At 39.2% G+C, this 72,089-nt stretch overlaps 1 long non-coding RNA gene across 1 annotated transcript; it reads right to left on the reverse strand.

Moving 5' to 3' along the window:
* Window positions 1–36,130: 36,130 nt before the first annotated feature.
* On the reverse strand, window positions 36,131–38,508 carry LOC122177198. The gene is made up of 3 exons (XR_006177977.1): window positions 38,477–38,508; window positions 36,578–36,669; window positions 36,131–36,486 (listed from the first exon to the last, which is right to left on the reverse strand). It is a non-coding gene; the product is annotated as an uncharacterized LOC122177198 (long non-coding RNA).
* Between the last annotated feature and the right edge of the window lie 33,581 nt (window positions 38,509–72,089).

The raw sequence follows: 72,089 nt of genomic DNA on the forward strand, positions 1-72,089 counted from the left end.
TGCTTACCTTAGTTGAACTTTGTTCCATTCATAGAACCATACAATCATAGAACCATTAAGGTTGGAAAAGACCACTAAGGTCATCTAGTCCAACCACCAATCCATCACCCATGCCCACTCAACAGTTCATGATTGTCAAATACTCCAATGTATATCTAAATTCCTCTGCAAGGAGGAACTTTTCAGCTAATGGAAAAAAAAAAAAAAAAACAAGAAAGGGTCTCAGTGGTCCACAGTTTCACACTCTGGTTCCTTGAAAAGTCTAATACCTCAAACAGCTACTTGCAGTGAGTGGTGTTCTCGAAGCCAAGTCAGACTTTCATAAAAATTTCATTACTCTGATTCACCAGGTCAAAAGACTTAGAGGAAAAGATGCTTCGGGAGTGGCAACAGAAAGCAATGAATGGACAGGAAATGGAAATAACCTCTTCCCTGAAGCAGTTGCCATGGCACAGAGTCAAAAGGGCAAAGCGAAGAAAGGACTTGACTTATTGTGATGTCTCCATTACGAGAGAGAGGCACAGCTCCCCTGCTGCAGCACCTAGCCTAGAGAATATGGCCAAAGACCTCAAGACTGGGTGGTCAAAGGAAGCACAGTATGTCACGAAGTCCAACATATGGTCATGATCGTTCATACAGACATGGTCAGCATGTGCCTCCTGCTGCTCCTGCTTCCTGCCTGCCTGGGAGTTTTGCTCCTTTCTTCTTCTACACTCACAGTTGCAATACCATCTTGGTGATATTTATGCAAGCTGTACCACTTTTGTAAGTACTTTATTTTACTGTAAAGAATAAATGATACTTGGCTGTCTTGTGCACATGAGAAAAGTATATGAGCTATGCAACACATTGTTTGCATGATAAGTCTGGCAGTTAATAGATGTTCTCTGAGCCAAATAAATCAGAGATGTAAAAAATAATGAGGTAGAGACTAATTCATTTCCTTTGTCTGTGTCAGCTGAATGAGAATGGACACTGTAAAAAAAGTCTCTGGTGCTCTCTTGACCTGAGAGGTACATTTCTTTTTCTCCAAAGAAAAAAAAACAAAAACAAAAAAAAAAAAAAAAAAAAAAAAAAAAAACAAAAAAAAAAAAAAAAAAAAGAAGAAAAAATAAAAAGCATTCCTCCTCTTTTTTTTCTTTTTTTCTTTTTTCCTTTTTTTCTTTTCCTTTTTTTCTTTTTTTTTCTTTTCCTTTTTTAATATTGTTGGAAGCTTAAGAATATTCCCTTTGGACAGCTTAAGAACTGTTCGGTATTACCTCTCTCCATCAGAAAAGTTTCCCAGCTAAAAACCAGCCAGCTGGCAACGTCTGTCACCAGCTTCTGTAGCTGTGCACCCCTCATTCATAGAAGTACTTAGAGACTGGAGAAAGCTTTGCATGCTGTTGACTGCGAATGAGAGAAAGGCTGAGAACAAACCTGACTGCACTAAGCACAGGAGCACACAGTTTAATGAAATGAGCTGCAAACTTTGGAGAACTAGAGGTGAACTGTGCTAATGCAGAGGCTGGATATGCTGATATTTCAAGGGGTAAAATCCTACTAAAGCAGTTTGCTGACAATAATGGTTTGTATCAGTTTGAGACTAGTTAATGAAGCTTCCATTTTGCCTATGTAGCATTTACTCCCTTCTCTCTAGCTAGGCAGAAGACCACATAAATTAGTTTAGCTACTTTGTAACTCCCCTACTGCACAACAGGACTCACAGGTTTTAGTTATCATATTGTTGATGGGCAATCCCATCAACATTTGTGAAGCAAACATTTGCTATGGATTTTGTTTGTTCATGCAATAATCATGTGTCACATTAACTATCATGATCAAAGATTCTCAGCTGTTATTCTCTGTCACAGACACTGGCTCAACTGAGAGGTCTAAAAAGTAAGGCAAACTTCAGAGAATCTGAGTACCTTCTCTCACAGGCATGAGTTAGTGCTGCCAGATATGGCAGAATAGAAATCTTGTCAGACCCCTTCTTGAACTGCTCTTTTGTTTCTAGAAGTAAATATAACCTTGTGATTTATTCTTTGGATAACTTCACTTGCAAAAGGTTTCTGTTTAATCCACACTTCAACCCACTTTGTTTTATAGAGCCATCCTGCTCCTCTCCTGGAAGAGAAAGGAATGGCTGTGTGCTGAGAAAAAGAGCATGTCTCACTGAAAAAGCATGAGGAATACCAATCCTCTCTGAATCCCTTTGGGATCCTCATGTTGGCTTCAGTTTTTCAAGGAAGAAGGTTCTGACTTCAGAAGATTTCTTATCCCAAGGAAACACAAATGAGCTCAGCAGGAGCATCCTCCATCTCTTGAGTGATACAAGTGCCAAATACAAAGATTTTGGTGAGTAATTACTTACAATAAACAACGTGAACATTTAGCAGAGGGAGTTAGGAAAAGCACAGGACCGACCTAGCACAGTGCCCATGGCAGGCCTTAGTCAGTAGCACGAGTATTCTGAAGGCCACATGGTTACCCTCACAGTTTCCAGTGCACTCCATTCTTTTCGTACCATTAGGAAGAGCAGTATCCTGCCATGTTGGGTCCTGGCTGCCCCGGTGCGTGCCCAAGCACCATATTGGCTGGAGGGCAATGATAATATCACATGCAGAACTGTGCTTCTTCATTACAGGTGAACTGTAGATGACTTTTAAATCTTCCATCCGACTCAAGCCATCCTATGATTCTATTCTGTGATTCTTGCACTATGATTCCTAGTTGCTACAAAACTTTTTACCTGCACCATATAAGGAGATGGGGAGAATCCCGCAGGCAAGAATCTTACATTCATTCCTGATCTGTAAATACCACAAAAAAAGGGGCAGAGAAGGAATGAAACCATGAATATCAACCTCCTTCATCCATTCCAAGGAGGATGAGGAATACGGTCTCTTGCAGCTGAGAACTCCCACTGAGTGTGTTCTCTCCCCTGTGCTGGGAGGGTGTCAGAAGCCAGGTAAAGCACGTCACTTCTTGATGTTCCAGCTGAAGCCATATATAGACATGGCATCATGCCTGGGAAAAAACGTAATTGCTAAGGACTGGCCTCAAATGCTAATGAAAAGAAGGTACTGTGTATGTAAGTTTCAAAGCAAACATTAAAACTGAAATACAGTCAACAGCACATCACATCCCTTGATTAAATACAAAGCTACTCTACACAATGCAAGAGGCTTGGGAAAAGGAAAAACTAAGGACTACCAATTAGCTGTCAAAGAGGCCATCAATAGGTTCTTTCTGAAAAGTCCCTTATTATGCAGTCCTTTCCTATGTTCAGAAGAAAGGCTGACTTTCATCCTCAGCAGTGGTGAGGATGGAGAAATTCTCATCTTTGCTATAGCTGGGCTAATGGAGCAAACAAAAGATACAATGTAAAAGCGCAATTGATTTTGCAACACAGTTTTGAAGCACATTGTAGGAAGGCATGACTTAAGAGACTTCTCATTCTGGGATAATTGCAAGTGAAGAGTATAGGATGAATAGAAAAAAAATTGTCTATGGAGCAGATAATGTGAAAGCCTAATGATGACATGACATGAAAGATCAGAAGCTCCCCACTGAGTGGTAAACAAGATCTGGCCTTGATGCAGAGCAGAATAGATTATTATGCAAAAATGTCAGCTATGCAACAGTCACTAAAGTAAAAGGCGGAATCTTTAGAAAACATTTAGTGATATCCTCTGTGATATTCTTCCATCTCAGTCCACAGAGAATGACTAAAAGCAAAATAAAAAATCTAAAAGTTTTTGAAAAACCACAGGGAAGGGATGAGAGATCATGTATTGCTTGCCAATTAAGAACATTATTTACCTCATTGTCTAACTTAAATAATTAAGTTAATGATAGCCTTTGTACTTTGTACTCTTTGAAAGAACCCGTGCCAAAACTCACGTTATCCTACATGATCATAAGTCACATGGAAAAATGAGATAATTAAATTTGTTGATGATATGCTATTATTTAAGGCAATAAAACAGAGTTCAACTGTGAAGTGCTGCAGATGGCTCACAATACTGAGCAACTGGGGAAAAAAAAAAAAAAAAAAAAAAAAAAAAAACCAGCAGCTGAGATGCTGATAAATACAAAGTATTACACGTGGTTAAAACCGTTCTTAACCATGCATAACATGATGGGCTCTAAATGAGCTATCAGCATGCAGAAAAAGCAATCTTTTGATTTACTGTTGACAATTCCATTAAGATCTCACTGCTGTTCTCAGGGTCCATCAAAAAGTTAAATAAAACATTAGGAAATCTGAAGAAAGGAACAGAGAACAAGTAGAATAATCCTCTGCCTGTCCTCTTTTACCAGCACATGAAGCATGTTTGTATTGTCATTATTATGTGTTGTTCTGATTCTTTCATCCTCCAAGAGCAAAGCGGTAGAAAGTACACAAAGAAAGACAAGAGCAATCAAAGGTATGGAATAATTTTAATATGAGGAAAAGGGAAAGAGCTCAAAATGCTTTTATCCTTTAAAGAAAAAGCTGAAAATTTCACTCATCTACAGTCAAGAGTGACATGTAAGAGTGAATAGGAACTCACATTCACTGTTTCTTAGAACAGAATATTTGAAGGTCCACCGATAGTTGAAGTTGTCAGTGTGTTCAAAGAAAGAAAATTAATGTAATAATTAATGCATGGATTAATCATCACAGGATCTTATGACTGCCTGAAGTTTAGATTGATTCACAAACTGATTAGATGAGTTTGTGGGGACTACTCCAAGACTAATAAGTGGGCTTTGTAATTTTTCCACCTCAGGAAAATATCCTTCATATGTACACTATTTTACAACATTTGCTTAAACCTTTTTAACAATCCTAGGTCAAAAACAGGATATACGATTAGGTGGGACTTTGTTAAAATACATGTGGGTTCTGAGGTGTTCATTTTTTAAAAATACACTTTTTAAACACAGAGAAGACAGGTCTTCCTTCAATTTTTGAAGATGCTGTGGTCAAATCCTCCCAGCAAGTCCTGTGGCTTTTCTCCACTGTGCTCCCAGGGTTATTCTGTCTTGTGGAATCCTGGAGAACTGGACTAGCATCTATGAAGCATCCTGGAGAGCAAAATGCAAAACTCAGGCTACCTTGAGAAAATCGAGGGCTAGCTAACCTCTCAGGGTCTGTATGTCTTTCTGTGGCACAAGGTCAAATCTTGATCCAAGTACCTTTCTTGAGTGACAAAAGAAGACCCCACTTCCACATAAGATATCCTTGGGAAGCTAACCAAGGAGGGGCAGCGCTGAGCTCTGCTCTGTGTGACAGCGACAGGGCCCGAGGGAACATGGAGCTGTGTCAGGGGAGGGCAGCTGGGGATCAGGGAAAGGGGCTGCACCACAGCGCGGTGGGCGGGGAACAGAGTTGAACATATATATTTGACTGAAAGCAGAGTCACTTTCCTGAAACTCTGCTATATTAATACTTCTAAATAAATAAATGAAAATAAATATTATTAATAATTCAATTATGGAATTTTCCTTGCAACTTTTGTATAGAGCAAATCCAGATTTTTATCTGTTTGATTCATTGTGCTTCATGTGAAGACAAAAAGTGAGAAATTTGTTCTTCCATCTATCTTTGTCAATTTTAGGTGAAGTATTTTTTGTATCTTTTTACAGCTATTTAAAAAAAATCTTAAAGTTCTTATAGGTGAGATTGGAATCACATAGGACTGCTTCATGCAAAACAAACTATCAAATGATGGGCAGGAAATGATAATCTCATATTTTCTCATCCCTGTAGCATCATTTTCATATTCCAGATAAATTACAGAATCACAGAATAACAGAATCACAGAATTGTAGGGGTTGGAAGGGACCTCCAGAGATCATCGAGTCCAACCCCCTGCCAAAGCAGGTTCCCTACAGTAGGTCGCACAGGTAGGCATCCAGGCAGGTCTTGAACATCTCCAGAGAAGGAGACTCCACCACCTCCCTGGGCAGCCTGTTCCAGTGCTCCGTCACCTCACTGTAAAGAAGTTCTTGCGCACATTTGTGCAGAACTTCCTATGCTGCAGTTTCCAGCCGTTTCCCCTTGTCCTGTCTCCACTCACCACTGAAAAGAGTCCGGCCTCGCCATTCTGCCCCCCACACCTTAGATATTTATAGAGCTGGATCAGGTCCCCTCTCAGTCTCCTTTTCTCAAGGCTGAACAGACCCAGTTCACTCAGCCTTTCTTCATAGGGGAGATGCTCCAGGCCCTTCACCATCTTCGTGGCCCTCCGCTGGACTCTTTCCAAGAGATCCCTGTCTTTTTTGTACTGGGGAGCCCAGAACTGGACGCAGTACTCCAGATGAGGTCTTACCAGGGCAGAGTAGAGGGGGAGGATCACCTCCTTTGACCTGCTGGCCACGCTCTTTTTAATGCACCCCAGTAAGCCATTGGCCTTTTTGGCCACAAGGGCACACTGCTGGCTCATGGCCAACCTGTCATCCACCAGGACACCCAGGTCCCTCTCTGCAGAGCTCCCCTCCAGCAGGTTATCCCCCAACCTGTACTGGTGCATGGAATTATTCCTCCCCAGATGCAAGACTCTACACTTGCTTTTGTTAAACCTCATCCGGTTTTTTTCTGCCCAGCTCTCCAGCCTATCCAGGTCTTGCTGAATGGCAACACAGCCTTCAGGCGTGTCAGCCAATCCTCCCAACTTCGTATCATCGGCAAACTTGCTGAGGGTGGCCATTATCCCCTCATCAAGGTCATTGATGAAGATGTTGAACAAGACCGGACCCAGCACAGACCCCTGAGGAACACCGCTAGTTACAGGCCTCCAACCAGACTCTGCACCACCAACAACGACCCTCTGCGCTCTGCCAGTCAGCCAGTTCTCAACCCACCTCACTGTCCACTCATCTATCCCACACTTCCTCAGCTTTGTTATAAGGACGTCATGGGGGACAGTATCAAATGCCTTGCTGAAATCAAGGTAGACTACATCCACTGCTGTCCCCCTATCCACCCAGCCAGAGACAACATCATAGAAGGCTACCAGGTTGGTCAAGCACGACCTCCCCCTTGTGAACCCGTGCTGACTACTCCTGATAACCTCCTCTTCTTCCAGTTGTCTGGAGATGACATCCAGTACAAGCTGTTCCATCACCTTTCCAGGGACAGAGGTGAGGCTGACTGGCCTATAATTGCCTGGGTCTTCCTTCTTGCCTTTTTTGAAGACCGGGGTGACGTTGGCTATCTTCCAGCCTTCAGGCACCTTCCCCGTCTTCCAAGACTTCTCAAAGATGACAGAAAGCGGTTCAGCAATCACCTCTGCCAGCTCCTTCAGCACCCGTGGATGAATCCCATCGGGTCCCATGGATTTCTGAACATTGATGTTGCCTAGGCGCTCCCGGACCACCTCTTCCCTGACAGAAGGGGGGTCTTCCATTCCCCAGATCTTCTCACTAATCTCCAGGGTCTCAGATTCCCGAGGGGGAGCTTTTTCACTGAAGACAGAAATTCGACAATTAGACAACAAAATTGCAGGTAAAATACCAGAAAAACTAATGTAAGGATTTGATTTAAAAATATATATATATTTAAATTAAATAATTAATTTTAATTATTATTTTTAATTATTTAAAAATAAACAATATTAATATATTGTTTATATTTATATTATATACATATAAATAATATAATAAAAAAGTAATATTGCTCAGCACAATTTTGTGGATAACAAAAATCTTGTCAAGCAAATATGATTTCATTCCTCAGTAAGATGACAGATTTAATGACTAAACATAAATGATATAATAGACTGATATAATAGACTTACAGTACATAAAGGCATTTGATTTAGTAACTCATGACATTCTGATTAAAAACATAGAATTATAGGAAAGAAAAAAAAGCACAGCTTGAAAAGAGAAATAATAAGCTTATTGTTGGTTTTCAAGTTTCTGTCAGCAGGAAAATCGCTAGTTTATCTTCCTTGTGGATCTTCCCCAGTAGTCAACAACCTCGTAAGTGATCTGAAAGCAGACATACAATCACTTCTGGTAGATCACATGTGTGACAGAAGCTGATAAGGAAGTGAGGAGCACTAAAGACTGGAAACTAAGTGTTTGGGGTTATTCAATAAATTCCCACATTGAGGAAAGTCCACTGCGTTGTAGGAAAGAGAGAATACAGTTATTCCTCTGAAAGAGAGCCCTGCAACTGGAAAACCAGAGTGTCTATTAGGCATGTTGATCCTTCAGAGGTAAAGAAAACCAAAGCAATCTAGATGAATGCTTTGGCAAAAAAAGCTGAAAAAGAAATACCATCCTGCATAATGAATCGGGAAACACCAATATACTTGTCTTCCACAACATCCTGGCTCTGGGAAGAAAAGACGAACCAAAACTGGAGGGAAGGCGGGTAGATTTAGACCTTACAACTGGGAAATTAAAAGGAAGAGAAGACTGGAAAGTACTACCTTGAAAGCATGTTTTCAGATGCTCCAAAGCATCTGAAAAAAGGATGTTTCACTTCAGGGCAAACTAACACCAGGAGAGTACAGCTGATAACTTCTAATACTGAGTCACTCAGCTACCTGACTACCAATCTGCCTAAAAAAACTCTTTATGGTGAGGATGTGATGTGAGCATGACCAAGCTCACATATAAGTGCTCTACTCTCTCAGACTGAAAAAGATGAGATGTTACAGACTCCTGCTTGAAACAAAAACTACATACCCATGTTTCACCTTTGTGTATTTCAATAACAACTAATCTAAATTAGTTATGAGAAAAAAAAATGCAAATGAAAAGGCATGATGCACTGCATTATGTGAATTCAGGCACTATCTATAGTTTTCATCCTATTTTTTCTTGTAAATGTTGCAGTCTGGAAAGTGCTAAGCTACACGTCTCTACTGTTTGTCTTCTGAATTTAAATGTGATTTGCAGAAATGTTTTGTAGAATTCACGCATAACAAAGATCTATGAAATTTCATAAACCAGCTAAAGAGAAGTCATGCTGAGATCTTCCCTTACATTGGGACTTCATTTTATTTATTAGTGCTACAGATGTAATGTTCTCATGCTATGTGGAGGGAAAGGAAGGCACTAAATAGGAGAAGTAAACATTTATGCAGTGGCCAGAAAAGCATAACATTGATTCATCACTGTATTGTTAGAAATGTGATTGTGCTTTTTAAATCTACATGCGATTACTAATTCATTCAGTGTTCTCATCTTCACAGAAGTTATCACAAAATATTTCTGAAGGTGGATAACAAGAGGAAATGCTCTTGGCACTGGTGACAATGAAAAGGTGCTTGGCATCCAGGCAGCGTTAATGGCCCAGTGCTGTAAGCCATGAGGAACTGCAGTGCTTTCTGCCTTCAGCGTAAGGCTTAAACTTTCCAAAATTCAGGCCTTAAGTTGAATGAACAAATCCTACCAAGACAGTAATGTGCTTGTGCCTTAATTAATGATAGGAGCACAGGGTGCTGTTAGCTGTGATTGATCTAACCTGGAATCAATTGGAAATGAAGCTTTAACTTCCTTAGTTTATGGGAAGAGTGCACACATAGTGCAGAATGAAACAAACACAGCATTACCTCTTTCACCTAGGCAGCCAGAGCATCAGGAAGCGCAGTCTACAAAATTTCTTTGAAGTCAATGGCATTAATTATGCTGATTGAAAATGTGCCACTACAGAAACATAGTTTTTTAAGTTACAGAAGTTGTAGTCCTGATTCTTGCTGCATCCACATGTGATGGTAGATTGTTTCTCAAATCTTCATCCTTTGAGAGGGCTTTCCTCCAGTTCCCAGGTATGAACAATCTCCCCCAGAGTTGTTCTCACATTGTGATTTACATTTCTTGCAGGAGAGGCAAGCAGAATTTCTCTATTTACAGGTGATTGAATGTTCAAAATGGATGTATTTATAGGGACACAGTGAGTCCCACATGAGAATGTGACAGTGAGGTTGGACAGGAGACAACAGGCAAGTGAAATCATACATTGGAAGATATTGGAAGTTGAGTTTCATATGAAAAGCTCTGCCATATGTTTTGATTTCCTTCCATCACTCTTCCACCACAGGTAAACCAGTGGTGGGAAGGGGCGGGGGAGGGCAGGGGAAGGGAGGAAGGAAAGGAAGGGAGAAAGGGAGGAAGGAAGGGACACAGAAGAACATACCTAAAGCATCTGGGCTGAGAAACATTCTCAAATACATTTGCTGCATGAGCTTCCTTCAGGTTTGCATTCTATGTCCAGTGAAAGCACAGCACTGAATCCAAATGATCTGAGTTCTGAAGAAGAGATACTCCTCCTCCTTTAGAAACAGTGTATCTCAGAAATACAGACTATTAGCAATAATGATGACAGAGATAGGCAGAATATGAGACTTTAATTCCTCTCCACTCACCCTGCAAATTTGCTCTGTGTATTTTTTGTTTAATAAATTCTCTCAAAATCCCACTGGAGTACTCAACACAGAAAAACAGGAATCTATTTTTTCCTCTGTGTCATCCTCATACAGACATTTACTATGGGGGTAAAAGGAGCTTGAAAATATCAGTGAGAGTTTAGAAGGGGTTAGAGAAAATTGTATAAAATTTCACAACAATTTTTTAAATTTGGGCACTAAATATTTACCTTTCCCTTCCTTTCAAAGGACACGGAGGACTGTGAAAATAGCATCCCTTCTCCCCTGAACACCTCCAGGACACTGAGTGTTCATTTGTTCCCAGCACTTAAGCACTATCCAGCCCGCTCCATACCTGTATTTAGAAAGTATCAAGATTTTCTGATGTCTTGAACCTTAGTTGGAGGCTTGGAGAATCATTGTGGAGTCTGTTAGTCTTCAACTGTGTCTGGCAAATATAATCTCTCCCCATTCTGAGGAAAGGACACCCCTATCAGAAACCCTGGCCAGCTCTTGTACCATGACTAGCCATGCGAGGTTACTGTATGTCTCTGTCTTCAAGACACTGAGACAATGTAAAATGCCATATGTGCCTTTTGATATTTGTAGTTCTTAACACAGGTTTGGTTGGTAACGCCAGCCTGAAAGCAGGAGAATCATACTACAGTGCTCTTTGTATAACATTCAAGCAGTCAGAATTAATTAAGCTCTTTCACTACTCATAAGCTGTGACAGTAAAATGGAAAATATCAGAGATTATTATTTGAAGTTTAATAAAATTATGGAGAGCCAGCTATTTCTGCTGTCTGAACTGCAGTCTGATTGGGAACATGGAACATGGAAGAGCAAAAGCTGTATTTTATTACTGGATCGCTGCAAACAGAACTGAAAGTATTCAGCTTTGTCTTTCAGAAAGGTCCAGCAGCAGCTCCAGAATAAGAAACTTTGGTGAATCCGGTGTCCAGGAAAGGAATAGAGCAAGACGCAGATTACCCAGCTGTCCTTTAAACTGCAGATCTGCAGAGTTGGCTTATTCAACCCAGTCTGTTAGATAAGGGATAGATAAAAAGAATGGCAGTAGTTTGTTTTGGATATTGAAATGCCTCTTCCTTAGCAAATTTTCAATTGAAAAAAGAAATATTTTAAAGGGTAAAGACAACCATGACCTGCCGGTGTGAAAGAGTGGGTACAATGCTTGCTATGTGACAGTCAATGTGAGTTTTGTTATTGTTTTTAGCAACCTCCTTAGGGCTTTAAAGTATTCAACACATTACAGTGTACACTAACACGTTTATCAGATTGATCTAACTTTTATTTCCTGTAAAATCTCATTTCTTCCTACATTTTACTATAGGCATTGTAGTAATGGATAGAATGTAATTTATTGGTCACTCACACAGATAGGAAATCTTTGGTTTCTGTTTCTGATCCAAGAGGCAAAATTTGTGAAATATTTATCAGATTTTAAGTCAGCATAACTATAAAGGAACACCTACCTTCTGCACACAGTAGAAGAGATAAGCAGTTTTAAGGGAATAGTTTAATTGTCTCCAACTCTCTGTATCTTCCCTTAACAGCTATATTTTAGAGTATTCTTACAGCAAAGCTCAAGATCAAAGCATTGCTGTTTTCCAAACTGAACCACAAAGCCAGTAATAATGAAAAATAAACAAATAAATAAATAAATACAAAGCTGAAATTTAAGAATAAGAAGTCACTGAGACTGATGTATCACATTCCTGCACAGATAGTTGAAAATAGGGGTTTGGGAAAGGATTGGTATTGAAGGTTCTTGTGACAGGAGTGGGTACAGGGTGGATTAGGATCAACCTCCAAACTGCAAGATAGCTAAAGAAGGACTGAGCCATGATGACACTCTCAGAGTTTTTAGAGATGCAGTCGCTAGGAGGTGGGAGAGAGTTCCCAGAGTCCTGGAGCACAGGATCCCAGCAGGAGTTTTTTAAGGAAGACCAAGGAGCTGAACTTGCCAAAGGAACTGATGCTTAGTTCAGATGGCCAATGCAGAAATGGAGATAAGAAATCCAGAAAGCATACAAAAGATAAAAGGCTGCTGCTAGGAAAGAAGCAGTAACAAAACTAACATGCAGCCAAGGCACATGGGTAGGAATAAATGAATGTTTCATTACATTTAAAAACTCAAGGGGAAGAAAAAGCTTAAAAAAAGTCTTAAATAAATTTCTTTTTCTGTCTGTTTCTCCAGACATTGCCTTTCTACTTCTCTGTGGAAGTCTAGAACACTGGAGAAGTGTATAGCTTCTATGATGGTTTCTACTACCATACAGCTACTGTTCCCTTCTGTTCTTTAGGAAAGACCCTTCCAGTACTGATTAAAGGCCACAGACATCTTGTAACAAAAACAAAACAAAAGTCTATAAGTATTAATTGCTATTTCCCCACAGGTAAATAAATGTCAAACACTGTATGAAACAGCCATGTTAGAAATCCTAAGCAAATAAATATTCACATAGGAGAGACAGTGCAGACGAAGACCGCAGCATTGACAAACTTTTCATCCTACACAAGCCCAAAAGCATTTCTGTCAATCACCTGAGTAATAATTTCCAAAGATATTGGCCAATATCCTCGCTTCATTTTATTTTGGGAATGTCTGATAAAACACTCTGTTTCTGAGATGTGACACTAATAGTTTTTTTATTACTATTTTCTCCAGTTATTTCCCCTTTCTCCAGTCTTCCATCACTACCATGAACACCATGATGATGATGTTGCTTTTTTCAGCAAGATGCTGCCCCATCATTGCCTGTCAAGGATTGATACCCGAGTCCTCTAAAAATGTATATGCACTATTTCTAAAAATATCAAACACTCATAATGTGACTTTGATGAATTCAGTTTCTTATTGCATCACCCCACGGTCACCTGTACACTACTACACATCTACCATCATCTCACTGTTGTGTTTTTGTGCTTGTGCCTGATCTCACTGGTACCACCATCCCACAGCCATTGTTACGTGGCTCTATTGTAGCTGCCATTTGCTTTTCTTTCTGGTTGCAGCTAAAGTGCAGTGCACCTTCTGTTCTATCCCCAGATTGTTCACTTAAGTAGGTAACAGTACAGTGATTCACCATCATTGTACAGGCAGTGGGGAACCAGCGCACTTTCTCGTCTTCACCTAAGAACAACTGTTCAGGAGGGTGGATAGTGATAGAACAAGGGAGAATGGTTTTAAACTGAGGCAGGGGAGGTTTAGGTTAGATATGAGGAAGAAGTTTTTCACCCAGAGGGTGGTGACACACTGGAACAGGCTGCCCAGAGAGGTTGTGGATGCCCCATCCCTGGAGGCATTCAAGGCCAGGCTGGATGTGGCTCTGGGCAGCCTGGTCTGGTGCTTGGTGACCCTGCACATAGCAGGGGGGTTGAAACTAGATGATCATTGTGGTCCTTTTCAACCCACGCCATTCTGTGATTCTAGTGCTGTGTGCCCTTCTGAAAACTTTTTGGAGAACAGCTGGAGTGATTTCTGATGGTGCACAATGAAGCTATTTTGCGAAGTACTGTGCTTAATGAAGATTAAAGGATCAGGTGAAAATTTATTAAAAGCTTCTTACTCTCAGATTGCACAAAACAAAATTCCAGGCAGAAAAACAAGTCAGAGCTGCCAAAGGGCTTCCTTAAGGAAGTAAGCAATGCCACTGACACTTCAATGCCACTGACACTTCTCTCTATTCTAAGAAGCATAAATGGTGATGTGGGTGAACAAGCAATGTCTCACCCTTGCTCCTGTACACTAACCTGTACACTAATCATAGTTAAACAACTGCTGCCTGTTGTATCTTTGAAAATATACTTCAGAGCCTGCTGGAGAGTAACAATGCTGAAAGACACTTTTCCTGTTTAGACTGTAAACCATGCTCATGATCAGCTCAGTGGAAATGTTTGCTGTTATGCCTGACACAGCGAATGGTTCAGCTCCAAATGACAGCCTCCTAGAGGGTCACTGCAGGAATGAATGCTGGCTAATTTGTAACTAATCTCAATTCCTCAATCTTGTATTTCCCATTCTCTGTTTTGTTTTGGTTTAAATATTGAAAATCTCCATAACTTTCATTGCCCTTTCTGGAAATACATAGCAGTGTATAAATAATGAAAAGCTCAATAGATTTCTGTTTCTTGTCTTTCTTTACCTTGTCCCCTTCAACCATGATCTCAATAAATCTCTTTGTAGCAGTATATCACTGCTTATCTCACAAATGTGTCTTAATAAGGTTATCATAAATCTACAAAGCAGGAAAGACTCATCTTCAAAATCACTGAGCATTTTTCACTTTTAAGACACTTTCCTCTCTTTATGTACTGGGAAATTGACTAACTGTGCAATTCATCTCACCAGAGGTAGGTCTTTATATTATGGATATCTGCATTGAAGTTTTGTCACCCTGTGTTCTCTGTATGGTTAATGAAGAGAAAGAGGGATTTCTACAGAGTGATTCAATTCTGTCTGAAGAAGAATGAATCCAGCCTAGAAATACTTGCTTCTTTCCATGAGGGAGTTTGGATTGAGTTATTCATATGTGTTTCCAGTTTTTGGCTGGTGTAACTCCAGCAGCAAGGTGAATCTCTAAGTCTAAATACTAACCCATGCTATCCAGACAGCCAGAATGGTTCAGATTTGTATATGTAAAATATCCCATCTCTTTCTCCATGCCAGTCTTGCTTTTACCTAAACCACATGCAAAATGCACTCTCCAACTTATTCTTTCTCCATAGAAAGGAAGGAGGAGCCTGAGCACATCCATTGCTCTTATCTGGGCACAGACTTTTGCTCTTACTGACCATATGGGTCAGCTTGGACAGTGATGAACAAGCCACAGCACAACACAACATATGCAGAAATCACTTCTGAAGTATGTGGTTGCCTGGTCAGATTTCAGCAGCAAAAGGAGGCCCAACCATGGCCCAGGAGCCCAAGAGACAGTCCTTGGAGAAGCTTCCTCTATAGCATGCTATTGATAAGCCTGTTTAATTGTGTTTAATGGTACTTTCTCCAAGTTGTGTCGGTAGAAACATTCTGTTTGTTTGGTTTTTTTTTTAATCCAGCATGCACTGTATTAACTTAAAGAGAATAATGCCCAAAGCAAACTCTTGTCTCTCATATGAAAATAAACACCATATATTCACTCTGGCATCATGCTTGTTTAATTCCTCCAGACTTGATGGACAGATGAAATTAACGTCAGAATGGTACATGGGTGAATTGGGACAAAAAAGGAAAAGTTGTTACACACATGAGCGAGGTTGATTTCTCAAATACTCAATGCCTGATGAGCTGAGAGCTCTTCTAAATAGCAGCCAGAACAGCAGCTGAGATCCTCTGAGAAGCTCCGATTCCAGTTATAAGTGACGCACACACCAGAAAACTCACCCCTATTTGGCAACAAAGGGTGCGGCTTGGAGCATCTGTCATTTTCCTTTCCTTCCGCCATAAAAATCGATCAGGCAGTTTCATCTGCAGTGCAAAGGACATGTAAATCAACACATTCGGCTGCTGGTGATGGGTGGAGAATGTGCTTGTCAATACAATAGGAAGTTGTGCCAACTGGCACTCACCCGCTCTGCTAACATCTCATACATAATGGAGGTGGTTTAATAGAGGGATGGGATGTAAAACAGGACAGTCTTCTGACTGAAAGGGTGCCAGAGCATAATAATAACAAATAAATAAAGTGGACTCTGATTTGCAGCTTTTTTTTTTTTTTTTTTTACAGCCCAAGAACAGGATCAACTAACACAATGACCAACATGGAATTGTTGCAAACACAGATGGGACTGTTTGCATCTGGATGTGTTCGTGCAGATGTTTTAAAAATATATGTATCAGCTTTGCTAATGCAGATTTGTCTGGAGATAGAATTTTGCATGAGTGTCTTAATGTCCCCCGGTAGGTCAGCTAGTTGGGAAAATTTCTTCAAGGCATGCGCTCAGCCAGTTCCTCTGCTTGCATATTTAGTATGTATTCTTAGTCACGTAATAGACATGATGACTGTAAGAACTGGTAAGTGCTTCTTGAAAAGAGAGAATGAAGAATGAAATACCATACTAAGGGCTGCAATATATTAGAAGAGCTGAGGGGAAGGCTTGCTGGCTACGTTTGCCTGCCTCTAGACAGATCCATTAATCCTCTACTTCAATAACTATCAAACACACTCTAAATTAACAGCAAAACAAATTATTTTTGTGAGGAGCATTGACATTCAGGGAGAGAGAATGAGGGCAAAAGAAAAAGAAATGCATCCTGTGTAATACCAAGACATTTGTATTCAGCAAGTAATAAGTACAAGAAACTCTAGGTTTCATGAAAAAAACTGCTGGGATGAGATTCGTGAAAAAAGTTTTTTTGCAAGAACTTCCTCCCTTATATACAACAATGAGAAGTTGTCAGTAGAGTATCTGTCAAATCATAAATATGTTACGCATTTCACATCCAGAAGAGCAAGCTACCCTAGCACTCATAGAAGCTGCAGCTTTTCCTCGTGCACTTCTGAGTAACTGTACTGAGAAACTAACAAAGTTTCTTCTTTGCTCCAGTACAAAGGAACAGGGAATTTTCCTTTATTAGCAGGCAGCAAGTACTGGAAAGCTCCCTGCTGCAGGCACGATGCACAGCTCTGGGCAAAGGGTGCTCAAGTGCATGCACTTCTCTTGCAGCAGGAGAAGGAAGGGGAAAACATACCCATAGATGAAGGGAGCACCCAGGAGTTTGGCTGTCAGCATGCAGGGGCGGAGAGTGAAGTTGTGTGTGGGGATGCAGATGGACTGAGTGGCTTTCTGGGGAAGAGGCGAATACTTGGTTACCACCAGTGCTCTCAGAAGTTTTGTTAAAAAATACTTTCCTCTGTTTTCTCTCTGTAAATCAGAATAGTTGTGCCGTCTCGTTGATCAGAAGCTTAGAAATGCTGAGGCAGTGTTACATTAAACAGCATATAGCTGGCCAATTTATGTTTGTGCCCGACCTCTGGCATTAATGTAATTCAGGGATGAGAGAATGTGTTTTGTTTTGCTTCTCAGTAATTTAATGAGAGGCATTAGCTCAGCAGCAGAGTGGCACCTCTGCCGGAGGAGAGGTGTCAGGGTACATAAGAGCTTCCTCCTCCCTTCCCTGCCCTAGCATGTCCGGCAGGCTTGTGCTCACTTTATGCGACAAGTGAAAAGCTGAATAACTACTCTGCTACCAAAAACAGGATGCCTATCAACTCTTCCTTCTGTATTTTAGAAGATTTTCCCCAGACTTCCTTGAATTTCTGTTATTAAAACTATCTGGCTCTATAAACCATGTGTTCATTTGGCAGGGAAATAATTTATAGCAACAGACAAGAGCTGATTTTGCTGTCATCATGGGCAAAGAGGGAGGGAGGAATGAAAGCAATTAATAGAGCATTCTGGAATATGAAGTAAACAGAAATCCATTTTCTTCCCTATCTTCTTCACAACACCCACACTCAGTCGCACAGCTCTCTAATTTGCTCTTTTGTATGAGACAAGATTTCAGAGAAGCTGTAAGACTGGGTACATTCTGTTTAGAATAAGCAAAAACTAGCTACAGCTTGGATTTCAGGTTAACAATATGTGCAAGTCTGGTCTTTTGTTCCAGAACAAATTTCAAAATAGGGTGGGTGATGCAATGTCTAACCTGAAGAATAAAGGGGCATATTGCAATTTAGGCTGTATTTTGGCCTTATAACCTTTATGGAACTAGAAGTTCTTTCCTATTTTCCAATAACAAACTATCTCATTTGTCCATTTGTTGCCTCTCTGCTGAGATGTCTTGACATCCCTGCCAAGAAGAAATAATCCCTGCCCCCAAAAGCCTACAGTCTTAATGGCAAAATGTGGAGAAGTGCTGAGGCAAAGATGAGAAAAGGGCATCAGTTTTCAGGCTCAACAAAGCTAACAAGACAAATTGATTTTCTACTTGAGGGAAGTTTTTCATCTCCATCCAGCTTTCCACCTAAGCGCTGCCTGTCTACACAGAGAGCTAGGATGTAGAGATGCAGACACAAAGCACAAGTGTGTGTTTGTCAGGAGTAGGAAAAAGACGTTTTTTTGACTAGCCCCACTACACTGACAAAAATTCCCTGCTGGAGGTGAAACCTGACAGCAGTGCAGTGCTTCCACTGGATCTTTGTTCTGCTCCTGAGAGTATGGGTCACTTTGGTCACAGGTTATAACACAACTGTCACGAGAGTGAACAAATGCACTGAAAAGGAGATGGAATCTAAAGAAACCAGAAGCCTGCAAGCTATAACAGCAAACCACATCCAGATATTAAAGATATCATTAGCTCCACGTCAGTCCTTGTCCAAGGGTATCTGAGGGATTTGGGCAGGGGCTGAGCTTCTTTGAGCAATATAAGTAATTAAATTGACCAAATCAATGACATTAATTGCCATTTATATGAAATCTGGTAAATGCATATCTTGTCATAGCAGAAATTTGCTTGCTCAGATCAAACCACAGCTCTAACCAAACCTTTTCATTAAAATTTAATTCTTACATTTTCATTAACGAACTGGTCTTGGGAAATATTTTTCAAGTAAGTGGAATGTCTTAAAAATGAGAGAACCAAGATCCCACACACCTAGTAAATCAACAATTTAGAATGCTATTTCTTTTGAAGGATCATTTACGCTGTTATCACTTCACTGTTTAAAGCATATACAGTATTAGAGAGATTTCACTTTGTGAAAATGACACCCTGTTGAAGATCAGAAAAAAATGATTTTTTTTTTTTTGTGCATTGAATATAGCAAGATGTATAACTCTGGTCATCCCAAAACTCCCCACTATTTTTGGCCAAGTTAGCTGTTTCAGTGCATCAAAGGTCTACCACAAGAGAACATGCCCACTCAGGCAGCCCCCCAGCAGTTATAGAATCAAAGAATCACCAAGGTTAGAAAAGACCTACAAGATCATCCAGTCCAACCATCCACTTACCACCAATATTCCCCCACTAAGCTATGTCCCTTATTACAACATCTAAACATTTCTTGAAACACAACACAGCTCTAGGTTCAGCTCTTTCTTCTGGGCACAGAAGACAGCTGCCATGCAGCTGTCCTCTCTGCCCCCCCCCCAAGCCCCTTCCTCTGTCTGAAGCACCCTGACACAGAGGCAGCACAGGGGCTGATTGCAGTATCTTCTGCAGGAATTATTTTCCCTTGTGCACATTAAATCTTATTTGCAATTATTTACATGCTTTTTCTCAGACACCTCCTTCTAGGCCATGATTCCAGCCTGGCTACCCTGACAGTTTGTAAAATTCTTAATTCGAGCCAAAAAACCTAATTTGAGGCATTTTTGCCTTCTTATTTACATAGCCTAAAAACTACTTTTCTTCTCCAAATATTTTCTCCTACGAAGTTTTTAGAGGCAGCAAACTTAGCTCATGACTTTATAGTGATAGGCTGAACAAGAGTAAATCTCTCTTACTTTGCTTCTGGAAAACTGTATCCATGATTCTTCAGATCATGTATACATATGTCCTATTTTGAGTCTACCACCAGAGAATGGAGCTCTACACAGGGTCGCACCTTGTAGCTCATATTCCTATATCCTGTATTCTATTACCTTACTTAACATGGAAGTCTAGCTGTTATTAGCTAGCTAGCTATTCTATTAGCTTATTCCCAACTGAGCAATCCTTATGTGAATCAATTACAACTTATTCCGAACTCCTCCTTTTGAAATTAAAATTTATTTTAATTGAATATTTAGAGCTAAACAAAACCATTCAGTCATGGCATTCCACCTCCATCATGTTCTCTAATTAGCACAAGGGGAAATTTTGGAGAATCAGTTGTGACAAAAGCTCTCCTCCTTTCCATCTTTCCCCACCCCTGGCAAAGTTCATATGGTTCTGAGCCAATGCACTGAAAATTACTTTAAATCTGAAATTTAAATTAATAATAGAAGAAGTCATCTGTTATAGCAAAAGAAAAAGTATACATCTAATAAGTAACAACTGTTGAGACAATTACTATATAATTAATTTAACAAGGTTTTAGCATTATTGGAAGAAAAAAAAGAAGAGAAATGGCAAACAGAAAATTGAAACTACAAAATGATATCAGCATCCATCTTTTAAAGTACCATAATGTCAAAGGATAATTGACTGCATCAGAGAAGAACAGGAAGAAGCAATAAAACAAAGGCTAAACAAAAGTGACTTTGCCATTCTGGGGAGGAGGATCATAGAATCATGGAATCATATAATTTCTCAGGTTGGAAAAGACCTTAAGGATTATCAAGCCCAAGCACAACCTCGCCATACTCCCCTAACTAGCAATCCTCTGCTAAATCATGTCCCTGAGCACCACATCCAAATGGTTTTTAAACACATCCAGGAATGGTGACTCAACCACCTTCCTGGGGAGCCAGTGCTTAATAACCCTTTCATATCCAATCTAAACTTACCCTGCTGCAACTTGAGGCCATTTCCCCTCGTCCTGTCATCTGTCACTAGTGAGAAGAGACCAACCCCACTGTCGCTGTAAGCATCTTTCAGGTATTAGAAGACAGCAATAAGGTCTCTCCTCAGCCTCCTTTTCCCCAGACTGAACAGCTCCAGTTCCTTCAGTCACTCCACAGAAATTGGTAGATTGTGCAGCCAAATGAGGTCCATAGCTGAGGCTGGTTTGTCTTCACTGTTAACTCTTCTGCAGGAGCCACCATCTGGGCACAACAACAATAGCTTTTGCTATTGTGAAAAAAGAGCTTGTCACCATTTTGTTCTGTTCCACCAAAAGATGAGGCTTCAACATATGAAACACCAACAAGCTTCTTCTGAGAGACCAAGTGTTAACAAAGCTTTACAGTCAAGACAAACTTGCTGGGCCAAAGAAGCTGGAAGTACCTAAATATGACCAGGTTTTGCATCTTGAAGACAGTCACATCCTGAAGACCAACTAGCAAATAGGATTCACAGATTTGAATTTAAATGAGGTTGCCTGATGCCTCAGGTACAAGATGGCTTCATCGTGAACAAGTCAAAATAGCCTTTTCCATGTGTGTTAGGAAAATGCTCCTTAAACTTTCTCTTAACTTCAAGATGTTTGACCTTCTGGATTTTACTAAATGCCCCGAACAGAGGTATCTAAAGTCTTTGCTGTTTTAAGATCTTTTTACGAGTATGAACATCAATCAAAAAGTCTTGGAGAAGTCTATTTCATGCTGGGCTCCTGGGAAGTCTCCAGCTGTGCAGCTTATGGTCTTGCTTCTGCCACCATGTGAGATACCACCCTTTGTTCTGCTGGTTTGCTATATATCCAGGCAGGAGACAAAAGCCAAGGAGAGAAATAGCAATTTACATTTACAGATTTAACCTGTCAAAGTTATACACGGTATAACAATTACAGAATTTATGTTAAATTGGGTTTTTTTTTTTGCTTGTTTGTTTATTTGTTTGGACAATATAAGAAAACAGCATGTAAAAAGTTAAGAAAAGATATACTTTCTTGCAACACTTGATTTCAGAGCAAATCTTCACAGAAGGCTTTAGACTGAAAATCAGTTGAACTAACAAGCGCCTGATGCAATGTCAATAAACAGTACTACCTATTGGCAGCTGACCTTGGAGGACTGTAGATAATATTGTAATGACGTTGGAAACAGAAAAATATTGACAACTTGTTCCTGTTCTGTAGAGGAGATAAAAACCTGTTTATTATATCATTTAGTACATGTTAAGAAGGCTTAAAATATGAGTTATCTAGGAATATTTACGTGAAAGCATTAACTTGCCCACACTTACTGATAAATCCCAACATGAAAAAGAAAAGCTAACTGTAGCTTAATTTTTCTTCATCAGTTACTGTTTTTAATTTGGGAAAAGTGGAGCCCTGAGTTTCTTTTCTGGATCCTAAACAACAAAGGAGCTAGGAACTGCCTTAGCAGATAGCAGAGGAAGCTTCAGGAAATACATGGCGTCCACTCTCCATTGCTGCATTGGAAACATGCCTGAGCATGCAGCAGCCTGGCCAGAGGACAAGGCAGAATGGGAGGCGGTCTACAGAACGGCTTTGCCATCTCTCATCTCAACTACACTGAGCATCAACTTTCCAGATGAATTATTGACAACAGCTGTGTTATCCTCTGCTTTCTGCAGCTGCTCTAAGAGGAACTGCATGCCAAGTTTGCTCTTTTTCTCTCAGTAGTTCCCCTCTAAGGGCAAATGAAACACTTTGCCACTGCTGCTTCATGGTATTTCCAACATGGTTATGGGCCATGCAAGGATATAAAGCTTGACATGCAAATGAGAGGGCCTGTTCTGATCTGGTACTTCAGTACTTATCTTCCTTGTTTTCAGATTAACATTTTTAACCGTGTCTCCTTTCTCTGTAAAAAGATCAGAGCTCTGATTACTGGCAAGAAAATGCCGTGTTGAAAATCAAATGTGTTTGGACTGTGATTAGACCATAGTCTAAGCAGGGAAAATATCAAAAAATTCAATTACTTCTTGAGATTATTTACATAGGGAAAGAAATTTCTAAGCATTTATGTAAGAATCTCCTCACGCAATGAATTCTAGATAAAACAACAAAGGATATTATTTATATTTCTAATGAACACTTACTCATTTGAGGAAGTCAAGTCAGTCCTGAGAAAACAGCTTTTTCTTTTGGTTCTTTTGCCTTTGTCCTGCACAAGTACCAAAAGTGAAAATCTCAGAAACATCATGAAATAAAATAAGTTGTGGCATGATTTAGAATTGCCGTGCTCTAGTAAAAAGAACTTCTGCTAGTGAGTCATAATGCTTAGCATATATGAAATACTGCTTTGCCTAACAGTGTTACGTATCCCCAAGTGAACCATCAGCATAAGGATGCAAATTACACTACTGAGTAGATGTTTTTATATTCCCTTCCAGAAAACACAGTTTAACTGCCAACGCTTGGGCAAGCTGCGCTGTCTTGTACTTGCAGAAGGAAGGACAGCACTCTGGCAGTGTCCCAGCCTGGCAAACGACGCTGAAGTTCTTTTCCCTGCACTTGCTACTGCACCCACTTGAATGTACAGAGCTAAGGCAAGTCAACAGAAAAATGAAAGTGAGGGACCTAACTGTCTAAAGGAACATAACTCTAAATTCACAGCTACAAATTCAGACCTTAGATTCAGGCCAAATTAGGCCAACGCTTTTTCAGTATGTAAACCAACCAAACAAAAAAAAGTTGTTTTATGTTCCCCAGCACACAAGCTAACTTATCATGGAGCAAGAACACCTGCCCATGTTGCCATAATCAAGTGCTAAGAGAAGTAGTAGTTTTATCACTAATCTAAAATAAATTGCTTTCTGCCAGAATGGTTACAGTCTCTTTCGATTTCTCCGCTACCTGATGAAGCATTTCTGAACATGGTGGCTCAAGATCCATGATTATTTTGTTGGAGATACCAAGAGAGTACTTGAATACTAATAACTTAGCCATGAGCAACTGACCAAATGTTGCATTTCTAGGACCTGATCACCGAATATCACACACAGTTGTACTCAGTCCAACACTTTTGGCTGTCAGGCATGGCTCAGTTGCAACAACCAGACTGCGGAAGACCATACACTGAGTAAAGCCATGCTTAGAGAACAGCTACTTACCTGTTCAGTATGTTACTTTTTCTTTTAAGAAATAGTTCAGCAACAGTACAAGATTTGAGCAATAATTCATACTCCTCAGTTTTGAAGTTGCTGTGGATGTGTAATGCTGCATTAACAGGTACACTGTGCCTTGGGATTCAGTTCGAGAACAGTGATTATGTGACTTGCAATCTGTAATTACATTCACAAGTTCAAGTTGTACCAAAATTTTATTTATTTTTCTAATCTAGGGAATGTATGTAGCCTGTTCATTTTCCAGAAGTTTTTAGTCCTACCAATGAGAATCATCAGTCATTCAGGACTGCTCAATTAATTCTTGTAAATTCACTTTTCTTGTCATTTGCTTCTCCAACAGTAACATACTGTGAACTCCAGGAACTTCTCTGTGAGACTCTCTCTTTCAGTCTCTTTTTATTCATGATGGTCTGTCCTTGGCTTGTTCTTCTTCTCCCCTCTTATTGTCTCTTTAAGTAATCTCACCCTTCATTTCACATCAACATCTGCAACCAGATTTGCAGAACTGCTCTGTGCTTGTCTACCACATTCAATACAGAGCTGCTGTGACTGTCTTGCCATCAGGTACAGGCAACGTTATTTTAGCTGATTTTAATTATTGGTGACTGTAGAAGATACTCTGAGATTCTGGGAACTCAGATAATTCAAGTTAAATTACACTGAAGGATAAACAAAAGTAAACATTGTAATTAAAGATTCTAAATTCCAAATGTTTTTTTGTTTTTTGTTTTTTGTTTTTTTTTTTGAGAAATTAAGGCCTCCAAATGATCATACAGCTAATGGGAATAAGATAATGAAAGCTACCACAACAATTCTGGAGGAAGAAAAAAAAAACCTCATGAATTCAGACTGAGAAAACTTGAGTTTTTCCTTTCAAAAATACTCAAACAGAATAGGAAAACAAAAATAGTAGATCAACTATTTTTTACTAAAATTGCAAATTGAGAAGTGATATGATAAAGAACAATGGAAGGAATAAAACATTTTAAGAGGAAGACGGGGAAAGAAACATATGAAATCAGATTAATCACTTGGGTAGCAAAAGCAAATATTGCAGCTTTGATAGCCTGCTCAGCTTCAGGGCAAATCTTGACTTCTGGAAAACAGTTAAAGCCAAAGAAGCAAAAGAAAACCGGATAAATGTAGCATTAGCTATCAAAGGTGGCATGTATCACACAATATCTCTTTTCAGTAAGAAACTGATTTTCAAAAAATGGCTTCTATATGATGTAATGGATCTCATCCATCAGTACTTTCACATAAGAGTGACAAGCTGTTCCACATCATTATTTATTGCTGAAGTTGGAGAGAAGAAAACAAATATGAGTACTCCAAGTTAATCAAACAGATAGGCTTATTTTTTCTTTCTTTTTCTTTGTTCCTGTTTACTTTTTTGTTATCTTTATATAAGACAGAAAATTATGCCTAGTATAGAAAATGCCAGTACTGGTGTTTGGGAGTTTATTAGGGAGGTTTTCAAAAGTAGGCACAAAAATTGAGGTGTCTCTTACCTTGCATTTTCACAACTGATCTGACACATCAATGGGATATTTTTCAATGAAGTTTAGTGATGACAGATGGCAGGGACCATCGTTCATTCAGAAAAAACTTGGGAGACCATACAGGAGGAACTGGATGATTGCTGTGGTTTAACCTGGTGGGTTGCTGAACACCACAGTCATTCGCTCACCTCCCCACTGCTTCCCAGCTGAATGGGGGAGAGAACTGAGAAAAACAATGTACAACCCATGGGTTGATATAAAACTATTTACTAAGATGGAGAAAAGGAAAATAGTTATGACGGTATATATACATGACTGTATATAGTAAGTGATGCATAAGCAATTGCTCATAGCCCCCCAACTGATGCCCAGCTAGCCCCCAAGCAGTGGAAGAGAGCAAGATGAACTTCTATCCCCTTCAAAACTCCGTATACATGATGTCATATGGTATGGGATATCCCATTGGCCAGATGAAATCAGCTGTCCTAATTCTGTTCCCTCTCAGGTCTTTGGACACTTTGCTGCAAATGGCCTTAACTCTGTGAAACACTGCTTAGCAGTACCTATAAACATCAATGCTTTATCAGCCTGACAGGCTTGAAAAGTGAGCCCATGAGAAACCTAATGAGGTTCAGTAAGCTTAAGGGTAAGGTGTTGCACTTGGGTGACAGCAATCCCAGATATGAGTACAGACTGGGAGATGAGCTCCTCCAAAGCAGCCCTGCCGAGATGGCCTTAGGGGTCCTAATGGACAAAATGCTGGCCATGAGCCAGCAGTATGCTCTTGCAGCCCAGAAAGCCAACCATATCCTGGTCGATATCAAAAGAGGGATGGCAGCATGTAGGGGAAAGATGATTGTTCCCCTCTACTCTGCTCTTGTGAGGCTCCAGCTGATTTATTGTTTTCAGGCTTGGGGTCCCCAGTAAAATAAGTTTGCAGAGCAGTTGAAGCAAATCCAGAGGAGGGCCATGAAGACAATCAGACTGCTGGAGCACCTTTCCTGTGAGGAAAGGTTGAGGGAGTTGGGATTGCTTAGCTTGGAGAAGAGGAGACCCCAGAGAGACTTCATTGCAATCTTCCAGCTCTTGAAAGGAGCTTACAAGCAGGAGGGTGACTGACTTTTTACACAATCTGATAAAGATAGGTGTCAGGGTTTCATGATTTTTGTTTATCAGTATTCCACATCATAACATCATGTACTGCACTGGGAGTTTAACTGTTAATGCTCAAGTTCCAGATACCTGTTCAGAAGAGAAGAACTATATTCCCCAGGGGTCTTTGCAGTCAGAGAGTAGATATAACTCCTGGCAAGGTCACCTGATGCTCACTTCTTCATCTGAACTTCATCTGCTCTCCTCCTGTTTCCCTGCTGCTCAACTGAACTGCACATCTCACCTCAGCATTATGGTGAGACCTATCCACCTTTTGGACGTTCTATCTCTCATTCTATATGATTTATTAGCTTCAATTCTGATTATGCTGTATTATAGTGTGTTATCTTGCATTCCAATATTATATTTAGTAAATTAGTTTGTTTCTCCTCAGATCGTTGCCACTGTTTTTAATTATTTTGGGGTCCCCTGTTCCTAGTCATGGAACTGGGCCGAACCAGCCCGTAAACTGTTGACAACAGGGAATAGCTTTAAGCTAAAAGAGAGGAGATTTAGATCAGATGTTAGGAAGAAATTCTTTATGTAGACAGTATGAGGCACAGGCATAGCTGCCCAGAAAAGCTATGGTGCCTCATCCCTGGAGGAGTTTAAGGCCAGGTTGCATGGGACCCTGGGCAGCCTAAGCTGGTGGGGGGCAGCTCTGCCCTCAGCAGGGAATAGAAACTGGGTAGCTTTAAGCTTCCTTCCAACACAAACCATTACTATTCTATGAAGATTGTTTTTCTCCTTGAACAAAAGCATGGCTGAAACTAAGACAATAACTTTGAGGGTTGGAGTTGAACTTCCGAAATTTGCAAGTTTGTGTTTAATGTGTCTGAAGACCTTCTGCTATGTGGTCATCACTGGAAAAAGATAAAGGAAAACAAGAAGTTATCTGTCAGTAACAGAATGGTTATAAACAATCAATACTATGACAGCTGAGGGAGACAAAAAAGAAAAAGAGAAAAAAAGGGAAAGGAAATATATGTCAAGTAAATGATTTCCAAAGGAGATATTCTGAGGTCAAGAAACATCTGCAGCATAAGAGGAAACTTGCTACTAGCATGATTACCAGCAGTAGCTGAGGACTCATGTTAACTGAAGAGACTCCTTAATAATCCAAGTGATTCCAAAGAAAAGAAATGGCCATTCTTACTGTCCTCAGTACTCTTTTGTACTGCACACAGTATCTTCAGTCCCTTTTACAACTTAAGTTTGGAGCAAAGTTTTGGAGGTGTTAACATATGCAAGTTTTGTTTGAAGTTATGCACCAATTTGCACTTTGTACCTCCATTTTTAAATTCATCAGAGGAAGTTATCGGTGATGTTTGTACAGAGCATTGCAAGTCAGCTTTAGAGAAGTTGGTTAGCCTTCATTCAGTGGAACATGGAAGCCCTGTGTGGGATGTCAAGCCCAGGAGAAATATGATACTTCTGCTCTGGTATCTGCCACAAATTGGATGGCTCACTGCCATAGCAATGGCCAACAGCCCCTGGATTCAAATGGTATGAAGCTTGAGGGTGTCTGTGTACATCCAAAGTTCTGTTTCGTTTTACAGTATAAATTAAATCTTTCCAAGAATAGATACTCAGAGCTAATTATTTCTGTGTCTCTACAGAAAGGGATGTTTTTGCCCAAGAAATTAGTAGACAAGAGGTGTAGTTTAACCAATTCATGGTAAGTATTCAGATTTGTTACTACCCAAGTGACTAATGAGATGCCCAATTTGTTTCATGGTTCCATAGAAGGCATGAATTGCTTAACTTCAAACGCATATAGAAAAACTGCCTGTATGTCTTTGAGTTGCCACTATGGCCAACAGCTCTGTAACTGTCTAAAGCATTTTTTCCATTGGGGTGAGTGTCAGGATGGTAAAGAAAAAAGCAAAGGGAAAAGGAAATAAGCTTTGAATGGAAGTAATATTCAAATTGAATTTGTGATGAGGAAGTTAACCAGCCTCCTATTTGAAAGAGAAGGTACTTGAGGTCATAGAGAGTAAATGTAGATAACGTAAATAGGAACAAATGGTATCAGGACATTTACTTATAAATCATATTTGTATAAGGCTATAAGAAAGTTGCAGTTAGAGCAGAACTGAAAGATCACATCACAAAAGAACAAAACAAAAGGACAGCAAAAGCCTTTTGATATAAGTTGTGTGACAATCGGGTTCTCAAAAATCCATAGCAATGGTCCAGCTACTTTCTTGAAATGCCACAAGTAACTTTCTATGTACATGGTGGAACAGTGGATCAGTGTGGAGGAAGCAACAGCCACAGACTGAGAAGAAATTTTCTCTGTGCTAAGGAAAATCCTTTCCTATGGAGGGCCTTCTTTTCTCTACTAGTGACCAGGCAGATGCCTGATCAGATACAGCTTCTCCTTTCTCAGGGTGCCTATATCTCTGATACACAGCCAAGAGCATAGATATCGTATGAGAGGCAGAGAATTCTGGAGGAAAAGGTCTGACCGTTCACACCCTTCTCATGTCAGAGTAGGGAGAGGAATGAGGATGAAACGAGGTCCTTGAGATGGGGACGAAAATGGGCTGGCAAAAGAATGACAGTAGACATAGACACATGGCTTCTGATGGGAGGGAAGACAGAAAGAAAAAATATATGAGAGAAAGGAGTCAGCAAAAGCCAGTCAGCACCAAGCTATCCTGTCAGAGTTACACTGAGTTTCCCCTTTTTATTCCAGCTCTGATGGTTCCTGCACATGGGCACTGGTTTCCTAAGCTGAAAGGAGCCATAACTGCGTTATTGATGAAGGAAGTTAGTTTCAGAAGCGTTTACATCATGTTGTGTAGAGCTGTGTGCTTCGTCATTTTTAAAGTCTGTGACAGCATCTGCAAATATACAGCAGAAGTAAAACCCAGGCTGGACCTAGGCTAAACTTATCATGCCATTTGTTTCCAGACACCTACACATAAGCAAAAAAATTATCACAAGTGATCTCACATCTACATCAAAAAATGTTGAAATTCTGTCATTTTTTATAACTGCTTTCAGAAGAAATGTTACTCTGCATTTCTGTCTGAAATGCCACCTGACAATATCAAAAAGACCAAGTGCTGCCCAAGGACTGAACTGAAATGTCAGGCGGTGCCTCACAGCAGCTCTCTGTGATATTATTCTAGTGCAGGCTGACTGATTGACATATCAGCTACCTGGAAATATCCTCCATTGAGGTTGACTGTGGAGGTGATAATAAGACCAGCCTCATTCCTGCTCTGTAGCTTTTAGCATGGAAAACAAATAATAACCTGAGCAATGGAAATTATGAAGTCCATTCCCCTTTGCCATCTGATCCCTATGGCTGGCTTTTGGGCTGTCAACAATAACCTATCCCTCAGAAAGGCACTGCTACAGTCTCTCTCATTTACCCAGCTGCTTGTTTTCAAGAAACTCAGTTTTCTAGTGTGAATTGGAAGTTGCCTGCAGTTCAAAAGTTAGTAGAGTAGAATAGACACATGGACTTGTACAAAGACACAGAGGCCAAGGAAGCATTACTTCCTTTGGGGACCAAGCTTAAAAATAAGCTGTAACAATCACATCCCAGGCAGATACAAAGAAAAATACATTAATAAAGAGAAAACTGCAGCTTAAATGGAATGTAATACTGATCTCAGTATTTGTTTTCAAGTGCTAAAACAGAATACAGCACTGTAATAATCAGGTGCCCATTCCACCTCCAAGCAAACTGTTGAAGAAATTAGTCATCATTTCAACAGTTAATGGAGTAAGTACTCTGAATAATTTTGTTTGAAGATCTGGCGTCGCTCATGTGGCAAGCCAGAGCACTAAAACTCACACAAGCACTTAGACTGGGCTTGCATTAAGAGGTCCATAAGCTCACAGGCGCACTAAAAATAGTGATGGGGGAATCTAAGGATGCATCAAGTGTCAGATGCTGTTGACACCCAAATGCTTTCAAGCCAAAGCAATAAATGCCATGCCCATCTCATCTCTTACAGATACCAAAGGATTGCCAAATCCAAATTCCTCAAATACCTTGATCTTCGTAGAAAAAGTTGATCCTTCCTCCAGATTCACATGAGGAGGTTCTCACCTGACATTAATGGCTCTGTTCTACTTTTACTATCTTGCTTCTCCCTTTCCCAGGAAGCAAGGAGTGCCCTACAATAAGGATAATGGGGCGAACATGGCCACCCCTTTGGGCTCATTTTACCACACTGGGTCCCCCCAAATCCCCCGAGTTTTCAGCGTGGCTAGCTCCCATCATGGGGGTCCAGAGGCTGGTTAAGCACTGAGCTTCCCAGAAGGAAGAGCATTTCTCTTGTGCACAGGAGCCCCAGAAAGAGCAAGGTGCTCCAGGGGGAGAAAGACCATGCAACCTTATGCAGTGGTGGGGGCCTGGTAGGTGATCAGAGTGCCTGTCCTCACTGATGGGCAGAAGGGATTTGAATGGAGGATGGAGAAGTGATGGCTGGTGACCGTCCAGGGGCTGACTTCATCACACCTCCAAGCAGCCAGTTCCAATGTATTACCACTGTTTAGAAGTGTTTCCTAGTATACAACCCAAACCTTCCCTGACACAGCTTGTGGCCATTACCTCTCATCCTATCACATTTACCTGAGAGAAGAGGTGACGGTGCACATCTCTTCCAGGAGGCAGTCTGTGCCCATTCCAGAAGTGAGCAGTGGCTCCCTGAAGTGTTGAGGGAATACAGCCAAAGACAGCAGCTGTAGCCTGGTAGGCACATGGTTTAGGAGGTAAGAAATGGATTGAATTTTGCTTTTCTGCATCACATCAGCTTTCCCATGTCCCTGAACACACACAGATTTATGTGACTCCTAAGGAGGGCTGTGCTTGCTGGCAGAGATGCTCTGGGCAGACAACTACCCTCAGATCCTCTGCTGCTGTTTAAAACAAGCATCTGGCATGACTACCCATGTCAGGAGACAAAAATCAAACTGCTCATCAATATTCTGCTAACAACATATCTCCATTTTCCTTCTGCAGCAGAGAGAATATGAAAAGGACGAAACCCTGTTCTGGTTTTCTCTCTCTTACTCCTCCTCCTTGTTGCAAGGGATACCTAGTCCAGTCATGACAGACTCTACTCTTCTCTCCATTCCTGTTACCTCACGCAGTTTCACATGCAATCAAATCCTGCAGCTTTTTTTTTTTTTAATACATCTTTTAGAAATATTTTAGCTCTCACTGCTTCCCCCTCCGAAGCTGAGAGTCCAGATCCTCTTATTGTCTGTGACAAAGCACTTTTGGAAAAAATTCCTGAACACTTCTGACTCTTTCTGGCATTTTTTTCTGCACCATCTCTCACCTGATACCACTCCTCAGGACAGGAAATGTCCCCAGGTCCTCCAAACAGTGCCGGCAGCCTAGTTCTCACCTAGGTACAGAGAAACTGTATGATGCTGTTTGATATGCATCACAGCTGGGTAGGCTGCCAGGAGAGATGGGGGAAGGGGAAGTGCAGCTGTGGGAGACACTGATTAACAGAGTGGTGGGCTGCTGTGACACTGATGGTGATGGGATCAAATATGTGGAAGGATTTAATGAAAGCTCTTGCTTAGTCCATGGGCATCTTTTCCTGCCGTAAGCTGCTTCTTTAATTGGGATCTGAAGGCTACGTAAAGCCATGGTTTCTCCAAGGCCATGAGGTATAAGGCACTTTTGTGGTATTTGCAATGAGAGCTTCAAGTCTCAATGCCTCCATCCATGTTATTCTTAAAAAAAAAAAAAAAAAAAAATCAGAAGAGACAAATTTACAGGCGTATGTTACTGCATTTCTTCCTCCAGCCCATCCTGCATCTGAAGACTACTCAAACTGCTCTAGTCAAGGGAGAACACTGTGCAAGCCAGCATGACTCAAAGACACGGGAGCAGGGGATTATCTCTAGAGTCTGTGCATGATGATCCACCTGCCCTCCAGGTGGCTAGCTCAAGAATAAAGGGTCCAGAAATCTTATGGAGAAAGCAGAGAGCTGGAGACAATCCCGCAAAAAATTTACAGATACATCTTCTTACCCTATCCCAGCTTACTGCACATCTTGTGTGCAATGGGAGTTTCAGTGAAGTGCAGATAAAACCAAGTCATTAGGAAGTGGTTAGGTATTACATGGCTTTTTGCTAGATTTCACAAGATACGGCCTAACAGCTTCATTACATGTGACTAAATATGACACTTAGTGGCACAGACCAAAGCTCAATCATCTTGCTGCTTTTTTTTTTTTTTTTCTAATTGTACCCTGTAAGTAACCCTCACCTTCTGTTTGTCTGTCTCTCTATAAGCACTGTCTGATGCAGTACATCTCTTCTGCTACTTTGCCACACATACCTTGTCCACACTGATACACCATCCTATGTGTTCCCAACTCTGTACAGAGAAATCTGATTTCCAGGATGAAAGTAAACGTAGTCAGCATTGGTATTTTTTTGAACTTCTCTAAGGATATCGATTTAGATAAATGCAATTTATTTTCAATTCATTGAACCCTGTAAGACCATGAAAATCTTCATATACAGTGGAAACATCCTTTTCCACACTGACTCCAATTTTTCAGTTCTCATTTTAGTTTTGTTTCTAAGTTGTTTATTATTGGTGTAGGCATTGCATTGTTGTTCATTTTTGGTGTGGATTTTTAGAACCAACAAATCTTTTATTATAAAGACAACCAACAACAACAAAACCAACAACGAAGCAGAACTGCAAGACTTGATGCAAACATTTTCAGCATCAGAAATGCTGGAAACTCCAAAACGTTGAAGTAGACCTCAGTAGAAAATAATCTTAAATATGCTACCGAAGATTGTATTGAGCTTTATAGATTAGTTTTTCAAGGTTTTTTTTTCTCCCCAACTGGCTGAAGAAGGTTACTAGTGAGACAGAAAGCAATCTTACATGCACATGCCTAGCTAACACTTGGCAAACACTGCAGTGACAAAGTACATGAGCTCTCAAGGACTCGTCTCAAGCCTTCAATGCTACTAACAGCTTGTATCTATAACTTCTTAACACCAGGGCTCCCATCTTTCTATCCAGTATGTCTGAGACACGCAGCTTTTCCACAGCCTAGCTTGTGATTTAACATATATTAGATCTAACGTACCTGAAGAGTAGGGCTGAGGCTCTTCAGAAATGTCAGACCAGGATGACTGGGCTGCCTGTGTACCGTGCCTGCTTGCTCTATGGCATTCAGCTTCCTGAGCACAGTATAGCAATACCCGCTTCTCCCTGCAGCTCCAACTGAGATGCCCTGCATCAAAAGGTCAGTTTGTGCACCATGGCACTGAAGTTCAGAGAGGATGCCAGTCTTGATTAGGGAAAATAAGGGAGAAGAACTCACTGTATGGGTACATTTCAGTGGAAACAACAAATTCACAGAATCATAGAATCGTTAAAGTTAGAAAAGACCAGTAAGATCACTTAGTCCAACTACCAACCCACCACACCATGCCCACTAACCACGTTCCTTAGTGCCACATCCACACAGTTCAAGAACACCTTCATCACTTCCCTGGGCAGCCTATGCCACTGCATCACTGCACTTTTTGAGAAGTATTTCCTAATATTCAACCCAAACCTCTCCTGGCACAACCAGAGTCCATTCTCTCTCATCCTATCGCTGTTACCTGGTAGAAGAGGCTGACTCCCACCTCACCACAGCATCCTTACAGACAGTTGTAGAGAGTGATAAGGTCTCCCCTGAGCCTTCTCTTCACCAAATTAAACAATCCCAACTCCTTCAGCCATTCCCCATAAGATCTGTGCTCCAGATCCCTCACAGCTTCATTGCCACTCTGGACACATTCCAAGGCATCTTCTCTGCTGCAGCATCCTCTGAGGCTACCTATACACTAACCCAAGGAGTGAGTGACATAGCTCACAAGTCTCTAGCTCTCCAGCACCAGAGAGATGGATAGCATGACAAAGTGGAATTTGAATAGATAGAGTGTGCATGAGAGCAAAGGAGAGCAAGAAAACTTTGTTTTCTGCAAGGCACTGGCAGGAAGAGTGTTGAGTAGCAGAATAAAGTGATCAACTCATTGCCTGCTCACTGCTTTTCTGGGAAAACAGCGTTTACTCATGTTTTCTAAGCAAACTAGACCACAGCAAATAAAGAACTGAATAGATAAGTCTATGAGTTTTATCCTCTTAACAGAAAGATTCAAAATTCATCTAATAAAATCTAGTCAGCTTAGGATAAAATGAGGCTGCACAGTGATTTACACTTTACTCTTTTGCTTATTTTTGACTCCATGTTTTTTTCATCTTCATACATGTTGAAGTTTGATTTTTTTTTTTATCTCTTTCCTGTTGTTTTGACTAAGTTTGAGATGCAAAATTCACATGGAGAAAGATTGGTAATCTTTGCTGTTCCTCAGTATGATTTTCAAGAGCATAGCGCTGTTATGTTTACTTTTCATCAGAAAAATGGATTGGTCTTTGATAATGAAAGCTTAAAACCTGGCTAAGGATCAAGCTGCTCATGAAGGCCACTTTGAGAAGACATCTGATAGTGAGGAACTGGCAAAGAGAAAACAGGGATTCAGCCTGAACAAGTAAAAATAGGAAGCAGAACCACAAAGTTGGAAAGTTCTACAGAGGAAGAGAAATTGAAAGAAAAGAGCAACAGAAAAAAAAAAGAACGCATGGTAGAATGGAAGACAGTAAGAGAGCGATTTGGGAACTGAAAGCACTTTGGAGATTAAAAGGTATGCATTATGTTCCCTGCTGGGGAAGGGACAAGATGTATGCAAAGCACTGAGTGACAACGAGGAAAGGGAAGTCACTATGCTCAATGCTGTCATTCAGATCCTAAAAAAATTTGTTTTGATTCTCAGCAGTGAAAGAGACATTCAGTGGTATTTGGAATTACTTAGCACAGCAACCAAAACAGGGGCTACTACTAGTTGCAATCCCCAGCGTGACATACAGCAAAGTGCATCATATTCTCAGTTCAGCTACCCAGAACAAGAGTCCAAGGTACCCTAAAGGGGAATTCAGACTGTGCTGGTTTTTCCAGACTCATCCATTGCCTTTCATCTTATTAAGTTGTGTGTTCAGTTACAATCTTGATTTTTGATGAATATTCCTGTAACACTCTACATCTAGTCAATGAGTAAAAGAAAATAGACCTCATGGCAAATCAACTTTCTGGACATTATGTAGTCTCCCTAAAAATGCCAATGTTATCAAAGCAGTTACAGCAACAAAAGAAAAACAACAAACAAACAACAAAAACACGTAGTTTCTACATTTTAAAAGGGTGTTTGTTATGTTTATAATTGCACAAGAACAACATTTTTATTAGATGTTGGGGAAAGTGTTTTACTGTGACACTGGTGAAGTGCTGGAACAGGCTGCCCAGAGAGGTTGTGGATGCCCCATCCCTGGAGGTGTTTAAGGCCAGGTTGGATGGGGCCCTGGGCAGTCTGGTCTAGGACTTGATCTAAGAGCTGGCAGTGCTGTCTGTGGCTGGGAGGCGGAACTTCATGATCCTTGAGGACCATTCCAACCCAAGCTGTTCTGTGTTTCTGTGATTCTATGACTCTAAGATCCTGGGCTGGTAAGAAAAGTCCAGAGAGATATGAAAGACCAAGGCTTACTCCAGTTTTGTTTCTCTGCACCATGACTTCACACATTTAAGGAGAACATCTTAATACTTCGGCTCCTACTTTTGTCAAGGTCAAGTTGTACACTGGATGCAAGATCAGTATTCACACTTGGGCAGTGTTTCCAAAGGCTCATTTTAAAGCTGAAATCCTCCTTTTCCTGACAGACCAGTCTCTAATCAAGTCTGAAAACAGGGAAGAGTTTCTGCAATGTGTCTAGCTTCTCAGATGCTGTTGTAGAAAATATCCAAAAGTAAGATTTAAAAGTTTAAGGGCAGGAAAATCAAGAAAGACTGACAACCATTTCAAAAGATGCACTTACCTACTGTGGCTTGGTCCTAAAGTAGAAATATTTTATTTCTAGCCTTCTTTCTCATGGGTTCTCTATTTTCACATTTATAACTGTAAAACAACCTGTGAACAAGTTAAGAAGGTCTCAATTTTGATCGTGGTGAGTATTCCCCATCCAATACAAAGCATGTTAAGCAGATAATTGACCTGGTTTGCTACTTTTATCACAGCATCTCTGTCTTTCTTTCATAATGATGTACAGCAATATAACTTGATTGGTCTTCACTGGAAAAGTACTTCATGACTGAGGCTCACCCTGTGTAATGTTTCATATTCAGTTGATTTGTAAGCCCTTCCTTCGCACCCTAAATGATGTCAATCTTGACCTGCTATTTATTTTCCATTTCCACCGCAGTGTTTTCTCTCAGTAATCTCCACCTTAAAATTCACTTTCTCAGTGATTTCAGAATAATTTCTTTTGTCTTCCTTCACATTCTTTATGATGCTTCGCTTTTATGTGGTTTCTCAAAGCACATACCACATAAACCAACACTGTACTATAGTCGCTGTTTCACTTGTTTGCATTCTAATGCACAGCTTCAGTTTCTCTGTATCTTTCTGTGACTTTCCAGCTGTCCTTCATCCAACTAGCCCGCACACCAACCCCTGGCAGCCAACAGAGTGCTGGCCCCTGGACAACAGTTGCAGTTTTTTCATTATAATTTGTACTGTAATGACAGGAAACGTGCAAATTTCACAGTCAATTGGAAACAATGTATTAATTGTCAGTCTCCAAAACAAGTACTTTCCTAAAGCCATACTTCTTGATCACACATGAAACAATAAGTAGTAATCAATCTGTTTAAAATACGTATGGAATACTACATCTTCATAACAAAACAGTTTGCTATCTTCACTATTGTTACTTCCCACAACATAGAAGTTAATTCCAAGCAACGTGACATCTGCTGTTAGTGAAGACAACAGTTCTTTTCTACCCACACTGACTAAATATGATTTCCCTGCTGGCAAGCAAGGCTATGCAATTTTTTTTTTAGTACTCTGAGTGTTACTCTTCAGAGAAAATACTACGGTAGTCCTAGCTACAATGCTACGAAAGCAGTAATTAACCGTGTCTTTTTGCGTAGTTGAACAACATTTGTCAATCTGGATGCTGAAGTCTTGAGACTTACAAGCTGACGTAAAACAAGATCACTTCTACTTTTGAGACAAAAAGATAAGCTTAGGTGAATTGAGCTGTGGAGCTCAGTATTTTGTCTCCTGGCTGATTAAAAAAAGCAATATTGGATTTGGCTCAGTTTTACTGAAGTAGAAATGGATGCACACTCTTCACCAATTTTTTCTTATCAAACCTGTCTATTTACTTCCTGACTGTTCCACACACTGAGAATTGAAGTTTTCTAATTGAAATTTAGGAGCAGATGTATATTCTTTTTCTTCTCTTCATTAGGGAGACATGTGAGTACTAAAACCAATAACCTTTTCTACTAACAAAAAAGTAATGCCAGCACTGTGCACTTTACAAATACATAGCAAGACTGGGACAGCAGGAGCTCCAAAAGCTATCAGAAGGGGCAGAGTGAAACTTGGAGAGATTGGGAGAAATGTAAATTCTAACTATGTATTACATGTGGTGTCTGAAAGGTCAAAATACAGCAAAACGCTGTGCTATGAAAGACAGCCATACAGTGATCATTGCAGGCATGATTAACGAAGCAGAGAAAGCACTTCAAAAATGTAGCTTGAAGGAAAGCAAGACTGGGTAACGTCACTATTTTTTTAGAAAATAATAGAGATACGCTTATGTGTAATCAATGAATATAAAGATGCTATAATTATGAAATAAACAACAGAGTTTGGCAAAGCAGATCACAACAGCAAAAAGAGAATAGATACAATGCCTACTTACATCCTGAGCTCACTGCAAAACTCTAGAGAAGGGATCCCCAGAAGAGATCCTTCCCTACTGGTAGCCAGCTCTTAAATGGGTCTAGGAGAAGTGGAGCCGGGCTCCACCCCTTCCAGAAGCACAGGTGAATTGCCTTCATCTGTGCTCACAGGGCTGACTCGTGGCTCTCCTCAGGTGGTTAATCAGAGGTTCAGGCCATGATTCAGCAGTTCCCATACAACCTAAAAAAAAAAAAAAAAAAAGTATATGAATGGAAAGAAATCAAAGCACAGAGGTTAAGAGAAAGGAAACTTGTCCCCACAGCATTTGGTCAGAGAGTTCTGTACCAATGCACTTGTACATTTATTGACTGGAAGGACAAAGCAGAACCAGGACAGTGGCACAGAGAGAGGACAGGGGAAGAAAAGATTAAAGTATGATAAAGAAATGGGCTGCTCTGTTTCTCTGCACAGAAGGTGAAAACTAAAGGAAGAACGTTAGAGCTAAATCCTCAATTCCGTGTCAGTTATATTACTGGGGTATTCGAGGAGAATTTTTAAGTACCATCTTAAATTTTCAGATTTGAATGTCAGCAGAGTCCTCAGGGAAAAATGACTAAAAAGAAAATAAGTAGCTTTAATCTGAAGTGATAGATGTAAATAAAACAGTATTTCTGCAAAACTACTGATATTTGCAAATCATAATAAGATTTTTTGTTTTGTTTTTTTTTTTGTTTGCTTTTTTTTTTCTCTCAGAACATTCTACTAGGCTGCAAGTGTCCATTTTGAGGTAGATATCATCAAGTAGAGGATGAAAGGGAAAAAGCACCCCTTCTATATATTATTTTATGCCTTTCTGGAAAGGAGCTGCATAAAAAAAAAAGTAAATGCAGTCTCAGAAGAACCTGTATTGTCAGAAAGGAAATAAAATAAAACCTTGGCTTATTGTGATCCCTGGAGAAGAAATGGTTGATCCTTATTAGTCATGGCACCTGATAACATGAATAAAACATGAGCTAAGTTCTTTCAATAAAACCCTTTAGATGGAGTCTGTGATCCATGCAAATCTACTAAAGCGATCAAAATAGAGGGGTTTTCTAATTATCGGCACACTGTAGTTTTCCCATCTTTGACTTAATCCAGTGCTAAACACATCAGTATGCTAATAAGCCTACATTTACTGCTGTTCCTTATCTCCATTGTTGAGATTTAAAATCATTTTTGTTCAGTTTGGGGACACCTTTGGCTACTATTTTTGCATTTGGTTGATGATTTTACTGACTATTTAGGCCTACTAACTTCTGCTTCTTTTGTGTGTTCCACGAGAAAGACAGTGCTAAAAGCAACATAATCACTGACATAATAAAAACTCATAATTGGTGCTTATTGGTGTATATTATGTTTCTCAGTATTGCTTATAATTAAATTGACAATTCTTATGTTAACTTTGCAGTATTTCATGATCACTACCCTGGGCTTCAATATTCTTCAGTGAACAGAGTAAATAAGAAACTGATGAACCAGTCCTAGGGGATATGAAAGAGAAGGCCAAATACTCTCTCACTCAGGACAAAGAGCATGAGACAGAATAATGAGGAGAAAATGTGACTGAAGCCATTTTTTCCCCCTTTCTCAGGTGCTTAATAAATAGATTTCTACTAAAATTTATCTTTAAAAGCTACATCTTTTATGTGTAAATCTTATGTTTTAACAGTATGGTAGCTCTAGGAAAAGGAAAGTATCAAAAATACCTATCTACACAATGGCTAGACCAGTGACAAGTGCTGAGGCCAGTTTAATAAAACATCTTTGTCAATGACCTGAAGAAGGGAATACATACTGAAATTGCCAAGGGTGATGGCAATCAACTCCAGAAAAATAAAAAGATGGTAGTTAGGTTCAAGGCAGATGCAAAATTATGCAAAAATAGCCTAAAGCATATCTCCACGATGATGAACTTTAGTTTATCAGGGAAGATATCTTAGAGTTATTCCTTACAGCTCACAATATCTCTGAATAAAATATGGCAGCTGGAAATCTCAAAAAATGTTGAACAGCTTCAGAAGGAGAACTACAAATAAGAGAAAGGTCATAATTTGGATACTGTATAAAACCAAGTGTATGTCTTGAGAACTGTGGACAGTCCTGATCTTCATCTCTCAAGAAAGATGGAGTGGAGTTAGAAAAAGAGTAGAGAAGGTCAACGGTAAAATTCAAGACTGTGAAACAGCTGTCTTACACAGAAGTTTAAAATGCTGGAGTTCTTCATTTGAGGAGGGGGAGACTGATAAGAGCACTTGTTTGAAGTTTATAAGATCTTCATGGAGGAAAATAAATTGAACAGAGTGAACCTCATAGCAGATCTCAACCTTAAAATCCCCCATACAAGAGTTTTGGACACCAAGGAAGTATCAGGGTGATGAATAACTGAAAATGCCAAAGCTTGCATACTTTCTCTAAATGACATCAACTTTTTTGTAGCAATGTAGGCACAATATCCATTTGGATGTGGCTTGTTCTGCCCTGTTGGGATTATTTTTATGTTTATTAGGTTTCTAACTATGGGACTGTCTATTACACCTCCTCAGGCTTCTCCTAGAAAGCAACAAACTGTTGAAGGAAAAGAAAAAGCTCTGCCTGCAGATATTCTGTAAATTTCCACATAACTGCCACATGTTCACATAATTCCCAATATACATAATATGTGGATTAACTGATTGTTATTATCCTTTCATCAGCAGAGGATCAGCACTGTGCTGATAAGAAAGACCATATCTACTATGAAGTTTTGGATTATTTCATCCTTTTCACATCTAGTATTAGAGTACAGAGTGAAGTTTTTTTTTGTTTAGGAAGACAAAAGTTTTCATTTTTTTGCCCATTCTCAGATACAGGCCTATTCTATGAACAATCTGTATGAGATAAATAACCATACTGGTAAAAAATTTTCCGTTAGTGAAGGAAATGTTATAATCATAGAGAGAAACCTACTGTTATCTTTAATTTCATATTTGAAGAACCATTAACTTCTGATGTGACTACCAGAGCTTTTTTTAATGAGGAAATGTTTACTCTGACAATTGCATACAGGCTATTGAGCTGAAACATTTGCACTGAGTTAAATGAACAACAAGAAAATCCTTTATGTGCTTCATAGCCATTAAGCAGCAATGGTACTTACCTAAGGTAGCCTACTGCTGCAAACTGATCTTATATTTGTTAATATACAATCTTTGTGCCATCACTTCCCCTATCTAAAACAAGATTAAAAAAAAAAAAAAAAAAAAAAAAAAAAAAAAGTTGACTGCAAAAGTAATGTTTTCTTCCATCACAGTGAAGTTCTGGGAATGTCTAATGATTGTGAACTTACAGCACTCAGAAGCTTTGTTCAGGTCATTTGGTAGCTTCCCTGGGTTTGAATGTACAGGGAAATGAATATAATTAATTCTGGAAAACTATTATTGCTATTTCTTTTTAGAAAGTTTGGTCTTTCAGCTTCAGAAAGATCTGCAAGTACACTGAGCTAACTTCATCAGAAAAACATTAATGAGAAATGATTTCCAAATGATTCCCAGTATGAAGAGTGTATTAGATCATGTTCTTATTTCCTTGATAAATGTAACACATAAGAAACAAAGAAATCTTCCTGATTCCTGTCTGGCTTTATCAGGGTAGACCTAATTGTCCTGTCTCACCTGAACTGAGGCACATACAAAGAAACCCATTAACTGAATTCTGCTACCAGAAAACTCATGTGAAAGGAGGTACCAACCTCTCTGACCTAAGACTAAGAAAGATGCAGGTGTCTATGAGTTGTCTTGTGATTTATTACTTTTAGAAAAAAAGTTCAGTCCTTATGAGGATAACATTTATTACTATCACTATTGTTTTTACTAAGATATATTATGACAATAAAAAAAGAAATGGAAATTACCATTGACAAAAGAATTGACTGCAAGATTTTTGGACAACTGAAAGGGATGGATGAGAAGTGACACTGTCAGTCTGACTGGTAGCACAGGAAAAAATAAAGAGAGAGGTTTTTTTACTAAACCAAGGGGCTAGTATCTCTAGGCAAAACAGAACAAATGTCCATGAAAGACAGTGCTTGGAGCAGCTGGCTCCAAATGCACTAGAATCAACAACAAAGGTTACGCTTTTCTTCTTATTAATTTAACAAGAAATTAATTGGTGGTCTAATCAAAAATAAGCTTGTGACATATTCTTCTTTATCAAACCCTGCCTTCTACTTTTAAAATGCATAATTTTTTTTCCAGCTAAAATGTGTACTTCAATTTCTCAATATGGTGAAAGCAAACATCACAGATGTGTAAAGATGAAACATACGATGTAGAGATAGAGCTATAATTTATGAGTTTGGCCATCAAAGAGGAAGGACTATCCAATCATTCATTTGTAGTGGGTATAAAAGACCATCACAACATTCACTTGAATCACTCCCCACTTGCTCTAACAGATACAGCTGTGTGTCTAAACCATCCCAGTGACATGCATGCAAAATTTATTCTTAAAAATCTCTGCCAGGTACTTAGCCTATTTTAGCGCTTTGTCAACTTTATCACAGAGTGGTTAGAAGACAGACAGGCTCTACACACTGATAAAAGAGTGTAAGAAGACATGAGCCTCTCATCTCCTTAGTGTCAGTATATGCTGTGTGCATATGTGTATACACAGGGAAATGGCCACAAGTTGTATCAGAGATGGTTTAGATTAGACATGAGGAAGTACTATTTCTCTCAGAGAGTGGTCAGGCACTGGAATGGCTGCCCAGGGAGGTGGTGGAGTTGCCATCCCTGACAGTGTTCAAGAGGCATCTGGATGACGTGCTGAGTGATATGGTTTAGTGCTTGTGGTGGCAATGGTGATGAGGAGATGATTGGACTAGATGATCTTATGGGTCGTTTCCAACCTTGCGATTCCATGATTCTATGATTCTATGCTTGCTCCAGAACATTGTTACTTCCTACCTGGACAAAGCATAGAATGGAAAATGTGGCTGACACAGTATTTGCTGCCTTCTCTAGCATAGATATAGGGAAAGTACATTGTGTGACCATTGTACACAGAGCAGGTAAAGCACTAAAGGTCTGACCGATAAATATAACACCTCTATACCCATCCAGGAACACGTTACCAGAGCAAAAACAACTGTAAGGACTTGGGTGAAAGCAGCTAAGTTCTAAATCTCTCAGTTTAAAAACACAAGTTCTATCACAGTGGACCAATGATATTATGGCTCTCTCCTTTACTCATAAAATAAGCTTGCTTTTTTTTTGTTTGTTTCTCAGTGTCTCTGCTTGCAAAAGAAAGATATGAATACTGCTACTGCTGTAGCATTACTACTGTATATACTATAGTATTTTTATGTTCACAAGGCAAGAGCAGCTCTGGTTTTCATTCCAGCTCCTCTGAAGCCAGATGTTCAGCAGCAGAACATGTAAAGATAGACTGAAAATCTCTAGATGCTACACTCCCATGGCTTCCCTCAGACAAAACAATACAGTAACAGTAACAGGACAGTAACAATTGTCTTCACTGTCCAAAATAAATAAATGAATACATAAATAAATAAGATAAGTGAATTAAGCACCGAAGAAAGGCAGCTGTTTGATGGTCCTCTCTTGAAACATATGGCAAGTTCAGCTTTTTCCTTTTCGGATCTGAGATTCAAGTATATATTGTAGGATGCTGCCTTGCTGCAAGGGAGAAGAGAATAAAGGTGAACCTTGTCCATGGAAATACTCCATGTAGACGAAGACAGGTGGTCAGAGAAGGCTCCCACAGACCTAACTCAAATAAAATTTATTTATCTGACACTGAGGTGCAGCTAGCCTAGGGGGATCTAGGGGGACTTGGTTCCAGAATGTGTCATATGCTAAAGGGTAACAGGTTTCCAAGCAGCAGATCATACAAAGAGCTGAGTTTCAAAGAGGAATGCTAAGACTGACATTAATGTAAAATATTAATTTGGTTTGAAAAGTACACTGTCCTGATTGCAAAATTTTCTGTGTATTTGAACTTAGACCTCCATGTACGCCTCTAATTTTAGTTCCTGCTAATTTAAACCCTGTCATATCAACCAATTTCTATCTGTCAGTCTCACAAAAATTCTTCTATGGATTAGATGTGAGTGATTCACTCACAGTAAATCATGTGTGTAGCAGGAACAGAGAATTTTTTAGTTCATATCCACAAAAATTTGATTTTTACTCACTTTGTTGCTATGCCAGATAATTTAATGAATGTTTTCTGAAACAAAATGTCAGCCTGTGGCATGATTACAATGTGTCCAGTGAATGCATTCGTACCTGTATTCATTATTTTTGTAAATTTTCATTCAAATGCTGACTGACCTCCATGACTGTTGCAAACACTCAATGTTATGAATTACTTGTGCTTCCAAGTAAGCTTTTCTTGTCATTAAATCTCAGAAAAGCACTTAAAATTCATTTAACATGTATATTTAAATGAGTATGGCACTAGCAAAAAATGTTTGCAAAAATCAAGTTAGAGACTTGACAAGCCCAGTGAAAACCAGTAGCAAGTAGGAAACAACATCCCTCCAGATGTGTCCGGTACACTGAAGGGATATTCACTCCTGAAAGTCCATCTTCTAAATTGGAGATTATTACCACAATCCTTGATACTAGAAGTACCCTGCTACATTCTGAATAGTTTAGGCAACTTACTACTTCTGCTAAAATGTATGGTAAAGTAGCCATAGCATTGGTGATGGTCAGAAGGTTCTCCCCAGATATGGAAATTTAGTTGCATTTCACAGAATCAAGCTCCAATGTCCAAGTTTGCTAAGGCGAGTTTGAGTGACAGAGACCAGTGCAAAAATATTTCTTGACTGGTTCACCTGTCACTTTGAACCTGACAGGTGGAAAGTGTATCTGGAGCATAAGTCTTATGGAGAGTGGCTGAGGGAATTGGAATTGTTCAGTGTGGAGAAAAGGAGGCTCAAGGGCAGCATCATGTCTTTGCTAAACCAGTTCTCCTCAGGAAATCAGGTCAATTTAAGTACAATTTTTGAATATTATAGATTGGTGAGAGAAATCCTATCAGAAGAGAATAGAGAGAGACCCATTCATGGCTCACCCCACAGCCTGGTTAGCCAAGTGAAGACAGGATGAGTGAAATGTAGTAGGAGCAAAAGCAGCAGCACACAGTCCACAGTCATTTATAGCTATAGCCAGGTTATAAGGCTATAAGTGAATCATTTGTGCAAAACAGGTGAGCTTCAAAAACAAATCATCAGCCTACAGTTTTGGCATTCAAGGATGTTGTCACCATACTTCACTTTACTTTTTGATGACTTTGCAGGTAAATTATCTTCAGCGTTTTCTGTCTCTTCAAAACCTGGTGCTATTTTATTTTGGTGCTAGGCAAGATGTTACCTTGCCTAGAAAGCCTAACATCTCAGATAAGATGGAAGAGAAAAAATGTGTAGGAAAACTGATGTCAAGTATTGAATTCCAATATAAGAATGGTAGTAGAAGGTAGAAATATGGATTTTAAAACAAACTTCTTTGGTTTTGTTTTAGATTTGACCCATTTCATGATTGCTGGGGAAAAGAGGTAAGGCACATAGGCAAAAGACAGTGCAATATCATAAAATCTATTCCCTATGGAAATCAATCACGAGGTACTCTTCCCATTCTTACTAACCATTCTGGGGAAAAAAACCAAAAAGTAGATCTCTTGTGCCAGATGTCCTATGTAAAGCATGCCAGTTAAGACTGTACTGATGAATGAAAGGTGGAGAGAAAAGAAGGTAAGGAAAATTGAATGTGTTACTACTTCAAGCAGTAAAATGGATTCTTTCCAAATATCTATCACAAATTTTCAACCCGGTACAACGGCAATTAAAATTGCTTGTATGCAATTAAGTGGCACTGTGCAAGCGCTATTGCATACTGCCTCTAAATAGCATTTCTCTAAGACCAGATGGTTAAATGGCATGTTTCACAAGTGCCGCATTTTAGCAAATGTACCTGGAAAGGCTGTTACTTTTGATCTTCATCTTCATTTATTTAAGCAGGAATGATGAAAGAACAGGATGCTGCAGGCAGACTCGGGTTAATAGGTATAAATTGTTCTCTGGAGTACTGACCCTTTCCAAGTCAGTTATTGATTCCCATAAACCAGCCTACATCAAATTATTTTTTATCTCATTGCAGAAAGAGTATGGGAAATAATCACAGGTATGTGAAATCAAATCCTGAATATTAATATTTAACTTTGGATTGAGTTTTCATTGAAGCCTCACTCCCCCTGAAGTACAGCCAGAGATTAATTGGAAACTCTCTTCTGTCCATTGAAGCTTTCATTCCAAAATGTCCATTTCATACTGGAATGCTGTGAAACACACAAACACATACTTGTGCATGCATATACATACACATGGCAGTTTATCCATCAGTCTGATGGCTAAAGTACTCAGCATGCTGTAGAATGTCAAGCAGAGCAGAGACCTGAATTTAAATCATCTAGCTCCCAGATAAGTGTGTTGACCCCTGGGCTATGGGTCAGCTGATGATGTGTTTATGTTAAACACTTTCATTTTAACCTGGAATGTCATCTTGGACACAAAAACCTTTCCCAAGGAATGTTTTTACAACTCGAGCATTTCTTCCAAATTTTCATATCTGAGAAATTCATGTAACATAACAGAGAGGGAAAAAAAACCTCCATTCTGAAGATGCCCCATGATTTGTGTTGGAGACATCAAGAATTGCTATCATTGGATATCACTGAAGAAGGAGTAGGAGCGGGGTTCATCTGCTCAGCCTGAAATAGCTACAGTGCAGACACTGAACTAGCTACCCTCAAGAGTTCATATGATCATTGGACTTAAACAAACACTTTTAAGGTGAGAGTCATCCCATCCCATCATGGACACCAGGGACTTGAATCCTAATAGTGCTTCTTTTCATTCTGCTGCTACAAGGGATAGATTAGCTGCAACACACTGATTTATTTATTTCTGCAGCAAACTGAGGTAAATCCCACTCCAAAATTTCTTACCTTTAAGAGGTAAGGGCACAGAGTTATTCGCTTGTTGTTAAGCTCCAGATTTATCATCAGAAGGATCTGCTCCTCTATTTCTCTAGCTACTACATATTATAATCAACTTTCAGATTAAAATCCCATCTGAGACTTGGAGGTACTTTTGAGGGCTATTACGGATTGGTGGCAAAATCATTCACTTCATATGTAAATTATCTATTAGTATCTATCAGTATCTATTGCCCCATGCATCAGGTACACTGATTACCTGAAATGTCTTATTGCTAGTAAAGACCTCAGAATGGAACATGACCCAATAAATCCTCATCAGGGAGTACTTAGCAACTGATGCACCACAGAATGTAAAACTTTTTATTTTAAGATGTTGATTTAATTAGAATTAGATGACATCCAGCACAATGAATGTTTACATTTTGAGCATCAAAAGTAATACCTACACAATAACGCAGCTGCTGCTTTCAACATATTCCACTGAAACATATCTCAAATGTGCCACTTATTATAATAAAAACTTTCTTGGAAGCCGTGTTTCTTAGTTTAGTTAGTTTGTTCTTACTAAATTTCCATGTATTTGCTCTCCATTACCAGGGCTAGCCTCCACTTCCCTTAGCCTGTGCTCAGAAAATTGTAGCACAAAATATTTTTCCACCTCAAACTTCTGCTGCCTTTCCCAGATCACCACTCCAGTCCTTCTGAAATGTTTCAAAAGTAAGAGACTGTTAAAATTCTTATTCATACTTGACCCTGACCTTAACCAATGGATGAATCTAAGGGAGCCAGACCAATCCAACTCACATTGCCTGGCCATTAACTGTGAACAGAGACCCCAGGAAAATTTGCAGCAGAGCAACTCTCACTGTATTAAAACCAGTAATTCACAAAAGCAAAGTGAGTGCCAGTTTAGATTTAGTGCTCTATCTGAACTTCTTTGGACTTGAATATCTCCTTAATGAGTGCTCATTCTATTCATTTTTTGCAACATTGTCTAACATTTCCAGTGAAAATCACCTTTCCTCTCTTTGAATGGCTTGACTCTGAGTGGCCAATTTGTTACTGTATTAATAGGGAAAAGTTATCACAGAAATTCTCTGCCAAGGTCCTGATAGCCAGATGACACAGAATAGTCAGCATTAGTGGAGCAATCGTTTGTCAGAATATGTGTCATATCTGTCAGAATATGTATATCTGCAAGATTACACATAAAGTGCTAGCAGTACCTGTAACTTCTTCAGCACCTAGTACCAATAACATGTTGACGAAGTTATTAAAACACTGCATAATTATGTTTTTGGTGAAAAAAACATTCCTTTTTAGTTTGCATTATAGTGGTGGCCTGATAATCTCACTGGGTACCTTGTAGAGCTCATGTATGAGAAACAATAAATGACTTCTCTTTCATCCCTTCTGTGTACTAGCCATTATTTTATGGTTTACTGTCACAGATATATCTCTTCTGTCCAGGACTGTTTAATTTTTTTCATGTGAAAACTGAATTGAGCTTTTGATCATCCTCATTTCTATTCTCTGCATCTTCTTTTCTTTCTACTAGGTAACAAGAATTACGGCCAAAATTGTAGGCAATATTCAAAATCTGTACACAACATGGATTTATACACAGCATAATAAGGTTTTCTAGTCTGTTCTCTAGTCTTTCCCTAATCACCCCTAGCATCCAATTTGATGCGGTTTTTTGTTGTTTTTTTTTCACCACTGCCAAGGCTGAACAATTCTTTACTGAGAATGAACAGGAATAATCTCTGTTCAGAATGATTATTGCTAATTTTGAGCTCATAGATGTGTAAATACAGATAGTTTTCCTTGCTTGTCCTACTTTGAATCCATCAATACTGAATTTCATTTGCCATTTTCTCTATAAAATAAAATCCTCTATGACTCTCTTAGAAGAGACTTCTTTGTTGTTTTCTAAATTTTTATAACCACTGGCACCTTCATGTCACTCTTCTTTTCATATCATTTATCAACACTAATCTCTCTGTACTCTATCAGTCACCTCTCCCTTTTAGAGACTGACTTTGCACTCTTCAACTTCAAAATTAACTTTTCTTTTACAGTCATCCTAAAAGTCTCTAATGCAGAAACATGAAGGAACACACCAAAACTTTCTCAAAAACCAATATAACACCATCTTCTGACTGAGTCCTGCCAAGCTTCTAAGAGGAACTTTACAATTTTGCTTTGAAAAACAATGGAAATTTGGAAATTACTGACTCTCCTCAATTTCACTGTACTTAACTATTATACTTAAGTAGGAGCATAGTAATTTTCTTTTTTTTGTAATTTCTTCCAGTTTTCTTGGTAAAGAAGACATCCTAAGCTGTGATCCTCAACAATTTATTTCACTTGTTCTTTTTTTTAAAAGTGATATTACATTTCTTTTGAAACCTTTCTGGTTGGTTTTAGAAAGACTGGTTTAAAAGAGGAATACACATCACAAATAGTAGTTTTGGGCTTTCACATCTGAATTCTTAGAGCATCCCATGAAGAATGCCATTTGGTCCTGTTTGTCTATCACCATTCTCTTTATAATATTTTTCCAAGATGAATTCTTCAGACACTTCATTTTGATTAAGCTGCTCTGGTCCAAATGATAATATTTTGTACTCCTTTTGAAGAAATAGTGAACTTTTAAATCTGCTTATCTGGTGTTTCCTGTAATAACAGATCATATATTTTATTGTCCGTCAGTCAAATGTTTGAATCACAGGAGACGTTTTCTCTAGGAATCTAAAAAGTTTCACTAATAGGACCGAACATCAATAATTACCTCAGTTTTATCATATTTGTACTCCAGCACAGAAGCTCAAGTAACTTAGTTTGGATTCCAGTGCTTAAAGTAAGTCGTAGCAGTCTGAGATCAGCTTGACTATCAGAATCTGAAGTATATGAGTTCACTGTATTTCTCAGGGAAGTTTTTGTTACTGGGGTACATATTGCTTTTGAGTACAGGCTGATGTGAAAACAAATAATGTGGGGGAATGATTTGGATCATTGAACTACACTCCAGGTCATATGAAGACAGAAAGCAGTGCATTAGCATTTACACACAGCTGAGCTAAACAAGGATCCAACTGCTTCCCACTAAGAAGTATTTGAGCCATGACCTCTGACTAGCTATTTTCATTTTTTCCAACATATTCCTTTTTGGTTTAACACAGATCAATGCTAAGTGGGAGCCTTGTTTTTTCTTGCTCATTTTGCAATTTGTTTGAGTGACTGAGAACAGTTCAGCTGCTGGAGAAGAGCCTTGAGGAAAAACTATCTGGCAAAACTGTGTGAAACAGCCACTTTCCACTTTGTGAGATTTTCTTCCTCCCATAAAGGCTCTATCAAGTATTTTAAGGATTCTTAGTTCCTTGTCAAAAGTGCAACACAACTGTCCAAAAGTTTGGAGGAAGACCACTACATCTGTAAGAAAATGTGGTATAAGCTAGGGACTTTGGAAAGATCCCTTTTCAGGGAAGAAGTGGGACTCAAAGTTCACCTGGCTTTGAAAGAAATCTGCTACTGCAAGCAGAATATGGGAAGAGAAGGAGAAAAATATCACATTCACTAGAGGAACTTAGAGTGTTTTTAGATCACTTAAAAAATGTTCACCAGAAATCCCATTGAGAGAGCTGGAGAGACAGGAGTAAAGAGAGAAGGGTAATGTAAGGGACACATGTTGCTTATCAGATGAGCAGGTTTTCATCTGTAGTTATAATTTCTAAATTCATCTCTTCATGGATTTACTGATGAGGCACTGCCCCAGTAGCAGATTTAGAGAACTATCATGCTGTGGAAAATAGGTAAAATCAATCCTGATTCTAACTTTGATGTCTTCCTGTCGCTACATACCACACCACAATCCCAGTATGATTCAGGAAAATATCAAGAACAAGTGGAAAAAAGATCAATTATTTTAAGATATTTTTTTTTTTTCATTCTTATTTTAGTGACATTTATCTTAATTTTCCCCTTAACTTAGATGTTAATGTCTCTCAGTGGAAATGTGCTTTTAGGTAAGTGAGTTAGCTCCAAGAGCACCAAATCAGATTGTTCAGCAGCTGTGTTACGCAAGTCAGAGGGACAGGAGTCACCTCAATGCACTTGTCCTTGGAAGCCCCAGCTTCACTTTCTGCCTCTGTTCCCTCATATGTCTGATGTGAGTACGAGACTGCTGAGCATTGGGATCAAAGGGAGATTGGGCAGTGACAGTGATGTAAACACAAATGTTTCAGATTTTTGGGGAGCCACAGAGGAATTTGATCTGACACTCTTCATTCCTGGAAGGTAACAGACAGTGGGCCAATTTAAATCCTGCATCTGTCTGCAGTTATTTCTTTTTCTTTTTTTTTTTTTTTTTTTTTTTTTAACCTAGAATTAAGTTACCAAGGACACGTATGTACTTCTCTAAAATATTCCATTCAAAGGATGCTCCAGCCCAGTCTGTGGACTGCCTCACATACAAAGGAATTAACATGTCAAGCACAAACATTTTCTTTTGAGCTCAGATTTATTTTATTATAAAAATCAAGATCTGCTAAGTCACCTCTGTCAAATATCATTCTTCTAATGGTCTCATTTACTTTATATTGATGAGTTTTGGTCATGGAAACCAGACAGTAATTTTACAGAATCTGATAGAAGTGTTGATTTGTTGGATCAATGTTGGATGATATCAGAAAATAAAGTTTAGAAAACTTCTTGTGGAGTCCAATATTTGTTGCTTAACAGATTTATGGAGTAGAAAAATGCTTCCATGTTGAGACCACAGCTACAGTTATAAGAATATCTTACAGGAATATCTTTTCAGATGGTGATTTATTTTTCCTTATGCAGTAGTGGAGAGTGTCCTTTTGGCAGAAAAGTAATCAAGTACATTTACAGATGTGATATTGAACATAGCAGAACACTGAGAAATAAAAATGTAAATGTGCCCCAAGATTAGGGGCATGATAATTTGGACGTGGTAATTTGTCTCATAGACAATAGAAACACAGATTGTTCCTCTTATCTATCCTACTTGAACTTAAAAGAGAACCATAGCACAATGCCTTTCTGAATTTGTGCATTACATTTTTTTCACAAAAAAAAAAAATTAAAAAAAAATGCTGCTTGGCAAACATTTCAACAAAAATGGGATTTCCCATTTGAATAACTTTATAAAATTATGAGACTGTCCACATTCACTATTTCATCAAATAATGTAAATAACAAATCAGTTGAACACCGGTGAAAGGATTTTCTGTTATTGAAAACTAACATGATCTGCTTTTTCTTCTTTATTGTAGACAAAAAAATTCTTACTTTGTGCGGGAGTTTAAACTCTAATTTGACAAACATGGCATAAAAATCTGTCCTGCTCAACTTCAGAAAAACCAATTGAGGCAGTCCACGTTGAGTAAGGTAAGCTAACCTAATGTTTCTTTTCTTCCTGTTCTCTGTTACAGTTTTATACCAAATTAGAGGTTTTGCAGTAGCTTGACCAACAAAACTCCTTTATAAAATGAGCTCCTGATACATGTTGCAGGGCAACGCTTTTGATAACTAATGCTTGCCATTGAGTCAACATCTGAACTCTTCCACAGAAATAACAAATTGGTTATGGGCACCACACTGTAACTTGGTGCACTGGAGCCAAAACCAAAGATGCAGGGAGCAGGCTGTGGTAGCAGGTCCATGCAGCCAAAGGACCAGAGAAGGCCCTGCTGCAGCACTTTTAAGTTGATGCCTGGCACAGCTGCATGACAGGGCTGCTGCTTGGCTCTATTGGAAGCGTGACACTGAGATGAAGCATGTGTGAAATTTGACTGAATAGCTGACACTGAACATCATGAAAGGTTAATTATCAGCCATGGTAATAATGCTGCTGAGACATAAATCGTCTGCTCAGCTAAAGCCAGTTGGAAGAAAACTGCATGCTTAATGTAAAAATATAAATGATGTATACTAGGTGTGACTAAGCTTTGGGGCAAATATCTGCCAAGTATATGGATTGCAACATGGAGGATGGGGTAATGCACAGCCAGTCTAAGTAGTGAAGAATTGTGTCTAAAATCAGCTAAGGTGCAATTCTGTAAGTGATCTAGTAGTAACCTACTATTTCCTAAACAAAAGAGGCAGTCGAAGGTGGCCCTGGAGAGACACAGCTTGAGGACAACCACACTGTTTGGCTTCCCACAGCACACACTGTGTGACCAGGAACGGCTGGAAATGGAGCAGCAACAAAAGGGATAGACAAAAATGCAATGTTTTCCACTGAGGATTTCACCCTGTGAGATGACTTACCCCGTGGGAAGCCCAATACCACCATAATTTGTGCCCAAAGACACACAAGTAACGCTTAGCTCAAATTCCCTTTTTGCTACATTGACATGTTAATTACGGTCAGCACAAGCCTCACAATTCCTTGCTCATGGGAAAACATTTTCCCTGGTCTGGCACAGCACACCCAGCATCAGCTAGATACCTTCCTCCCAGCCAGACAACTCATACCAAACAGCCCTGCTCCCTTCCCACCCCAATGCTGCTGAATTTCTCCTTCAAGAGCCTCTCCCAAACCCAGTCAATTTATGGGCAGCCACAGGTGACCATGGTTGAGTGTCCAAGAGACTGTGGGGCCTGGAGACACATTTGGGGATATGATGTTCCTCTACCACCTTACCCTAGCAGAAAGACTAGAAGTTTTTTACTCAGAGTTGTTCCCGTGAAGAGCACTTGGTGTTTCAACATACCAGCAAAACTCCACGATAAAGCCTCAAAACACCTTGTATCAGCTGTGGGTCTGGTGGCTTGTTCTAAGCTGGACAAGTTTCCAGAAGCTACAAGATTGAGGTTGTTCACATATTCCGTCTTGGCACATAGACATAAATTCTGAAAATGAGAATTTTACTGAATCCCAAGAGAATCCTTACAGGAACAAGTGAAAAATGATGAGTAACTCAAACAAAGCAGCTGATACCAACCAGCTATTTTTCAGCCTTACATATTTGAAAGCCGCATTGCTAGTATAGCAACATTTTTTTTATAAACAGAAAATAAATGCATCAGATTAATAGCTAACATGCTTGTCCTTCAGAAGATAAAGACTGATTTTTTTTTTTTTTTTTTATGTAGGCACAAGAGTACAGTAAAAAAAAAAATCTTTAATTGCAGTCTGATGCATGGAGATAGATCAATTAAGTGCTGCTGTTACCTTTGCTGTTATGTAAACACAAAGAATAATCTTTTGGGGGATAGTATATTCTTGTGTCTGCAGGGATAGCATGGCTTTCTCATTAAACTAATTTCCATCTCACAATTACATGTGTCTACCGTCAGTGCAGGAATATTCTGTGATGTAAATTCCCTGAGTTCAGAATTTCGTCTGAGATAATAAAATTTGCATATGCTAATTGAAGAATGTCTGACATAACCAGCCATATAAATTTGATTGAGCCTGTTTTATAAAAGTATTTTCATAATTATGCAATAGAACAATCAACACCCATGATTTCCAGGATATTTCTTAAGACAGCAGGCAGTTATAATGCTTTCAAAGGCAGAAGTTGCATATACAACTAGAGATTAGACTAACACAGTCATTTTATGCCCCCAAACAAACTACTTTCTTCTTGTTTTACATTGAATGCCAGCTCAGGGAGACTGTTGAAGCAAGACAGCTGGGCAAGACAAGGAGAAGCAAATTAAGGCAAGAGGAGAGGATATGAGAGACAAAAGCTATGTGCGCACATGTAACCTAGCTGCAGAACATTTTACTAGTGATGCGTGCTTTCCTTCTCTGTCGAAAGTATTTGCCAATCTTAAAGGGATCCCTGGAAAAAAAAAAAAAAGAGCTGGTGGGAATTTTGAAAATACATCCTTTAGAACATGCACATAGCTTATTTTAATCACAGGACTCATTTTATGCTAGTTGCCTTCCCAGTATCAACCTCTTTTTCCATACAGGCAATGATATGCAGGTAACAAGCACCTGCTGTTGAACTGTTTGGGACCAGTATTTGGATTGTCACAGCAATCTAAATTGCTGACCTGGGGATTGAAGAAGAATTTGCAGGTTGCCTGAAACTTGTAGCTGGAAGAAGAGTGAATTTACAAAAAAGAACCAATGAGCAAAATAAATATCTTTAACAAGAAGATATGGATGCATTCAAGGTCAGGTTGGATGTGGCTCTGGGCAGCCTGGTCTGGTGGTTGGCAACTCAGTACATAGCAGGGGGGTTGAAACTAGATGATCATTGTGGTCCTTTTCAACTCAGGCCATTCTATGATTCTATGATTAAATCCTATAAGATGGAGAACAGGAATTTTAAAAAAGCAACATGAAGCTGAGAAAAGTGGTGTGTGGGAAAACAAAACCATTGTCTAACAGAATAAATATTTACCAATCTATTGTCGTTGTGCAGTCTGTTTGTCTTGGTGGCGAGACTATAAACTATGATTTGTCAACACGTCGATTCTGAATTAAATGTGATGATTTAGTCTGTGGCATGTATAAAAACATTATGAGGATATTTACTGACACTGAAATACACAGAACTGCACTGCAAAACAAACACAGAGACGTAACTTGTAAGCAAATTTATCTTATGACTTCTACCTACAGGCACACTGCAGTTCTGGGGGTTTCAGACTCAGACACCGAAGCACGAAGCTATTGAAGCAACTTTGACTGATAAGACAGGGGAGTCACTGATTAGGTATTTTTCTGTATTTCTGTTACTCTCCCACACTGTGACAACAAGCAAACTTCATGTTGCTGCTTATGTACGTATGTGTGTGTGTATGTATGTATATGTATATGTGTATGTGTATGTGTATGCGTATATATACACACAAAATGTTGGTTTCCTCACATTTGCAGTGACAGCAAAAGTGGGTTGTTTAGATCTGAGTGTCAGGTTGTTTCATTAGCAAACAGGTAATAATGTAATACAGTGAGTGAAGTAAGGAATTTAAAACTTTTAAGCTTAAAACAGAGGAATTAGTAACTTTTTGTTGTTGTTGTACTGAGCTTTCACGTGCCTGTTAATATCCATCAAATTAAAGACAAGGTAATGTATAGCTGCCACTATATGACAATGGCTATCTATCCAAGAAACGGTAAGAAACCAAAGAAAAAGAGAGTACAAGCAAGAAATAAAATTATTTAAATTTCTGCCTTCTTGTATGTCTCATTTTGAAGGACTTCTGAGATAGAATAGGTTTTTAAGAGAAAGTTGACCCTTGACAGGGACTAAAACGCAAGTAATCTTAATCAAGTATTGAGCTCTATTTCAGACTTTCATAGACCCAGTGGCTTATGTATGCACAAAATTAATTAAAAATGTGTAAGTTCTGCTGGAACAAAGTATTTTTTCCTCAGTTTGAAAGAATTGTTTAACTTTTTTCCATAGAGAGGCATTCCTTGGAGATTCCTTCTGACATGTTTGAAGCTGCCATCTTCTCATTTGCTTGGCATATTTCCAGTCTGATATTAATCATCCCAGCTCCTGGATGTACAGCCTGCAGTATGTAAAGCTGGTTATTGCCCAAGAGCAATCAGGAAATTATCTGATTCTTTTTGAGCTATAGCTTTCTTTTATTCAAATTTTTCTGAAAAGTGATTTTTTGAATAAAAACTCTGTATCAGATTAGCTCTTGAATAGAACTGATAGACTTTAATAGCCTATTCTTTCTCCCAGTTAATAGAATTTCTTACTAACAACCACAGATAAATGTTTCTTGTAGCTGGTTTCATTGAGTTTTTTGATAATGTATTGCCAAGTAACAATTATATCAACTGGAGAATTCAGTTGACTTCTTTGTGCATTACTCTTCATGCTATCAAAAAAAAAAAAAAAAAGTTTTCAGGAGGTAATTAGCTAAAATATTGTTAGAAGAGATTGACTATGAATCTCTCAAGAGAAATATATTTCAAGTATATGAGGAATAAACAAAGTTTATCTCACTGACATATAATGCAAGTTAGATAAAGAGGCTCAATATTTCCTTTAGAACATTTTTCAGTCTCTAGAGTTTGGATGCATTAGAGAAGATAGATACTGAAACACTCTTTGAAGTAAAGGTTGAGTTTCTTCATAGAATAGCATAAGACGAAGAAGGCCAATCTTTAAAGAATAGTTGATACTGATTTTACAACATCCCTGACATTTCTTTCTGTTAAGAATTAAAACACCCAAACCGATTTTTCTTTCAACTTTTCCCTAGCTGTCTGATATTTATTTCCTTGGGATAAAAAGCTTTCCACTCCTGTGCCAGCTCACTATTTATACAAGATGGGTTGTCCATGTCTGTAAGGGGTTGCTGCCTACCTGGCCTTTGAAAAAGAGAAAGCAGTTCACAGCAGATGCTCTGCCACTGATGCTGTATATACTCCTTTCATCTTGCTGGTAGAAGAGGGTCCATATAAAACACTGTAGCCAGGAAACTCTGAGTAATGTGTGTCCTTACATATGTACTGGGTCCCAGGAGAGACACGGCCCTTGGGTGCTGGGCTTCTGATGCCAGATTTTTGAAGGGTTTCCTCCAGAGGGTTTAAAGCAGATAAACCCCACATTATAATTTAATGATAGCTGTTAAAACACTCTTTGCCAAAATACATACTTCCCAAACAAGGCTCATAAAACACAGGTTGTAAGGCAAACTAGAAGGGCAGGAAAGCTGAAGAAACACAGCAGGTATTCCAAGGACAAGGGTGTCAGCCCCTTTTGACTTAAGATTTACTTGCAGGTGACAGAAAGCAGAAACCTTCTGCAACTCTCATTATGAGAGCTTAGTTAGCTTCTCATTTCATAAAGTAAGTATGTAAAAAAATATATATATATATGTAAAGAAGTTCTAATGCAAGCATGTAAGAAAGCAATTATTATTGGACTTTAATGCACTGTCATGGTTCTATGTTTTTTTTGTTTTTGTTTTTGTTTTTTGTTTTTGGGTTTCAGTATTCCACATCAAAACATCAAGTAGTGTACGGGGCATTAAAGTGTCACTGCCCCAATCCCAGGTACCTATCCCTGTACATTACAGCAGTCACGAGATCTGGCCCTTCCAGGTGGGGGGGGGGGCGCTCTCTTGCTGCCTTGCAGTGGGTGCTGGAGGTGCTTTCCTAGCCGTTCCAACCTTTCCAGGTTTGAATCGGTCCCGGGAACTCTCTCTCTCTCTTATCTTGTCTGATTTATTAATCTCAATTTCAATTAAATTGTATATATTGTGTTATCTTGATTTCCAATATTATAGTAAAATAAGTTTTCCTCCATAGATTGTTGCCGCTGCTCTTTTCCTCCCTTCCTTCCTTCCCATTTTTGTGGGATTGGGGTGGGGGGGGGGGAGGGCAGAGGCCTGTCGCCCCTGTCATGGACATAGATTGATCTGGTCAACTCCGTGACATGCACAAGCAAGTTTATTCAGCTACAAAACATTATTTGTCAAGAACAAATTTTATCAAACCAATCTAATTACCTCTTATGACAGGGTAACAGATTTTGCACATAGAAGGAGGAGATGAAATAGATGCTGCAGGTGTTCAGACATTCGAGAAAAAACCTGCTAGCTAGGGTTTATGTGAAATACTCTTTAGGAAACAATATTCAGACAGATGCCATCAAGAATTAATTGTCAAACAAAAAGCAGGGTTCAACAGAAATCTCTTTAGATCCAGTTTTGCTCAGTGCTTTCCTTAGTAACTGAGATGGTAAGAAAATTTGCACACAAGAAGTCTGTAGTCCGCACTAATTTAGGCAGTGCTGAAGTCTGGTTTGAGGTCAGGATTGAACTTCTGAATTTTTATGACATGTTCAGGGAAAAGACTGGAAAAATGAGACAAAATTCAGCGGTACAAACTTACTTACTCTACAGGAAGAAATAATCTAAAAGATAGAACAGGAATCACCTGGATGGATCATTTTTCTTCCACTTGAGATCTTAGCAGTGGCTGTGAGACAAATGCTGAGCAGCTGGCAATGTCAGTTAGTGGCCAAAAAAAAAAAAAAAAGTCATCATACAGAATACAGAGTTGTTCAAACAGAGAGCTCCTGTAAAACATGCAGAATAATTCTTCTGCTCTACTCAAATCTGCAGCCTCCATCAATGTTTTTGTCCATCACTGGATGATTTTCTTGATTCAAGATCAGGCAGTACCTTTAAGAAGAATGTTAAGTGTAACTGATCCTATCTGGAACAGAGGGATGGACTAGATGATCTCTTAAAGTCTCTTTGAAAAGCCCTACTTTTCCCTTATTTCCCAAATACAGTACCAAATTGTGTTGCTCAGTGCCATAGTTTTTGTTCTAATTTCCCTTTTCATTTACTCCCCCCCCAAATCTCTCATCTGCATGTCAAGTCTAAGTTAAAAGGGAGCTGTTTGCTCACTCTGAACTCCTCCTTAGGCAGGATGCTCTGTTATCTTCCCTGCTTATCACCCTTACCACATTCTTCACAGTCCACTGCCCAGTTATCTGCAAAGGGCAAATCTTCCCAGATTGGAAAGAAGAGGAAATTTGGAGCAAACCTCAACACGTATCTTCTGCTACAGAAAACAGGTTAAAAATCTGTCTGACCCTGTGTGGCTTTTTTCTTAACCCATGCAGTATTTTACTACCTCTAATCAGCCTGCTGGCTTTTATGGAGTGCACTTTGACACCCTGGCATCTTTGCAGCAGAAATTGTCTGTATATTTACATTTCTATTCGATGCTGTGACGTGCCTAAGAGATAGGACTTGCAAGCATGACTTCATTCCCCAAGAGTTGTTGAGATTTTCCCCATTTCCTTTTCCCCACTTTGTCCTCATGCCGCATTTTGTCATGCTCACTTCAGGGCTGTTCACAGTAATCCCTATCCATTAAGCTCTCCAAAGGTTGTGTCTGAAGCTGCCTCATTCACAGTTAGATGGCTAAAAATATTATACTTGTGTTCAAAAGTGGTTCTGCTGGCCTTTGGGCACCTCAGTTTGAAAGCAGATACTTTCAAGCTAATTGGCACAGCTAGAACTAAAATTAGTTTGTATCTTCCTATTCACATGTCATAATTTTGTAAGAATTGTCTTGACACTTGCAAAAAAGACCTGCAAAACTTGCCTGCCCAGCCCCTTCTCCAGCCACCATCTTTGCATGATCTTCCCGTTTTTAGAAGTCTCTGAGCATCCCAACGAACTCATTTTTACCCCACTTGAAAATCTATGAAGTGTCACTTCTTCCAGAATGGGAGAAGTAGGGAAAGAGTGAAACATATTTAGTAAAAAGAACTTTTGTAAGAAGAGATTTCTTTTCTCTCAGAAAGAAGGGATTTCTTTTCTCTCATTTCTTACAGAGAGATCACTCCAACTTGGCTGTTTTAGCCAAAAGCTAGGCAGTGCTCATTTTTACTTCTGCTAACAGTTTTGGAGAATCAGCAAGTATTGCACTTCAGCAGTTATGGGCTGTTTTCATAATCACCTCAGCTGTAAGTAAAATTTCAGTTCACTGCTATACATTATAATCAGTTTGAACGCTTTCCACAGATAACAAATAAAGAATTATTCTAGTCTAGCACAAACTATTTCACATACCTTTGGAATAAGACTTGAAAGACTACTATGCTTTTTTGTTGTTGTTGTTGTTCCACTCAAGGTACATTTTTTCACTGCATTTATTCCTTTTCCTGTGCATTCTCCATTTACCCAAAGTAGCGTTTCAAGCTTGGCAAGCAGATCAATGTAGACATCTGTTTATCAAGATGATGGTAATATTTCTGTAAGAGTTGAGATACAGATGTCATGTCTAGAAGAGAAGTTGGCATTCAGCCTAAGGAGTTTTCCTTGCTTAACATATTCTGCAGCTTCTAGCTCTCAGAGAGACTGGTAACATCACAGGAAAGCTTTCTAGACACAGCTGAGACCAAAGTTTGGCCCATTTACGAAAGTAAACTCCCAGCAGGTTTTTCATACTAGAAGAAAAGTTAACTCAAAAGGCCATAAAGACCTTTCCGGCTTAAGTCACAGCTGATAAGAGCTCTGCCTTAGACAGGAGTTTGTGATTCAAATCTGTATTAATAAAATGAATAGAAAAATGGGAGATGATCCAGAAAGTTACAACAGGGGTTCAATATTTGAATCAACTGTTCAAAGCAAAATAGCAAAATATATCTCCTGGATATTTGGTTGTCTGCAGCCAGAAAGGAATGAGATTAATCATAGTTTACTATTTTATTCCTCAACAAAACAATATCCATGATGAAAAATGAAAGAAGTTGCCTAAAAAGGTTAATTTTCTTAAGCAATTTTCAGGGCAAAACAATTGTTTAAGAAAACAGTAATAAAAATGTATGAACAGAATGTTACTGTTTGTGAGGAAAGGGACATTATCATTCATTTTATGTTCCATTACAGCTTACAAATTATTTGTTGCTGACATTTTACAATGACTGGGGAGATCTCTTGCTCTCTTATCTACATCTCTAGTTTGTGAAACTGGGACCCGAAATATTCCTTTAAATCTCTGAGGAACTTCGAAGTCTGCAGATAACGAGTAATCCCCAGTACAACTTGCATAGATTGTGACAACTTGATGGTCTTGAAGGGCCTCCCACTGGTTGAACAACAGAACTACATTGGTAGTGTCTTAAAATGAGAATCCTTTCACTTTGGAGGTAGAGATGAGAATGCTCTGACTGCTTCTACCAGAGGAGATGTGCTCAGACAAGGCCAAGAATGAGGCATGATGAGCTGATTTGGAATATATTCTCGTGGGGCTAGATGAAAGGAAGAAAAAGCTTCCATCTAGAAAGTCACTTTCAATGCACATTTACCCTCCTGGTTCTCAACAGAGCTCTCCAAGGATAGGAAATTTGGTTGTGCTCTAAGTTGTTTTTCAAATGAGTCACGGTTTGGTGCCAAGAAAAATATTTTTTTAAAAAGTACCTCTAGAAATAAAGGTGGAGTGGATGCAATGCATATGGAAGAGAAATCAGAGTGAACATAAAGGTGGAGGAGAAGGTAGTACCCAAACTTATCCTAAGCCTACTCCTCAAGCCATGAGCTTTTCCATCTAGAACTAGAAACAGACTCAACTTGGCCTAGAGCTATGAAGTGTAGAGTCATATTTAAGCAGACCTTTACATGGACTAAGAAGCCTGAATGCTGACTCTCCTCAGCCTTATTGCAAAGTTCAAATCTAGATTCAATTGCATCAGACTGCAGATGTGAGATACATCTCACACTTGTGTCTTGTCTCCTCTAAGCCAAGCAAGGAGGCAAATCCTGGCTACTCTCAAGGTGCATTTCTGGTTGCCGCTCTCAAAGGGTTCTCTCAGATGTCCTTTGACATCTGTGATGGTGTGATTGTGAAATCACACCAGTGATTTCCAAGGGTTGATTGTACCATCACACATACAACAGTGACAAAGTAGACACAACCACTGAAAGCAGTTATGTAGGATATAGCTAGCCCAGCAGGGCCCAGGCCAGAAGTAGTTAATTTCATAAGTTTCAGTACCTCAAAACTTGTCTTTCATCTGATCAGAAATATAGATTAAGTGCAAGTTCAAACTGAAACAAAGAGAAACAAAGAACATATTTTCTTGTGGGTCAACAGGGTTAGATGGAAGACTTCCAAAACTTACTTGTCAACCAAACAAAAAGTAAGAAACAAGTTACATGCTCTAAGTCATGAGCAAATACAGTTGAGAAAGATGGAAACCACAGCAAACACAAAATTTGACAAGTTCTTGTATATTTATTCTACTAACAGAAACATATGCATTACCACTTTTCTCCAAAGTTCTAGCCCTAAATTCAATCTCACCTTCTGTCTCTCTGAGTTCGTCTCTGTTTTCCATCATGACAGCAGTTTAATCTTAATCTATCTACAGGCAACCCAGTTTCTAACCCATACTATGAAGTGGCTATGTATGTCTTTTGACTCATTACTCATTATAGATATTAATAAAACACCTAAGGTCCTTGACATTCAATTGACTGTTGTAACAGTGTTGAAAATTGTCAGAATGTGGAAACTCATTTCATAATTCCAGTCCTTGATTATTGGCTGACAGTAATTGTTTATGGCCACTGGTAAAGAGCAGGTGAGATCATGCTTACCATATTATTCGAGAAAAATGCAGAAGAATTCCATGTGGGAAATAGAAATAAGGCTTAAATTCTCCTTTCAAACTCCAAATCCTATGCAGGGGACACTGGGCATTCCCTTAGAGCAGGCAGTGACCTGAAGTCTGCCCCTGGGCTGGTTGAACATTGACCCTTGCCTACCTATGTCCATTTGTTTTTGGATACGAGGCTGCAGTATTTCTTCCACAATTTTACTGTGTGTGGACAATACACATTCTGCTCACACTAATTATTCAGCGTTCTCACTACTAATCTAGCTTCAAAAAAGTATTATAATATCAGTAAAGTTTAAAAGAATGAGAAAAGCTCAGATCCCCATGAAATAGATTGAAATAAATACCACTCAGAGCATCTTCTCTGTGGCTGCTAGACACCAAAGCAACAAAATAGTCAGAAATTGAACTAGAGTTGTAACTAGGAAATAAGTATACAAGTATACAACTGCCCAAAAAGGACAGTTCCAATTTTTGCTTAAGAAAAAAAAAAAAAAAACCCAACCTCCAGCCTGGCAAAAAAAGACTACCAGAAAAATAAAACCATTTTAGAGAACAGTCTCTTATCAGAAATGCATTCTAAGTAGCTTTACCTCATACAGTCTGTTGAGAATCAGGGTTGAAGCCTAACAAAACCTGCCTTTGGATTTAAGGAGTTCAGAGTTGTACTCAAGTTTCTACTTCCACTGACAGCTGTGACATTCAGTATAAATGCATGTCCCTACAGAAACAACAGCCAGAGTTTTACCAGCATGAACTATTCTCAAAGCCAAGCTATGTGGTTACTGGGGTAAATGCTGCTCCTGTTTGCACATCTATGTATCCTCAGGGCTTTCTACACATGGGTAGTTCAGCATGAATTTATATACATACATGAATAACTAGAAAAAAATGCTGACTCTTTCTGGCCAGAGCAGAAGTGGAGAGGGAGGTGAGAAAGTTTAGGATGTAAATGATGTAACTGCAGAATGCAGCTACCTTGCTCCTCTGAAGAAGAGCACGTGTATGTAACCTGCTGATGCAGACAAATGCTGGAGAAAAGCCTTCATGATATTCTGCTATATGTTTTCCAACTTAGACTTCAAATTAGAGCAGGACTAATAATTCATTGTAGCTAATTTGCTCAATGATTTCACGACTTCCCCAGCTCACAAATCATTTGCAAGTAGACCATGAGTCTATTCTTCCACTAATTTCTTTAAGTACCTACAGGCAGCAAAACACAGATATGAGAATCCCAGGCCAAACCAGAGCTGGTTTATAGATAAGAACACTGATACATTGTCATTACCATTAGGAGGCTCACCAGCATCACAAGGCAGAAGATCCTACAGCAGAAAATCCTAAAACAAAATGCTAACTAAACTATCAAATCCCGGGTGGGGGGGGTAAGCCCAAACCAACACAGCCCCACTAAGTAACCATGAATGGGAGGAATTATAAGTGCCAGGACAATGCACACAGCTGGCAGAAACACAGTGTCTTGTGGGGAGTAGCCATGCAGTCAGAAAGGCATGGAGGAGACAGGCAAGTCAAGACACAGATGTTCAGATGTTATCAGAATGTCAAGGCTTCAGCATTTCCTCACTTGTGAGCAGATGACTGCTCCCTGAGTTAGTAGGCGTTACCAGGACTGCAACATCATTTGTAGCAGTGGCTTTTTCTAAGGAGGAACCAGGTCCCAAGAGGAAACTTCTTACAAAGTAAAATACAAAGTGTCCAAAAGGCCAAAGAAAACCAGAGAAATGTCAGTGAATTGAGTCTGCAGCTTTTGACATTAAGACCTTGGTGTCCCACTACCAAAAACCAAGCAGTATCTTCACTTGTGTATAAACTGCTGATCACCCAACATCTATTAAAACATCCATGAGAAAGGAAATACTGAATTAGAGGTTTACCACCAAGAGAATTGTCAGGATAGATCTATATTAATGTGTGTCTTTATGCTGATGTCAAAAATCATTAAGAATAACAATTATGAAATTCCACGAAGGCATCAGAAAAAGAAAAGAACACATGACGTGTTCTGGCAGATTAAGCCTGTTACTAAACCTCTTTCTAGCCAGCAAACCTGGCTGTTAAAAAAGGCTTGCAGAGTGTCACAAAAAGTAGTAAGGAGAGCTAAATATCACTGCAGTGACCCTGAGAATCCTATTTCTTTTGTGGACATGCCTCTGCAGAAACTTGCCATCATTTCTGGAAGACTACTGCAAGAATGAGAGCTTCACCATTCTGAAACACAGTACTGTGAACAGTTTGTTTTCAGTTGAACAAGGTAAAGATGAGGGTTCTTTGGATTGCCTCATTCTGTCACTTGCACAGTGATTTTTTTTTTTTTTTTTTTTGCTTTTTTTTTTTTTTTTTGCTTTCTATAGGTTTTTTATTAACTTTGAGGACTATGCTTTGAACTTCAGTCTTCTTTTTGAAATGAAATCCTTATCTTCACTCTAACAGCTCATACTTGTATGACAACAGCTCTATGGAGTGATATAGATACCACCAAACACACATTCTATAAAGAATAAATAGAGAATCCGAGTTTTAAATAGGACAGGCTTTGCTTCAGCTTCTTTAGCACTATGAATTAATGCTTGTATAAAACTCTCTTCTGTTCACTCAGTGCTGTACCAAATTGTAGTCTCCCATTTTACAGTAAGCAAGGGAAAATAACTCTTTCCTCTTAAATTCAGCTGCTGTTTTCAATTATTTTAATAGCTGCATAGATTGAGTCTCTAAAGTTTCTTTGTCCAGGATGAAGACATATTCCTGGGCATGACTCTCCTTTAATCAGTGCTGAAATTCATTCTTTTTATTAATACCATCTATTTTTACAAACCATATGTTTGCTGTGCTGAGTTCCAAATAAGTTTCAAACTATTAGCATCCATCTTGCACATTCTGTTCTCACCCATAGAGAGCAGAATTACTCATTATGATATGCCCCTTTGGTCAAGAAGGCCAATGATATCCTGGGGTGAATTAAAAAGAGCATGGCCAACAGGTTGAGGGAGGTGATCCCCCTTCTACTCTGACCTGGTGAGGCCACATCTGGAGTGCTGTGTCCAGTTCTGGGCTTCTCAGTTCAAGAAAAACAGGAACTTCTAGAGAGAGCCCAGCAGAGGGCCACAGAAATGATGAGGGATCTGGACCATCTCCTGTATGAGGAAAGGCTGAGAGACTTGGGGCTGTTAAGCCTGGAGAAGAGAAGGCTGAGGGAGAGGAGTCAGAACAGATGGATCCAGATGTCCCTTCCAACCTCAACTATTCTGTGATTCTGTGATTTCATAAAGCTATTTTTGTTCCTAGTTCTGCTTGTGGTGAAATAGGAAATGTTCTCCTGTTTTCTACCGAGTGCACTTCATGCCATCCATCATGCTAAAGCATAGGGTTGACTCATCACTACTTTTGTTCCAGTTGAAAAATCAGACTGTGACAGCTGTTAACATAGAGGCATGCCTTCGTGGATTCGTTTTTAACTCACAATCAGTATTATAAGTATAGAAAAAACAGTTGCCAAATAAGCCTAATCCAGTGATGATTGGACTATCACATTAAACCCACACAAACAGAGCATTTAAAATAGGTAGAGATCACAAAAGTGCTGGTTTTCTCTATTGATTCATTCCACTCAAGATTAGCTGTTATTATGTCTAATTAACTGGCATACAGTCCCTTGCAGTCTTGGAAGGAAAGGACGTATTGGTGATGTTTATGGAAAAAACATAGCAACACTGCTCACATTGTGACTAATCTATAATTCACCTCATTAATTATCTATTCTGATAATTAAATGAAAGGTCATTGCTTCCATTCAGTGATGAACCAGAAACCAGGAACCTAATGTTCTCATGTATAAGGCAGTTTTCAAACTTTCAAACCACATAATGTTAGCTATAAAGTCATCATAAAATACCACATGATTTATAAGATACAGTTCTCATCTTCCTCAACATCGTTCAAAATCACTCTAATGAAATATAATTTTCCAAATACAAAGATATCAGACTTCATCAGCAAGAATCCACTATCAAAAGCAGCTTTTCTTGAACATCTACAGTTTAACCTTTGTTCTTCAGCTTTCTAATAATTAAATTCTGCTACAAATGCTTGCATTTTTAAAGCCAGATTGGAATTAAACTTAACTGAATAGTGCATTCCAGATAAATGAACATTCTATCACTTCAGGTAAGAATTCAACAAAATCAAATTAAAAGCTGAAACTTAGGATATATTTATAAAGTACCTAGAAGAATATTGGAATTTTCAGAAGATTATTAAATTGATTTTATTTTTCTAAAAGGATAATATCAGGGATAAAACACCAGTGATCCTACAGATCCCATTCTTACATTTTTTAATGAAATTGATGCCTAGAGATTCTTTTGAGAATTCCTATTTTCATGTGTTAATCTTAACTGTCTCATCTTCAGCAGTCAGGACTTTAAAAGAAAATGTCCCACAGGTTTTCAGTGAGATTTTTTCAATGGGATTTTTTGGTTTAATTTGGAAAATTGAATTAAAAATGAAAACTCTAAAGATGCTGGAATCTTTTTCTGGTGACTTTTGTTTGGTTGTTTGTTTTTTTGTTTGTTTGGGTTTTTTTTGTGCTTCATAGTTTATTGTTTGCCAAAACACTAATAACCAAAGAGCTGCAAGACAACATTGTGAATTATTATAATTATCCTTCAACATATCACTCACTACATTTTTTACTCACTATTTGAATTTAAGCTACCTTCATATTCAGTAGGACTTGTGACCTATTCATACTCATTTTCCTCCTGCTTTACATCACTTTCCACATCATGAAACAAGCTACAGCCTCTCTGATGGCTCTAAGGATTTACCTCTCAACTCTGTGCCTGCACATTTGCTTTTCCCCAGAGTAGGGTTGGGCTGAGAGGCGAGTGCAGTGCTGGTCCTGAGGGCTGGCCACAAATGGAGAAATCCATGGTGCCATTAGGAAACCTGCAGCGTTTAGCTGTAGTCACAGTTCTCTAAACACAAGTCCAGACAAATGGCATATCTGTTGTCATATCTTTCATTATATCAACTGAGAAAGTAGACAATCTTTTGGCTGCCCAAAGCTAAACAAAAGTTGAGAAAACTATTCAGGTTTTCACTAGATATATACTAGTTGATCCACTTAGCAGTTGGTGCTTGAGCAGCAGAGAAAGGAAGGGTAAGAGATATTCAGCTGGTCATCTCCTAGGGATAATAGCTACAAAAGTAATTTATAATACAAAGGGGTAAGTAATAAAACCAACCACAAATACAATACCTCTGTTGTAACCACTTTTTTTCTCATTATTACTACTAATTTTCAAAATTACTTTCAGATTTCCCTAAGGAACTGGGCTGAGAGAGTATACTAAAGAAGAAATGCAAGAAATGAATTCCAGCCCGGATCCAATGACTGCTTCCCAGGGTTGTAATCACACAAGACCTGCAGAACACAGTCTCTCATGACAGTGCAAATCCAGGGGAGGGAGAGATTTTCTGTGTAATAGTGGAAATGCTGGCAAGCCCTGACACAACACCCTTGCTACAGACAGCACAGTGTTGACTGTGGCGAGTTGCAGAGTTGACTGAAAGTGAGAGCAGCTGCTTTGCTGATTGGTTTGACAGCTGAGTTACATGAGCCAGGGAAGGTGGCCTTTACACTGCGCATTAGACAGACTGGGCACAAACAGTTCATTGCTACCATTAACCTTTCTCTGTATCAATTGCTCTATTCCAATGGGGTGCAGAACAGAAATAAAACACCGGGAATCACTAAACTGGTGACACAGAGGAGTAGATAAAACAAAATTTATTTGGTTTCAGAATCCTAGTAGCAAGGACACTACATCAAGATCTCCATCACACAGCACTGAAGGGGAAATGAGAGATCTCAGGAGGTCCGCCCTTTCATCCACTACTGTTAGCTGATTCCCATGGCTCATTTTTACCTCAAGGTAGAGTTTCAAGAGAATGGAAAGTCACAAGGGACTTCAGAGGAAGCCAAATAAAACTGGAGGTTGTAATAATTTTACAGAAGCAATGATTTCAAGCAGGGATAAAAGCATGAAAATTGTAATATATGCTTTGATACAAGGTAAGAGGTGAGTGTTGTTTTGGACAGCTTACTGGAAAACTGCAACAACAGGTGAAAAAAATACTCTTTGAAAAGCTAGCCTAGCTCTCAGCCCAGGACCTGAGAATGGGTAGAAAGCTGGTAAAATGTCAAGAAAAAGAGCACTGAGAGTTTTACAGCCCTAAACATATAGAGGTGTCTATGGCTACACGCCTGAGTTCTCCATAGCCTTTAAAGATGTACATCTATTATACCAAAATTTCATTCACACACCTTTTGTAATGCTTACTATAGTCTTTCATTTGCTTTCAGTTCAGTTGTGAGACCTTGGGTGTAAACGTCTGCTTGGGTTTCACTTTGGCTGAAACGTCGGGTGGGTTATGTGGGTTCCATAGATGCCTGGGTAATTCAGATGAGGGAATCTTGAAGAGTTAGTCAACAAATGAACAACAATTAGACTCAGGAAACCAACTAAGCTAAAAAAAGTGTGGAACCTGAAAATGTAGCTGGACAGAGAATGATGATTTTGGTCAGAGCTAGGAACTAAGTGGAACCTTGGTAAAGTTCCTATGACAATCAGAAACACAGAAAATCAAAACATCGATTTTTTTTTTCCATGAAATGGGATCAGGGGAAGAAGCAGCTTCCAGGAGAGTTATAGATCAATTGTTTCCTACTACAGTATTTTGTGCTGAGCATCTGAATAAAAATGTATGTGGCAGCAAAACTATATATTTAATGCTTTTGTTCATAATTAATTACTTGGTAATTCATTTTTCAGAGACTTCTGTGAATGCTTCTAATTCATAATTCAAGGCAAGGCTCTCTATGCTGTTTCAACAATCAGATGCCACTTCTATTAAATTAAGGGGTATTTGGTGTTCAGGTTTGTTGTATGTGTATGTACGTTTATATAGCAAGTTTGCTATTTCTTTTCCAGACTCATTTTCTTTCTTCACTTCATTTCCAGTTATTCATAATTGAATGAGCCATTTTAATTTCCTATTTCTGACATTTCAGTTCTGATTCCTTAAAAGGGATCATTACAGAGAAACAGGTTTCCTCTCCCTCTCCCCCAACAGAGTCAGAATTCCACTATATTCCAGCAGTACTGTCTCCAGCCTTCAAGTTTCTGCCCTGTTTGCTGCAGGTGGATGCTCTTTTGACTTGCATAGTTTTTGAAACAAAATGTTGCAGTGGTAGCTCACACACGTAAAGCAAAGACAGCCTAAGAATGCCCCACTCTCTGGGAAGATGAATTCAAGCGGTTTTGATGAAGTGGGGTTTGCCGTTTTCTGAAAATGGGGAAATCCTCTTTGGGAACTGAAGTCAGCTTTGTGCTCGTGTTCCTCCCAGAGCTGCTTGCTTACAAGAGAGAAAAGGGATAAGGACATTAAAAAGTAGGTCCCTGGAAGACCCTCCCCCAAGTGACTGCTGAGCAAATGGTGGGAGGCTGCTGAGTGGGAGAATGGAGCAGACCTCACAGCTGGGACTGGAATCTAGAGAGCAGCAGAAAGCATGTGGTTCCTTTTTTTCCCCTCTGTATTCACAACCCAGCAAAAGAGGAAGAGTCAAGTGCATAATGATGGGAGACACTGAAGCACAATTGTTAATCTCCTGAGAAAGCTGACAGCACTAGTAACGCAGAATTGGAGTACTGAGTTTTGTGTAACAGCCAGAATGTGAGAAATGCTTATAATAAGAAAAGAAAGAGGAAAACAACACTGCCTTGCTCAGAGGCTGGGTGATGGCTGCATGTCCTGCCCCAACAAGAGCTCAGCCATGACACAACAGTGGGAAGTTACCACGCAAAGGACACCCAAGCAATGAATTCTGTTCTGATGATGCACAGATGAAAAATGTCTTGAAACTATTTAACAGACTGAAAGCAGACGTGCATACATAGACTTCAGAGCTCTAATCCCCAAGGTACCAGGCATACACTGAAGCAAGCATCACAAGATGAAGCATTTGAAAGAAGATTAATGAAAGCCATCAGACTCTGAACAGGATGGATAAAAAAAGACATTGGGGTTGGCTCAGGAGAACTCCTCACAGGTGAAGTAGGCAAAGCTATGCTGCCCTGGGGGAAACTGCCATTCTGAAGCAAAGTCATCCAAAGTCAGGTACAAAAAAGGCCATGCACAGCAATGTAACACTGAAAATAGAGCCTTGGGCACAGTAAGTTAGGGTTTATAGGCGTCAGGGCTGTAGCAGGAAGCCCAAACCCACTAAGAAATATTGTGAAATCAAAGCTAAGAACTTACTTAAAAATCTCTAGAGAGACAACACTGAAGGCTTTTAGGAAACTGCCACAGTCAGAGCCACTCAGATTTTACATCTATCCTTGAAATCCACAAGCTCATTTATTGCACATCCTCATTTTAAGGACATTAATGGACACCCTCAGC

Source organism: Lagopus leucura, unplaced genomic scaffold (assembly GCF_019238085.1).
Source record: "Lagopus leucura isolate 7727_CA_CO unplaced genomic scaffold, USGS_WTPT01 Super-Scaffold_100001, whole genome shotgun sequence".
Taxonomy (NCBI): Eukaryota; Metazoa; Chordata; class Aves; order Galliformes; family Phasianidae; genus Lagopus; species Lagopus leucura.